Genomic DNA, 72,089 nt, shown 5'->3' with positions numbered 1-72,089 from the left:
GATATCAAAACCCTTAAAGGAGCAATTTATCTACTTACCCTAGCAATAGGGAAGAAGTGAATTTCTTCTTGTGTAGCTATATTTCTAGCTCCCCAATCAGACGAATCCCTAAAATGGTAGGCATATTGAGTTCATGAAACTAATCACTCTCACCCATGTAGATCAAAAAGTCGCCCTCGTGGGCAGAAGTTCATAACTCACTCAGGATTAAAGTTAAGTCACCTATGGTCATCTTGATGAAATGTAAGTCTCTTCAAGCAACGGTGTTATAAAGCGAGAATATTCATTTTGTAATCCAGTCTTATACAAACTTTTTTATAGGATACCCCCTCTCACATGTCTCCACATGAATGATCTGGATTAGATCATTTGTAGCACTTTATAACAATTATAATAACTAAAAAGCGGGTCGTATTCGTAGTGTCACTAGGATAAGGTACTCATTCTTATCCATCTAATACAGATCGTTCAGGTTATTATTTAAACATGATCTACCTGTATGTATCCACATACATATTTAAGTTACATCTAATAACCTTGGATCTTAGTTTATTGATTTTGAGTTAATGCAATTAAATGTCAAATAAAATACAATTTATTTTATTAGATAAATAATATGTTTGTATAAATACAATTTACAAACTACAAGACTACGAGATTTAAGGCATCAACCCTCAACAATTACGGACATATAAGCATGCTTTTATAAATATGCAGAGTGAAAAAGGGAAAAGAAATGCTTACCCTTGAAGAATTTCCCTCTTCACGTTTTTTCTATTTTGAAAGTCACGAATAGTGTTTTCCTCCCTCATATAGTACGACACAGGAACAATAATACTCATGGACACCACCATAAAATTTTCCTTGTTATTCTCATGATAAGAACTAAAAGGAGTTATATGCTCTTCTTTAGAGTTTTGGGAGAAGGGAAAATATAATGGCATAGAGAATTCTGAGAGAGTTTTTTTTTTATTATTATTATTTTTTATTTTTCTGTGAATTTCACGTAGTAATCTATCTCCTCTGAATTATCAATACAGAGATAATGAAGAGGGTGAGAGTTACATAACTTCCTCACATGAAAAACTAAGGCCTCGTTTAGTAACTATTTTATTTTTTGTTATTGTTTTTGAAAATTAAGTCTATGGACATTACTTCCACCTCCAAATTTCTTCATTTGTTATCTACTTTTTACCATGATTTAAAAAATCAAACCAAATTTTGAGAACTAAAAAAAGTAGCTTTCAAAAATTTGATTCATTTTTTTTTAAGAATTTGGCCAAGAATTCAACCATGACACTTTAGAAAGATGCAAATCATTGTAAGAAATGTGGATGAAATAGGCTTAATTCTAAAAAATAAAAATAAAAAATCAAATAGTTACTAAGTGGGCCTAAATAACTCCCTTGAAGTGGGAAAATATTATATTCAATAATATAATATATAATTAATTAATTAACTATATATTATGCATTTTAATCATATTAAAATGCAACTCTCCCTTATAACCTATAATTTTATATGAATCATATTCACGTTAATTTTAACCTGTAGTTTTATATGAATCTCATTCATATAATTGATATTTGAATCCTATTCAAATGTTTGTCTATCTCATGACACTTTATATTATAATGTATCAATATACATTATATTAATTGCATCTCATACAATCAATTCCCATAATCAAGTTGAACAGTTCAAATTAATCCAAAACATAATTGATTCTTATTTAACCCTTAATGAGCTAGCAATATAATCTTATGCACCTACAAATTAGAAGCTCCAATAATATGAGATTAATTAATTAAAATTTTTAATTAAATTAATCAACATTTGTTAACTGTCGGCCACTCCACTAAAGACCGACAGCTGCACTCTTCGCACTGTAGTTTCTGTGTCCATGGATATAACCAATCAATAGTAGGTTGACCATTTAACCCAGCTAAAGTTACATCTAATTTCTTATACCACTGATCTCTTTATTGAACAATTAGTTATAGTCCAACTATAAACTAGACCCCTCTTTGGCCAGTGAGAGGGTGAGGCGCGCCATTGTTCAAGACCCGGAATCAGCTCTTAAGAGAGAAATTCATCTACTTACCCTATGCCAGGAAGGAATGAATTTCATATCGTGTAGCTGTGTTTCTAGCTTTCACTTGGATGAATCCCCAAAATGGTGGACATATTGAGTCGACGAATTTAGCCACTCACACCCTACAGACTAAAGGATTGCCCTCCTAGGCAGGAGTTCACAACTCACTCAAGATTAAATCCAAGTTACTTGTGGTCATCCTTATGAAACATAAGTCTCTTCAAGTAACAGTGTTATAATGATAGACTAATCATTTCGTGGTTCAGTCTCATAAAATTGTTTTTTTTGGGTTAATGCCTTAAATCTCGTGAGTTTTGTGGTTTGTAAGTTATTTATACACTTGTGGTTTGTAAGTTATTTATATATGAAATATTTATTTAATAAAATAAAGTGTTATTTTATTTGATATTTAATTTGCATTAACCCAAATCCAATAAACTAAGATCCTAGGTTATTTAATGTAGCTTAAAGATGTATGTGGTTGACATACAAGTGGATCATGTTTATGTAATAACCTGAATGATCTGTAATATATAGATAAAGCTAGGTACCTTATCCTGGTGATACTATGAATATGACCCACTTTGTAATTATTACAATTATTGTAAAGTATTACTAATGATCTGATTTTGATCATTCATGTGGAGACATGTGAGTGAGTGTATCCTATACAAAGAGTTTGTATAAAACTAGACCATGAAATGATTTGTAACGATTCGGCCTTTCAAGTACTCTGACAAGGGTCATTACTCATAATTACACATTTACATTCAAATTTTGACCATTGGAATAAAATTCATTAAAACAATAAAGATAGTTTTCCAAAATAAAATAGAAAGTTAATAAATAACAAATATGTAAAACCTTTGTTTAGGGCCCCTAAAACAATTAAGGAAAATAACACTTAACCAGATTATTTTTTTTTTTTACCAACATCGAGTTTCAAATCAAAACTTTTAAATAGCTTGAAAACGTAAATTGAGCGGAAGCGATTTACATGTCCCATATGGCACGGTCATGGGTCCCTCTCATCACTCGCCGATCCGTTTCTATCCTTATTTGAAAAACGTAAATTAAGAAAGGTTGAGTATAAAAATACTCAGTAAGTGACCCCCTACCAGGGCCATTTGGATGAACTGTTAAACCCGACCTAACATTGACATAATGTACATAATATAGCATGACATGTTATGGCATGACATAGGTAGTGCTCCTATAGGAACACCAAATCAGTCGTAAGTGTGAACCCGAAAGAACACAAATCATAGTAATAATAGTGATCCCATAGGGATACCGAATTAGTCATAATTGGTGAACCTGAAGGCTCACTAACATAGGATGTACACAGCCTGATAGGAGAGTTAACAGTCACCCCTTAACCTAGCATGCACACAACAATAAAAAAGGCTTAAACATATAGTCATAGTCCATGGCTTTCCAACATGCTCATAATGTATCTTAAAATTACATAGCTTAGCAAATCAATCCAATCAATCTAAGCATGCTTTTATGGGGACGCGAGAGCTAAAAACGATATATCGTATATTTTGTTGATCTCCCATTGAAGTGTTCTAAATGTTTGGGTATTCTTTTACTTAGGTATATTCCAACTAATTTTAAACAACCTAAGTCTATATGATATATCTAAGTACAACGTTTATATTTGGATTTAAACCTACGATGCTTAGGTGTTAAAATTTTAAACCTCACACAGCTTATGCAAGCTCATAAAACCGATTAACAACGTTCAACATTTCGGTCATAATCCCCAGGTAGTAGGTGTTACGTAAACCGTCAACTTAAATACCTCCAGCCTTAGATAGGATTATGAACCGATTGAGTTTGTAATCGAATTTTTATAAGAAAATGACCTATTTTAACTATTAAAACAAGTTGTTAATCTAAGTGAGCATGTTGTTTATCTTTGTTATAGATTTTAATGTCAAATCCAAAATTTATAACTAACTTATAACATAATATTATGCATGCAACATGCTTTCCTATGGTGGGATTTTAAATTTAAATGGCATACTATATGCTTAAACATGTTTAATTCAAATATAATATACATATATACATAAAATAATTAAACAACACCAATATGGTCCAACTTTGGCATCCTAAGCAAGCAAAATAATTAAAATCTTACAAAATAGGTCAAAAACTGCTTCAAAACCGTTTTGGACCGCATCAACCGACCCGAACTGGACCTCCAAACCTTTTAAAGATGCTAAATCGGTCAAAAGGTGGTTGAACCGGACTGGAATGGTTAAAAAATCGGTCAAACCGAACCTCCCATGGAAACCGGCTCCAATGCACGCATTGTTGGACTAGGATGAGCAACATTGCAATGTTCATCCCAGTGTTACCACTCCACGGGCTGGAACAAGAGCAGCGTTTTAATGCTCTAAATAACGCTGTTTGGATAGAAGTTGTTCTTTAGTTTTCTACTACGGAGCTTGCCTTCTTCAATCTTCAATTACAGCCTAATTTGGACTCTATCGACTCTAATAAAATTATAGACTCTAGAGGACACGTATAAGCTCATCAATCAAGAGCCAATTACAAATTAAACTTCATAATTAAAGAGAAATCTAATGCCAAAGTCGTATTTCAACCATATCAGTTACAGAAACATGCAATCTTAGAAATTCACCTACCAAACTCAAATTAACGATAACTGGATACTTAAATCATGCTCTGATACCAATTGATAGATAAAACTAACATGCAGTGAAAGAAATTAGAATCAATAAGCACTCAAATTACACTTAATTTGAGTTAAAATATGCATTGAAACAGTTTTTCAAAAAAGGCTTTTATGAACATATTACCTTTGATGAAAACTCTTTAATTCTAGCTAAAATCCACTAATTAGATCTTCAAACTCGCAGTAGACCACCAGGAGGAGCTTCTTTATTGATCTCTAACTTGGAATGTGTGGTGTAAACACTGATTGAGATCAATTTGGGTGAGGTTGAAGAGAGTTTGGGTTGAAAGGAAGAGTTTAGAATTTTTCTAAAAAATTCAAGTTACTGTGCCAAATTATGAGAAATTGGACATATTTAAATGTTCAATACATGCAAGCACTAAGTATTAATGCAATTTGACACTTCAAATTGCATTACTTCTTAGGCTTAGGTATTGGATTTAGTGGATTAATCCACTAACTTGTTCTTTTTTTTTCTTTTTCTAAAACAAAATTCATTTTTCAAAATAAAATTAAAAAAAGATTTTCATAAAATCAGTTTTAATTAAATTTATCTATGAATTTCTAATGTTAAAATAATTTATTTAAATTAATTAATTAAATTTAATACCAAATATTATATTAATCAAATACCTAATTAATACATAAATCCTATTCATGCAATTCAACATTTAAATCAATATCTAAATATTTTAAACTTTCCAATTTCGTTCAAAATCAAACGCATTAATTATATCAAATATAATCAATTAAACCCTAAAATGAATTTGAACAATATAAATTCAAAACCCTAATTTCAATTTGAACAATTCAAATTTGCTCAATTCACTAATCCAAGATTTAATTTACGAGTTAGTAAAGAGACCCAATGGACCTACAGATCATGAGCTCCGACGATTTATAATTAATTGATTTAAATTCATTGATTTTCGTTAACAACCGAGACATACCACTATAGCTCAATAGTTGCACCCTCCTCACTATAGATATATTTCTGACCACTATAATCATAATTAGTAAGTCGACTCTTCATAGATTGTTCATATTTACAGCTAGGTCAAAATTACCGTTTTACCCCCGTAAATACATCTTGCTCCTTAAGCTCCCACTGATCCTCCATTGAATAATTGGTTTATAGTCAAACTTATAAACCATGACCCTCTCAATCATGAAATGGCGGAGCCCCATTGTTCAAGATCAAGAAGCAGTGCTTAAGAGAACAACCTATCTACTAATCCTAAGTCGGGTAAGAGTTAATTCTATCTTGCAAAACTATGTCCCCAGCTATCTATCCAGTTTTATCCCCAAAATGAGAGATTTATTGAGCAGTGCTGTTGGACTACTCTCACCTATGCAGATCAAAGGATAGTCTCAAATAAATAGGAGTTCATAGTTAGCTCAAGATTAAGGTCGAATTACCTTAGGTCATTGAACTTGAAATAGTTAGTTTTAATAGCAAACGATCTTTGTAAAGAAAAGTGTCTATTTCGAGGTCCGGTCTTATGCAAACTCATTGCATAGGATGCCTCCACTTACATGTCTTCACACGAATGATTTTGGGATCACATCATTTGTATCGATATACAAAATACGCCGCATCCAATAATGTCACTAAGATGAGGTACCCAATCTTATCTATATACTTATAGACCATTTTGACTATATTAAAACTTGATCCTCTTTTACGTCACTACATAAAGTTAAAGTATTCATATTATAGTCATAGATTTGTTTATTTGATTTTTATAACAGAATGTAGTATGAATGACAATTTATTGAATAAAATATTTAATAATACTTTTATTGATAAATAGAATATATTAACAATACTTATGAACGGTGAGATTTAGGACATTCCCAACAACTAGCTCCTCACTTGGTCTTATCCTCAAAATGGTAGGCATATTGAGTCAGCGAATTAGTCATGCTCACCCATACAAATTAAAGGACAATCTATCATGAACAGGAGTTCATAATACACTCAAGATTAAGACTATGTTGCCTAGATCTTCCTATTGAAATAGAAAGTTAACTAGTCAACGGTGTTACATAATACAAGAATGAATGTGGAAAAAATTTCGATCGTAGAAAAAATCACAAACTAAAAAGATATATTTTGTGAAAATTATTACACTCACATAGAATTCTCTCCCGAACACCAATTACAAGAATATTCTCTCAAAGTATAATTATTATGCCACTCACAGGTCAAAGTTGAATTAAGATATCAAGTTTAGAGTGTTTCAAATTACAATGATTAGAAATCAATTTATATGTTGGAAATAATGACATTTATGATATTTTGCTAAAACTAATCCATCTGTCTCTATATGCACAACGGCGGAGCCACGTAGGAACCAGGGGCACATACCTCCCCCTAGACTTATCATATTTTACATTTTGAATATAAAATTCAACTAATATTTAACAATATATAAGTTAAAAACCATTATTCTTTAGAATATTGAGCATGGTACGGTAGTAGGGCCACATGCTAATGGTCAAGTGCGTGGGTTTGAATCCTCTTTATGTAAGTTTAATTTATAATTTATTTCAAAATCAAAATTTGGTAATGTTGTTACCTATTGCTACTAGCCTAAAAAAGGAATTTAGTATAGAAGACAACAATAAAAGAGAAATCTAGGTTTCTAAACAACCCTTAACTTAAATTTTCTAGTTGTTGCTTCAACAAAAAATTAAAAAAAAAAAAAAAAAAAAAACTAGCAGCAATTTCTTTTAATCATAGATATTTTTTCAATCTAAATTTTTCCTCTCAAATTTCAACAACATTCTATTGAAAATGTATAGTTAACTTTTTTTTACTTAACTTTTAGTTTGTATTACTTAGTATATTTTATTTTAATTACTTTTAGAGTTAAACTACAAGATAATTTTCTCGTTTGTCATTAAGATATACACATCATACAATTCACAAGTAAGTTTCAAAATTTTCTCAATCTTTTTAACTTTCATACTTTTAAATCTATGTAATAAATCATAATACTTTTGTAGGGTCTATATCAATAAGAAAAGATATTTTTAAAGAAAAATAACCCAAAAAAAAAATCACATAGTCATCATCTTCAAAAAAAAAAATAAAAAAAATACATCTGGTTATGCTATATATGTTATATAAAAATCAATTTATGAGAACTACTTGTAGATCATGGTCTAAGAACTAAAATTTTTAAATATAGTGATAATATTTAAGATCAAGTTCCTAGAGCATATTTACAAAGTGTCCTATAAGCCTTATTATCATATTTTTTAATTCAAGAAATTTGAATCGATTTCAAAACATGAAAACTCGTAAAAGACAGTTTGTAATATGTATTAAATTAATTAATTTGTAGAGTTATGATTTTTTATATATATATTTTTTTAATTACAGAGTATCCTTATACAAAATTTCTAGCTCCGCCACTAGTTTTTTTTAATATTATAAAAATCGAGAAATACTTAGGTATACATTTGAAATTCTAGTTTTAACATTTTTTTTTTTTTTTTTGCTTTCCGTCAAAATTCTTTCAATTTACGATAATATATTTTTTTCAAAAAAAAAAAAAAAAAAATCCGCCAGCATTTATCCGCTATTAGAAGTGTCAACGGTGTGAAGACATTGGATGTGCTTGTAAATTCTCTAAATTGATATGAAATTAAATAGAAAAATAAACTTTATGAAATTAAAAAAGAAAAATAAACTACTTTGGCTTTGAATGATTCTTATTTTATCAAAATGTGTTAAGTCGTCGGGTTTCTTACGCGTGAGAACATGCAAGAAAATGTTTCTGTTTCTTTTAAATTTATATTATTCTTATGGTACATTACTTTTCAACCTAAACTCGTTCAATCAATAAAAAATTAAAAATTAAAATATTCCAATCCAATGAATATTCAATTTCCACTTAGTTTTGGTTCTTTCACTTCCATAATTGTTTTAAATTCATAAATTTCGTTCGATAATCATTTGGTTTTAAAAATTATGTTTATTTTTTACCACTTCTTTACTAGTTAGACTCTTAGTCAAATTCAAAAGATAAAATTATTTATTTTTTACTTTTTTTTTAAAAAAATAAAAACACTATTAAAAATAGATAACAAGACTAAGAAAATGTAGGTAAAAGTAGTTTTCTATAAGCTTAATTTTTTAATGGTTTAATAATTTTTAAAAATTTTGAATTTGTCAAAAATCTTTAGACAAAAAACTTAAAAGTTATTAGACACTGTTTTGAAAGTTTAGCCTTTGCTTGGTAACCATTTGGTTTTTGAAATTTAAGCTAATAAACATCACTTCCACTTTATGTCTTGTTGTTTACATTGTAGGAGTATTTTCAAAATCAAAGCAAAAATTTGAAAACTAAAAAAAATAGTTTTCAATCACTTGTTGTTTGTTTTTGGAAATTGTCTAAAAATTCAAATGTCTATATAGGAAGTTTGAAACCATGGGTAACAAATTCTGAAAAAATTAACACAAATTTCTAAGATAAAAAACTAAAATCTTAGGTCTCATTTGATAATCATTTGATTTTTTATTTTAAAAAATTAAATCTACTTTTTCGCAATTTCTTAAGTATATGAATTGAATTTATATCCCATTCTAAAAACAAATGCAAGTTTTTTTTCTCCAAAACTATTATATTCTTTTAGTTTTAAAAACTTGGTTTAGATTTTAAAACATTAGTAAAAATAGATAACAAAATATTAAGTTTAGAGGCGGAACGAGTATATATAAACTTAATTTTCAAAACCTAAAAAAAAAAACTAAATAATTGTCCAAGGAAATTTAAATAGTTATCAATAGACATAAACTTAGCTTTTATTTATTATTTTTTTTTATCAACGTGGTGTCCTTCGAAATTGGAACGAAGGGGAAGAAAAATCTCAATCGCCGTTTTAAAGAGGAAATTTTGGTGGCTAAATATAAAAAAAGAAAAAGGAAAAAAAAAAAATTTTTGAGAAGATACTTTGGATATATATATATGTGGGAAAATACGTTGGATTCGAACACGAAAAAAGAATAGGAAAAAAAAAGAAGGGTTCCAACTAAGCAAATTAAAAAAAAAAAAAAAATGAATAAATCTAAATTTGTATGAAACAGAAACATTGTATTATGAATGGATAAAGGGCGGCCAAAATTCATGTGAATTTCCATCTACCCCATCACAACTTGCAAATCATTACAAACAAATCGTCCCCATTAATTAACAGTCAATTTTGACCATTTCTATTTTTCTAAAATATATATATATATATAAAATTTAATTTAATTTTCTCAAGTGGATAATAATCCAACTCAATTTGCATTACCTTATACCAAAAATCCTAAACAAATATGAAATCTTCATCATATTGGTTGTAGATTAGCTCAAACTTTCAACCCCGTTGACTATTTTTTTTTAGTTCAAATTAAGGATTTTTTCAAACACATTACATTAGGGGTAAAAAGAATAACGTCACGAGTTTAGTCTTAAAATTTTCGAAGTTGTATCTAAATAAATCTCTAAAACTTTGTCTGATACGCATGACTTTCAAAAGCTTTAATAGGTTTCCTACTTGCATGTATATATATATATATTAATAATGTATTAGACATAAAATTGAATATTAGAAAACTTATTAAATATTTTGAGAGAGAGAAATTCCTAGTTTTGCTATCAACGTTGTTTGGGAGTCTTAGAGGATGTTTGGTTTAACTTTTCAAGAGTTTAATTTGAAGATAAGTTATTGAAAAAAAAATATATAGTGTTTGGCAGTCACAAAAGTTTTTAAAATACTTTCAAAGTGTATTTTATTTTTTTCTTATCAAAAGAGTAAAACTTTTTTTTTTCTTTAGTTCATCCAAACAGATCTTAAGTTCATTATTAGGAGAAAAACATTTGTAGTTGTCCAAGAATTTTGAGTACAATTTTTGTTTGGTTCTTAAGTTTCAACATGTTACACTTTTTTTTTTTTTAAAAAAAATAAATTTTGAGTTAAATTTCTATTTGGTTACTAAAGATCGTACATTTTTATTTATGAATTATGAAATTAATTTTCAACTTATCTTACATGCTAAGATTTTACATTTCTACTAAGAAGTTTTCAGTAATACCTACTTTTGTCATATGTATTAATTTTCTATTAATTTATTTCAAAGAGTTCAATTAATTATAATTAAATTAGTTTCATCACTTTTCCTAAAAATCAAATAAAAAGTTCACATCATAATTGTTGTAATAATTAAGAGTTAATATCGAGGGCAAAAAAGGAACTTACTAAAAAATTCAAAGTTCAAATCCTAAAATCTAGTGTAAAATTGGGCAGATTAATTTATTTTTGAAGAATACCAAAAGTTATTTGATTGATTTGATTTTTTAATTGAAAAAACAATCAAAATCGAATAAAACTAATAATATATATACACTTAAATTTTGATTGACAATGTACTATCAGTATTCTATTTCATTGGATGAATGATGGATCCAATTATTATTATCTTAAAAAAAAAAAAATACAAGAATACCTAATTTCAATCTACAAAAAACGAATATGCTAAATTTTAATTTGTGATAAACAAAAATGACCCACTAAAAAATCGAAACAAAATTGAAAGAAATGGAAGAATAAGGAAAATGACCACTTGGATCCAAAACCGAAAATCAAACCAACATAGAACCAATCCAATCAAAATCCAAATAATTGGTTTTGTTTTTATTGGATATCGGTTTGGTTTTCTATTTTATAAAACCAATAAATTTAATTTAGATTTTGGTTGACCTCAAAATCGAGAAAATCGAACTAATTATTACCTCTAATAAAATCAATAGATTCTAGATATAAGAATAAAAATTAAACTTCAAATTAAGAAAAAAATGTAATATATTGAAAATTTAGGGACAAGCACATATTTTCCCTCATATTTATAATTCTTAAATTTACTCTTAAGACATGGGATTGAAATTGACTTGTTTATTTTTTTTTCCCCAACAAATTACATCAAGATTCCATTATACCGTATATAACAAAATGCTTCATTTATTAATCGATCAATTTTCACATTTTTAATCATATTTTTGGAATGTGCGGGTAATGTAATATATTTTTATTTTCCAAGATCCACGTCAGCGTGGGGTCCACGTAATACGTCACGGCAAGTTGCTATCTACCAGGGTTACCGACCACAACGACATCGTATTCACAGAACATCGGTAATCTCATCCTCACCAGATCCACAGAAACCTTTAATCCAAGCCTTTAACAATATTCAAACAGAAAAAGTCTGTCAAACCAACGGTCTAGATTGCATTTTTATTTTATATCAGTTCCACACGAAAAAAACACCCATCCGCGTAAAAGCCAAATTCGTTGTCATCCAGCCGTCACGTAAGGTAACGGAGCCCGTCAAGTGAGGACGGTGAAATTAACGGAAAGCGTATTTTAGAATAATTTAACACATAATTACTATTCTATACCGTACCGACGGAAAAAAGGCTTCATTTTCTTTTCACTATAAAGAGAAATCGTAACTGCCTCAAAAAGCTGCTGAAAGAAAGTTAAAACGAAACGAGTTTTCGTGTTTCTCACCGGAAATTTGTCTGCAGTAATTTAGATCCTATTCTCCGCTTCATTCCAGTCCAAAACCTAGCTGTAAAATCGTAATTCTCCAACTCATTTTCTAATTTAGTTGAGAGAAATATTGTTATTCATTGCCGGAGATTCATCGGAGACTGGTCGCTAGTTAGGGTTTTAGAAAGGGGGGGTTTTGAGTTCTGTGTTGGGAATAATGGAAGCGAATAACAGTAACAACGGGGTGAGGTTTTTGTTGGGGAAACAATCGTCGATGGCGCCAGACCGGCAGCCAGAGGAGACGGCGGAGGTGGTGGAAGACGGAGAGGAGATCGATCCAGGGGTGAGATTGATGTATTTGGCAAATGAAGGCGATTTGGAAGGGATTAAGGAGCTTCTAGATTCTGGAATTGATGTCAATTTTCACGATGTTGATAATCGGACGGCGCTTCATGTTGCTGCTTGTCAAGGCTGCTCCGAGATCGTCGATTTATTGCTCCGCCGTGGCGCTGAGATTGACCCTAAAGATCGCTGGGGTAGTACGGTAATTTGATCCTCTCTGCATGTTTCGCCCGCGTTTACTTTTTTTTTTTTTTTTTAATAAAAAAAGCATATATATTTTTTTAATTTTTTGTTGGTCTTGGTTATTGGAAAATACGTTTTAACGGATAGGAAGAAGTTGCTTTTGATCTCAATGATCAATAAATAAAATTTTGCGAAGAATAATAAATATTCTATTATGGAAATTACAAAATTTAATAAATTCTGTTTTCTATTCGAGGTTTTTTAAAAATAGAAAAATGAAGAAAATTATTTATACAAAATATCAAAATTTAATTATTTTTATAGATGTGGATGGAAGTCATAGAAATCGATAGAAGTCTATAATTGATATTATATCATATATATTCATAGTCAATATTTTTTATTATTTTTTAAATAGTTTGACATTTTTTCTATCATTAAAATTTTCTTTTAATATTTAAGAAATTAAACGAATTACTCAATATTTTTCTTTTTGTCAGCAATATTTAATAAGTAATATAGTGGCAGAAACGTATATATATTTTAGAGAAAAAACAAACGAAACCTCGAAGACATAGGCGAATTTATACGCGGGAAATCGGTGGGCCCCTTAGTTCGAAAGGGAAATATCCATTTTAAAAAAAGAAAAAGGAAATTTTGAATTAAAGGAATATTATTCGGATAATGTCTCGACCGCTATTTCAGAAAAATGACTATTAAAATAAATTAAATTATAAGTTCAAGTCTTTCTAATTTTTTGTCAAAAAAGGAGATTAAAAAATTTAGAAAGAATCTAATATGCGTTTAACTTTCAATTGATTGCCTAATAGATTATTGAACTTTAATAACATATAATAATTTTATGAACTTTTAATTTTATGTCTAATATATATATATATTTCAAAAAATTTAAGATTAATCAATGTATTAGATTTAAAATTGAATTTTATTTGTAAAAACTGAGTATAGTTCAATAAGCATAAAATTATAGAGAATTGATTTTTACTTACAATAAAAAAAAAAAATGAAGATTTTTTTTTTTATTTGGTAGAATTAAATTTTTAGTTTTGTGTCTAATAAATGAGTTTTATTTAAAAGTTAGAGCTATTACAAACAAAATTAAAACTTATTTAGGCACTTTCAGAAGTTTTAGAGATAAAATTAAAAGTTTAGGGGCTATTAAGAATTTTTTGGGTTTTTATTGTACGTATTTGGTATTGCCTTCTTCTTCTTCCAAAACTTTCTCCACCATAACCAAGTTTGGAATAACAGCCTCTTGCAGATGCTATATTCTACAAAAATCATGAAGTTATCAAATTGCTGGAGAAAAGCGGCGCAAAACATCTGGTACCAACAATGTTTTTTGATTTTTCGTTTTCCGAATTGCCAAGTGTTAGATTATGTTCACTAATCATGGCTTCATTATGTTCTATTTTGTTCACAATGCTGTAAAATTCAGATGGCTCCCATGCTTGTCAAGCATGCTCGTGAAGTCCCAGAATATGAAATTGATCCTAAAGAATTTGACTTTACAAACAGTGTCAACTTGACCAAGGTTTAACACTTTTTCTTCTACCTGGTTTTCTTATTTTTCTTTACTTTTACTGTTGATCTCAATCTAAAATTTCTTCCAGGGAACCTTTCATCTTGCATCATGGCGCGGAATCCAAGTTGCAGTTAAAGAGCTTCCTGAGGATGTGATTTCAGAGGAGGATAAAGTGTAAGTGACCAAGTTCTAGAAAATATATATTCTGTTAAGCAGCATGGATATAAATATGAGATGGATACGACACAACACGGAGATGACAACCGTCGTTTTCGTAAAATTTAGTACATGGACATAACAAGGATATGTTTATCAAAGTATATATCATTTTTATATAAGGAAATTCAAAATTAATGAGTTTAAGCATTTATGTGCTTAAACGATAAGCTTGATGTATTTAATTATTTTTGTCATATGTGTCTATTTAGTATATATCTACTTAAACAAGTTTTCGATGCATGTCTAACAAAGGTTGGATCTACTCTTACTTTGTACAACTAGTGTCTAATACATCTATTGTTGTTTGATACGGTTCTAAAAAATTTTTCGGTATCTAAGTGTTTGACACGTTCCGGACACAGATATGCTAGTCTAATTAAACTTCAATCAGCCTTAACTTTTTTTATTTTCTTCCCTTTGGGGGGTTCAGGAACGCCTTCAGAGATGAGCTTGCATTGCTTCAGAAGATTCGGCACCCTAACGTCGTTCAATTTCTTGGTGCTGTCACTCAAAGTAGTCCCATGATGATTGTTACTGAATATTTGCCCAAGGTTTTTCTCCTCACTTATTTACTAATCACATCATTTTACAGGGAGATCTGAAAATGAAAATTATTGATGAACCCAATGTCCATTTCCCCTCATGTTATTGTGATTTGTGCTGCAGGGAGATCTTTGTCAACTTTTACAGAGAAAAGGAGCATTAAAACCAATTGTAGCCGTGAAATTTGCCCTTGATATTGCAAGGTTTTCATTCTACACTGTTCCTTTAAACTTTTTTAGATAAAATGTCTAGTCTATCTGCCATTGCATCTTATGCGTTTGCTTTTTGAAATTCTGTTCAGGGGAATGAACTATTTGCACGAAAATAAACCTGCACCGATCATCCACCGTGATCTCGAGCCATCGTAAGAGTCACTCGCACTTTGACAATTGCATCTACTCTAATATCTTGGAAATTCCTAAAGTTGTTTTTTTCTGTTGTTTGATTCTAGAAATATATTGCGAGATGACACTGGGAACCTGAAAGTTGCAGACTTTGGAGTCAGCAAGTTGCTCACAGTCAAGGAGGATAAACCTCTCACTTGTCAAGACACTGCTTGTAAGAATTTCCTCTGCATAATCCACAAACTCACACTCTTCATCAAAGCAAATGCTGAATAAATTCTAATCAAGTTATTTGTCATTGTAGGCCGATATGTCGCTCCAGAAGTTTTCAAAAACAATGGATACGATACCAAAGTAGATGTCTTCTCCTTTGCTTTAATTCTACAAGAGGTTTGGCTCTTTATATTCACAACAACCTGTGAATGAATGCCTTTAACTTGAATTTCATATCATTAATGCGCTATAATAATATAGATGATCGAAGGGCAACCACCATTTTCAAGCAAGAAAGAAAATGCGATTCTTAAAGAGTATGCAGCCGGAGCACGCCCTCCATTCAAAGCTCCAGCTAAATGCTACGCCCATGGAATTAAAGAGTAAGCTTGGCTGCTTCTTTCTCATCTCTTACAATAAATGATAGCAGTATGGATAATTTTTCGTACTCTTGTAGTAGTAGAAAACTTTTCCCTATCGTATCTTCGCCCCGATCAAGCTAACGACATTTACGGTCAGGTTGATTGAAGATTGCTGGGATGAGAAGCCATCAAAGAGACCAACTTTTAGGCAGATAATCACAAGGCTGGAAACAATTCATTACAGTCTTAGCCACAGAAGGCGTTGGAAGGTTCATCTCTTTCACTTCTTTTTCTATCTGTCTGCTGCCATTTTCAAGCACTGTTGATCAACAAACTAAACCATTGATCAAACAAGACACTAACTTTTGTCTTCCTTTTAAACAAAATTGTGCAGCTCCCAACATTGAGATGCTTTCAGGATCCGGAGGCCAGGATAAGAAGAGACCATCTCTCAAGCAGCCGGAGCCTTTCATCGCGATCTGCAAGCAGCATATGAACCAACCAACTCAAAAGCTTCCCCACTCATGTTTGTTGTAGAAAATTTTTCCCTTTTGTTATATTCATTTCAGTTCATATTTGTTTGCAACCCAAAATAACGTGTTGCTGCCTTGTGCAATTCCACTGCAAATTCTCTCTTCCTCCTTAAGTTTCTGGGTTGAGAGTTCATATTGTACATTGCTATATACTCTCATGAATACAACAATTTGTTTGTACATTAAAATATAACACGATTGACCCAAAAAGTTGAAGAAAATTGTATTCGAAAGTTTTCTGTTTCTATTCCCATTTGTGAGTCTCTCTAGTCTCTACTCTTCTTTCTTGTTGAAATGCGTACGAAGAAAATGTCATCGTTTTTCTCTGAATTTTCCCGATTTCACTTGAAGGGCCATTTTGGGAATTGGGCAAATCGGTTAAATTTCTTGAAAATTCCGAAGCTAATCTCCAACTTCAACGCGTACAACCCATTTTCTTCCCTAGAGCAACGATTTTTGCCTCATTTCTTAGGTAAATCTCAGCCACCATTTGGCCGTCGATTGAGATCGAAGGTACAAAAATGGAGTTCCCTGAGTGCCCAGTTTGCCTGCAAACGTACGACGGCGAGTCCACAGTTCCTCGTGTTCTCTCTTGTGGTCATTCAGCTTGCGGAAGCTGCCTCGAGAATCTCCCTCGGCGATTCCCCGAAACCATTCGATGTCCCGCCTGCAACGTTCTCGTGAAATTCCCCTCTGAAGGCGCTTCGGCTCTCCCTAAAAACATCGATCTCCTAAGACTTCGCCCCGGGCAGAACGCCGATGAACAAATTTCGAAGAAACCCGCCAAACGACCCATCGATCAATCCCACGAGTTGTTTCCTCGGCTTTGGTCTGATGAATTCTACAGAGCTTGGAAGCACTGGGTTCTGCCACACGACGCCGTTTCGATCGACCGGCGTGATGGTGACGACGGAGTCGAGAGGTTGTTGCTGGGAAGAATCGGTCCCGTTTCAGATTCAGATTCTTCGTTCCCGATTAGGGTTGGAGAAGATCGAACTGTAAGTCTTGTTCGAATTGTTTCGTTGCCTTGTTCGAATAGTGATGGTTTGTTTAAGTTTAGTTATACTTCTATGGTTCTGAAATGCTTGAGTGTGTTGAAGGATGGGGAGAGGAATGAACTGGGTTTGATTTTGGGAGCTGGTATTGTGAATAGTGGAAGAGTTTGTAGAATTTATGGGTTGTGGGGTAATTTGGAGGATGGATTTCTGTACTTGGTATGCGAGAGACGAAATGAGAACTTAGTGGAGATGATTAACAATTGGATGAAGAAACTTGATATCAGAAATAAGGTTGGCTTGAACGGAGATGACTTGCTTAGTTTTGCCATGATTGGCACTGAATTATGTGAAGCAATCATAGCTATGCATTCTCTGAGGATAAGTACTGGCTTTCTGAGTCTTTCATGTTTTAGTTTTGGTGAATTTGGTAGTGTTTGTGTTGATATAAATGGAGTTCTGACTATGGGAAGAACTGTTCGGGAGACAGTGATGGAAGCTGTTTCTTCCGGATCAAAACTCCATGCCAAAGAAATGGAGATTCTTATTAGTAATCTGATAAAGAAAGAGGCTTTTGTACCCCCAGAGGTTTTACTCAAATTATTGCATAACGAAGACATTCTGCTTGAATGTGGCACAACTCTATGTTCGGTTGGGAACAAGTGTGATATTTGGTCTTTGGTTTTGGTTTTGCTGAGTTTTCTTCTTGGAAAGGACTGCTTTGAAGAGACATTGGAAGGTCTTGAAGAAAGTCATTCTGATTGCTCTGCCTTTTATGGGATTTGGGTGGAGAAAGTTAGTTCTTGTTTAGATATGAAGTTCGGTTCGGGGTATGCATCATTGAAACAGGCACTCTGCAGGTCTTTAGATTTCGATCCCAAAAACCGTCCCCGTGTTGTTGAACTGTCGAGATGCTTTAGGGAACTGATTGTTAGTTCTGAGTTGGATGCTTTAGCCAGTATGAAACTTGTAGTTGATAAATATGGTGCTGATCATTGCTTGGTTCTGGGGGATCTCATTCGAATTCCCAACAAATTGATAAAAACTCAGAGAGATGATAGCGTTACTGGCAATTTTGTTGATGGGCTATCAGTTGGAATGGTGAAGTCCAGAGACATGATGGGCCATCGTGATAGCGTTACTGGTTTAGTAGTTGGTGGTATGTACAATACAGTCTCCTCTATCTTTTATGTTGCTTTTGTCTCTCAAGTATTTTCTATGATCATTTCAAAATTTAATGTTTTATTGGCAACTGGCAATTGTTCGTGGAAAGTTCTTTAAAAAGTTTAATATTGTAATGAATGAAAGTATTTTGATAGCATTCAAAAATCAAAACTATGAATTCTGTGCATGACCTTCATTAAGTTGTGCCCTGACGTTTTTTCTTTTTTAAAATGCATCCTTTCTCTTCTTTTGTAGGGGATTATCTGTTTAGCTCGTCATATGACAAGACTGTCCAAGCATGGTCTTTGCAAGTATGCGTTTTATTGATCTTTTTTACCTCGACAATTGAATGAATCTGATATATTTTTCTTTCTGGTATCAGATCATTTATTTGTACCCTGTTTCTAGATAATGTTACCCCTCCATTTGTTCTATGCCATTGATTTGAACATTTCTTGTAGGACTTCTCTTATGTACACACATTTATCGGTCATGAGCATCGCATAACAGATTTGGTATATATTGATGAAGAACAACCATTATGTATAAGTGCTGATATTGGAGGTGGTATATATGTCTGGAGCATTTCTCGTCCTCTCAAGGAAGATCCATTAAAGAAATGGTACGAGGAGAAGGATTGGCGTTACGACGGTATTCATGCCTTGGCCTACTCAGGCAATGGGTACCTTTATACCGGTGGAGGCGATAAATCGGTTAAAGCATGGTCATTGAAGGTAAATACTTTCTTAAGTACAGTGATTAGTGATTATATAAGATGTCCACATTGAATCCTTTTAACTGAAATTTGAGAGTCTTGCGTTTTAGGATGGCACCTTATCAGGTTCTATGCATGGTCATAAATCAGTTGTTTCCGCTCTTGTAGCAAGTAATGGCGTTCTTTACAGTGGAAGTTGGGATGGAACCGTTCGGTTATGGAGTCTTGCTGATCGTAGTCATTTGGCCGTGCTTGGGGAAGAATCATCTGGAAGTTTAGGTTCTGTCCTACGTCTTGCTGCTAACACGGACATACTTGTTGCTACTCATGAAAATGGATCCATAAAGGTTTAAGTTTCTTCAAAGACTGTGCTATATAAGATTTACTTCTCGGCTCATGCATTTACATCTATCGATCGTACTCATTGTTAAACATGTTAAATGACATGCATCAACCCTAAAGTTTAAGTTAACGAGTTACAGTAAATTTAATTATATCAATGCTTTAACACTCTCAATTGTGCGTTTAGAAATTTGTAGAAAATTGTTAAACATCCAACCATACACACCTATAAAAGGAACGGTAGAAGAGGAATAACACCAAAGATTGTGGGAGGAGGAAATAACCGTGAGGAAAGAGATGATACAAGGGGGGACCACTAAGCTGGGTTATAAACAGAATGGAGGGAGGCTGAGGGAAATCGGGTAACATTTTGGGAAAAGCTAGAGCAGCTTTTGAATGAGAGATTTCTAGCCCTCTCGAATTGGCTAATTCTTCTGCTCTCATTATTGTCCTACTTTTATTCCATTGTTATGCTCTTTATTTTCGGTGTAAGCTTTTGATTATTCTCTGATATTAATAGATCTTGTGACAGGGATTGTTGCTCTGTTTTGCTGGTTATTCTTGTGGTTGTTGTATTGTTGGATTTTACTAAGCACAAGGGGTAGATTCCTAACAAATTGGTATCAGAGCCATTACAATCCTAGGGCAAACAAGGCAAATGGCACAGAAGCAGATCGAAGAACGAGTAGAAGCTACCGAGAAGGAGATTGCGGGAATGAAGGGCCTGATTCTAGGCCTCTGCAAGAGTGTGGAAAAGCTATCGGAAGATGTTAGAGAGAGTAGTTCGACCAAGAAGAATGAAGAATTAGGAATGACGGATGGATCTCGAATCAAGCTGAAAGGAAAAATGGAAGAAGTGGAATCGACTCAGACTCAGGGGATCGGAGGTGTGGACAAGAGTAAATACAAACGTCTGGAGATGCCGATTTTAGTAGAGAGAATTTGAAATCCTGAGTTTACGGAACCGAGCACTATTTTGAAATCCATGAACTCAACGATCTGGAAAAAGTGAAAGTAGCTGTGGTGAGCTTTGCGCTCGACAAGATAGACTGGTTTAGGTGGAGCCATAACTGGAAATCGATAGATACTTGGGAAGAACTAAAACGAAGAATGTTTGAACACTAACGACCCACAATTGAAGGAAGCCTTGGAGCTAGATTACTGAGAATCAAGCAGGACGGCAACTATGCGGAATACGTTAAGAAGTTCGTTACCTATTTTGCGCTGTTAGGGGATGCGGAGGATGTTCTCGTCGATGCTTTTCTGAATGGGCTAGAGCCGTCGATTAGAGCCGAAGTGATTAGTCGTCATCCAGTGGGCTTGGACGCCAACATAAGGGAGGCCCAACTCATCAACGATCGAAACATGGCCCTTTAAGTTGGCCCTTACCGATCTGGGTACTAATGGGCCAGAAGAAAAGAGAGGCCCAATCGGGGAACAAAGCTAATATTGGGATGGTGAAAACTAAAGGAACGGAAACGGGAGTGATCAAGCAAGTAACCATTCTCGTCAAGGGAAATGTCGTGAAGAAAGACCCTCCGGTAAAACAATTGTCCAATAGTGAGTACGGGGAACGATTGGAGAAGGGGCTCTACTTTCGTTGTAATGAGAAATACTCGGCCGACCATCGTTGCAAGGTTAGGGAGAATCGGGAGCTAATGTTTTTTTATTACGAATGAGGACGATCTAGGGGTCGAATCCAAGGGCGAAGAAGCCTTAGAAGGATCTGAGTTGAATTCGGTTAAAGTAATTGAAAATGTAGAGGTCACGTTACGATCGATGATAGGATTCTCAAAGCGGGGGACGATGAAATTGAAAGGAGCCGTGGAAGAAAAAGATGTGATCGTCTTAATCGATTGTGGGGCAACTCATAACTTCATTCACCAAAAATTAGTCAATGAGATGAAGCTGCCCATAACACCTATAGGGAAGTATGGGGTGCTAATAGGAAATGGTGACACGATACGAGGTAAAGGGGTATGTAAGTCAGTTATATTAAAACTTCAAGGATTGATTATCACAGCTGATTTCCTTCCGATAGACCTGGGAAAGATGAATGTAGTGTTGGGAATGTAGTGGCTCTATACCACGGGGTTTATGGGGGTTCACTGGCTATCGTTGACAATGAGTTTTACCGAGGAAGACCGAATCGTGACCTTGAGAGGAGTCCCTTCTCTGACCCGTTTAGAAATATCGTTGCAAGCTCTAGCTAAAGTTTGGGAGGAAGAAGATCAAGAATCCTTGATCGAGTTTCAGAATGTAGAGATAACAGATAATCGAAAAGTGATTAAAGAAAACAGAGACCGTAAGGAAGAGACACTGCCAGTGATGATTCAATCTTTACTTGAGGAAAGCGAAGATATATTCGGAGCACCAACAAATCTTCCCCCAAAGAGGGAGATCGATCATCATATTGATCAATAGATCTGGAAGGAATTATTTTCCATGATGGGAACAGTATTGAGGAGGAGCACAACATTTCACCCTTAAACGGATGGCTAGACTGAAAGAATAAATCGATGTTTAAAGACTTGTTTGAGGTATTTTTGTAATGAGCAACCATCAAAATGGAGTAAGTGGATTCCTTGAGCTGAACTTTGGTACAACACCACTTTCCATTCTTCAATTAGATCAACTCCATATCAGACAGTGTTTGGAAGAAAACCTCCACCATTAGTATCATACGAGGAGAACAAGACTTCAAATGATTTGGTGGAGCAACAACTAATGGCAAGGGATACGACTTTGAATGCCTTGAAAGAACTCCTAGTGGTGGCAAGGAACGTAATGAAGAAGCAGATTGATTTGAATAGGAGAGAAATACAATTTGTAGTGGGAGATGGAGTGTTTTTTAAACTCCAGCCTTACCGGCAACGCTCTTTAGCAAGGAAACAATGTGAAAAATTAGCCCCAAAATTTTATGGTCCTTATCATGTGTTGGAGCGAATTAGAGAGGTGGCACAAGCTAGAATTACCATCTAAGGCAAATATACACAACGTGTTCCATATATACCAATTAAAGAAGAAATTGAGCGAGCAGATCAAAGTGCAACAACATCCCTAGCATTAACTGAAGAGTGGGAGCTACAGGTGGTTCCTGAATTCATTTTGGTAATACGTTGGAACAGATAATTGGCTGCAAATGAATGGTTAGTGAAATGGAAAGGATTGCCGGAGAGTGAAGCAACATGGGAGTTGGCGTACTTGATGAAGGAATAGTTTCCTCAGCTCCACCTTGAGGACAAGGTGTGTTTCGAGGAGGGCGGTATTGTTAAGCTTCCAATCATACACACATATAAGAGGAAGGGTAGAAGAGGAATTACACCAAAGTTGTGGGAGGAGGAGATGACTATGAGATGATTATTCTCTAATATTAATAGATCTTGTGACAGAGATTGTTGCTCTGTTTTGCTAGTCATTTCTGTGGTTGTTGTATTTTTGGATTTTATTGAGCACAGGGGTAGATTCCTAACAAAAACTCAACAAGTGCGAATCAATATTAATTGAAAAGAAAATGACATTACGCTGATATCATGTTAAAACCAATCAACCAAAAATCTTTGATATCATGTTAAAACCAATCAACCAAAAACCTTAAGTTAATGGGCTATGGTGCTCTTGACATGAAACTGCTGATCATTTGAGTTGTCACTAAAAAGATATTGAGAAACTTTTTGAATATTTTGATTGCCATGAACCTGTATTCTGAGTTTCTGAAAAATCTCTACTGATTCATTACTTCGCCTCAAGTAATGATCTTATAACCTCAACTGGAGGAAGGACTAACCTATGATTTTGTTTACTTCAGGTTTGGAGGAACGATGTATTCATGAAAACCATGAAATTGCATGATGGTGCCATTTTTGCCACCAGCATGTTGGGGAAGCAACTCGTCACGGGGGGTCGAGATAAAGTTGTAAATGTACAGGTATGTATCTAGAAGTTGATATGGAAAGTATCCATGAAGAGATCGTCGATTATCATCTCAATACCATCAACGATTTGAAACTTGTCATGTTTGTTTTTTTCTTTTCTCTAACTTATCAAGACAATAATTCGTAGGAGTTATTTGGCAATGAGCTCGAGATTGACTGTAGACATCTTGGATCTATCCCTTCAAATTCTACAATAACAGCATTATTGTGTTGGCAAGACAAACTTTATGTTGGATATGCAGATCGGTATATTAAGGTATGTGCATTAAATATATATATGTTTAACTCTATGGTATGTTATATACTAAAATAGCAAGTTGGACAATAGAAACAAGGAAGGAAATATATCTCTTATTAGGATTCAAAATCTTATGCATCTATACTAATACAGACTTATACTATATTCTTTAAAAAAAATGAAGAAAAAGAAAAAAGAAAGCATGTTTGTTTGTTTCATATTGCATATATATCAAAACTTTAGACCAATGCACGAGACTTGTAACACAAATTACTCGCATGGTATGATGTAAGAAAGTATACTATAGGAATTAAACATGCAAGAAGTTTGTAAACCGACACGTGAAATTATAAGGATCAAAATGAAAAGGTAAAGTTTAGATATTGGAAAGTTGTGAAAATTTTTGTACGCTGGTGAGTTTTGCCTTGAATTCAACATGCTTGCCTAATTTAACTGACATGAATTCTTTGAATTTTGTGGTGCTTTAGGTGTATTACCATGGAAAATGATACCTATTTCAATGGGTCTGCTGAGCAAATTTCCATTGGAGAAAATAATATATTCTAATGTATATAGAATAGCACTTCAAAGTGAGCTTTCATAAGTTTCATGTTGGAATTACTTTTAATTTCTAAAAATATATTCCTCCAGCCCATTAAATTCTGGTTCAATTTTACTTGAGGTTAAATACCAATCTTGGTCCATGTAAGTATTTTGAAACTTGTTCAATTTTAATCATTGTATTTTAAATAAATCTTGAATATAGTCTATGTTGTTAGTTTATTGTTGATTTTCTAAAATCCGTTTTTATTATCCATAATTATTATAAATTTTGGAAAATATATTCCTATATTATATTCACTTGCATTAAGATTATTATTATTATTTCGCCAATTTTGGTAAAAATTAATTTTAACGGACTAAATTTAAGATTTATTGAAAGTATGAGAACTAAAATTGAATAAACTCTAAAGTATATAGACAAAATTGGTATTTAGTCTTAGCTTTATTATGTTTTAAGCCTATAGATTTTGCATAAAAACAATGAGTTAAATTACATGTTTAATCCTTACGTTTAAATTTCTATACTTCAAAAATGTTATAGTAGGTTTTTAACTTATAATTTTAAGTCCAATAAATCTTTGAACTTTCAATTTTATTTTAATAGGTCGTTGACATGCATAAACATTTTATGAGATTCACGGACTTAGTAGATAGAGAAATGTTAGTTTAGAGTCCTATCATATTGAAAAATGATTTTAAATCTAATAATTTTTTTCTTAGAAAAGTCTGAATATGTTAGAAATTTATTAGATAAAAGATTGAAAATCTAGAGACTTATTAGATGACTTTAAAGATCAAGAACCTATAAGTAATAAAATAAAAAGTTCTATGACATATTAGATACTTTTAAAGTTAAATTTTTTTTTTTTAAAAATAAAATTAGAAATTGATCAAATTATTCATTTAACAAAATTATGAATTGTGGTTGATTAGGTAAATAAACAAAGAGTTTGTTTGAAATACCTTTCCAATTGGTTAAAAAATAAGTTCTTTTGAAAAAAATTCATGTGTTGGTATTCATCTAAAATGGATTTTGAAAAAATGAGTTTATAAAATAAGTTGGTCTAAGATAAATATATGAAACCAACTTTTAGAAAAATGAATTTTGAGTGTTTAATTATTAAATTCTCCCGAATTTCTATAAAAAAAACTCCAGCTATCACTTTGAGCAACCGCCGTTGGGATCAACTCCAGCAATTACTCTCGGCCAACATCTAGCCACCACTTCCTACGACCTCCACTAGCCATCATCTCCTGCGACCGTCGGTCAACTCCAACCATCACCTCTACCGACAAATTCTTTTAGTATATAATAAATTGAACAAACTTTTACATAAAATCACTTTTGAAAAAAAAAATTGTTAAACATATGTTTGTTTTTATTTAAAGAGTTTTTATCCAAAATGTTCAAATGAAAATGCATTTTTTAAAAACATTTTTTCTTAAATCATTCTAAACAAACGTTAAGGTTGTGTCTATAATGGATTTTTTTCCCCAAAAATTAATAAGAGGTACATCCACAGTATTAAATTTCTAGTGACATATTGATATTTTCATTAATATTTTCACGTTTTCATGGGTTCACATCAATGTGAGGGGTGAATCGACATGTCCATTATATCATAAAAAAAATCACAAAACATAAAAAATTAAGTAACAAAATGTCACTAGTGTAAATATAATATAAATAATAGACATATTTTAGAAATCATGTTTATTTACTAATTTAAATTTATTATTTAAATTATTTTCTTTAAGAAATATCTATTCGACATTTTGTAAAATTAAGATCTCGATATTTCTCTTGATATCGATAATTTACCCACTACGCGAACTCTAGATAGAATACAATAAATATAGCTAAAAGTCACAACTCCCAAGGAGAACTGGGAAATTATAAAGAATAGCTACAATAATTTGGGTATGATGTTGCAAAAATGACATATCAAATTCTGAGGAGAGTATGGAGATTTCTTTTTTCATTTACGCCTTTGATATACCTAATTATTTAAAGATATATCATCGCAATAGAAATACAATTATTTTTTTTTTTTGTTAAAGGGTCTGGGGGAGTTTCTCTTTCAGGGTTACAGGTCGAAGGGTAAGGGAATTTGAATTTTAAATGGAAGAGTGTGCACTACCAAATATTGAAGTAGTTCAGTTTTGATTTTTGAATTTTTAATGTTTAGGGTACATATGAGTCCTATAAGTTACCTGTATACCAATGTAAATACACTTTTATTGTACATATTTATTTATCCCTCGGTAGTTCTTATAAGTTGTCTATGAGATTGAGGTTAGTCAGGGGATTAGCAATTTTCAACTATTTTATTTTACCCTTAGATATAGTTGATATTTTTGCTTAGTTGTATTTAGAGATATCCAAAAAATTCATGGGATTGGGACCCTGCGGGAACCCGCCTCGAACGGAGTAGGAAATCCTCGAATACACAAGAAATAGGAGAGGGAGTGGAGACTTTTTTTCCATTTGCAATTCGGGGTCGGGGTCGGAGAAGACTTCCACCCCCGGTTTTAATTATTTAAGTTTAAGACTTTATTACTCTAATCTCTTAGATGTAGTAATATTTAAGATATGATGTTTTAATTGTTGAATTTTAATTTTTACAAATTATGATAATTTAGCATTTTAATTATATCTTTTTAAATTGCATGTGTATTATTGTTTTTACTAGTAAAATTGACAATATTTTAGTTAAATGAAAATTGTATTGGATATATTTAAGGAATTGTTAAAAATATGTATTTAATTGAAAAAAATTGTTAACAAAAAATAACGATGGATAATTTTTTCTCTCAGAGAACCCGATCCCTATGGAATCCCTACTCCATTCTCCAGGGGAAAATTCATGGGGCGGGAAAGGAAACAGGGAGGGTTTTTCCATCTTCGTCTCGCCCCATGAAATCTCTAATTGTATTTATGTATGTACACGTCTCTATATTTATATACATCATAGATCCAGGAGGATATATATATACTAGTATTATTTTTTCAATGTATATATACGACATGCATATATGCATATATACATATATGAGTTTTGGGATAAGTGGGGGAAATTTTATAGTGTTGAATTTGAAATTGTAATAAGCGGTAGATTTTTGTATTTGAATTTGTTTGGTTTAATTAGTAATTTTGTTTATACTATTATTTTATATTTGATAAGATTTTCTTGGCTAGTTCTCCTTTTATATATATATATATGGGGATTATTCTTTAATGGGTTGGCTAAATCTTTTTAGTTTTTTTTTCCTCTCCAAATGAGTTATGTCCATTTGCACCATTTGCCGATCCTTATAAGTGTCAATTCAGTATGATCAATCTTTATAAGTATCGAACTCTCTTTAATCACGATCAAATTTTGAACTTATTTGATCCAAGTTAAGCTTTTAATGTTATTAGCTTTCATTACTTCTATGTTGATGTTGGCCTATTCCGTTAAATCTACTCTCTACGTATAGACAAGAACTACTAAATTTTGTAATTTAATATTTGATTTTGTTCCTATTATCTTCATACTTTACCATCATCACCCTAATCATTTTTTCACTTCTTCTTTATCAACTAGAAAATTTAATACTACTTTTTCAATTCTATTAGTTTCATTTCATTTTTTCATTATGCCACTTTTTATTACGCTGTTTTTTCACTTTGTTCACATTTCCATTTATTTTTTACATTACATTCATAAACTGTTTCTATTTATATTCCAATAATTATGACATCCATAAAAGATTTAGCATTTCTATTCTTTTGGATGAGAAGGGAAGATATAAGATATTTATGAAGTTTAAAAAGCCTCGTTTAGTAATCGATTTCGTATTTTATTTTTATTTTTTTTAAAATTAAGCCTATTTTTCTCTCATTTTCTTACCATGGGTGTATCAATCTTAAATTAATTTTAATAAATTAAATGGTTACTAAACGGTGCCTAAATTTTTACATTTGTATTTAAAAAGTAATTAATAGGTATATTTTGAAAATTTAAGACGAAAAACACATATTTATCAAAATTCCAAAACTGAAAGAAAGAAAATCAAAAGCATATTAAAGAAAAAAAAACAAAAACAAAGAAGAATAAAGTAAGGTTTTTGATATCTTCAATTTCCTTTCTTAGCTTAGCATCTTGGTCCTGAATTTTTGTGCTCATTCATATTATTCATTTAGTTGCATCTGTTCTTGTGAAACTAAGGTTGGACCATTTCAATTCAAACCCTAATTCTTTCTTCTTGTAAAATATTTTTATTAAAGTATATAGAATTTAAGAAATAATAAATCAATACTGCGCGCATTTAAATATACTAATAAGTTACTGATTGACAGCTTAGCTAATTATAGTTTTATTTTAAAATTAAAAAATATTGATCGGAAGAATTGAACCTCTATGAGTTCTTAATTAATATTGATATGACATTTGCTTTAAAAAGTTGAACTATCCTTATTAAGTTGATGATTATGTTTGAGTTGATTGATTGAGAAACTAATCTATCAACTATAATAGACAAAAAAATTTAAATGAATAAAGGGTATTTTGTACTTTTGGTTTTGGAGATATTTTAGATTTTGGTCAAATTAGTTCAAATCAAATCTCAAACATTCGAAGAATGCTGATTTTGGTCCATCGTTCAATGGAGATGGTAGAGGTGTTCAAATAACTTCCGAACAATTAGGACTATCCAATCCAAAATGTAAGGGTTGAATTGAGTTAGTTTTGTTCCTGGGTTGGGCTAAGTTAAATTTTTTCTATTTTTGTTGGGTTGGATCGGGCTGTGGGTTGGCTAAAAAAAAGTTTGGATTGATCCAACCCAAATAGAATTTTTTATATACTAATAAAATATATTATATATATTTCTCTTGGTTTAAAATTTGATTACTTTGTATTAATTAATATGTGAATTTTAAATAGCTTTCTTTTAAAATTGTTATGATATTTGTCTTTATTTAAGGTTTGCAATAAATATCTTAGATATTTAATATTCGGCATTCGAATTTTATGAGATTTTAGTTATTAGTTATGTGTTGTATATAAATTAACATATTTTTAATTTAAAAGAAAAAATTAGTTATAACCCGAGCCACCTAACCCAACTCAACCGAAATTTTAAGAGTTAGGTTGGATTGGATTAGAGATTTTATTTGGGTTATTTGGATTGTCAATCTAACTAATTCGAATTTTCGGATTTGTCTAAAAGAATGCATGGTTCGATCAAAAGGATTCTATGATCGATAATAGAAATAAAAAAACCTAATCTTGCAATAACATGGGGATAATTATTTTTTTAAATAAAAAGACAATAACAATAACCAAACGTTATTAAATATTTTTAAATAAAAATTATAAGTAATTTTAAACCATTTGAAACATAAATTTCTTTTATTATGACAACATAAACTTTTTGTATAGGTCGAAATTCAAGTCACCATTGTAAATTGTAATGTCATTTTATTTTATTTTATTTTTAATTTAAAAATGGATTTCTTGTCCCAGACATGCTCAACTTTTAATACACACAGAAAAAATTTCTATGACCTTTTTATATTTGTTTTTAAAATTCACTCTATAAACACTATTATTGATTTTTTTTTTATCTGCATTTTCACAAGCCAAGTTTAGAACATTTAGAAAAACAACAATATTTAAGATTTTGTTTTTATTTTTAAAAATTTGGTTAACAATGATCAATTAATTGCTTAATCTTAAATCATCAATTGACCCAATAATTTAAACTAGTGGGTAAAGGCAAATTTAATTATATATCACTAATACCCCTTCACTTGTGTACTTGAAATACGAAAAATTCCTAGCAAATGAAAATTAGTATTAAATGAGGAAAAAATAACATTATAGGGGCTTGAATATAAGATCTCCCCGGACCACCTATTCTAATATCTATCTTAAATCACCGTTTGTTGATTTAATATGGTATCAGAGCAGGTGGTCTAGGAAAGTCTGTGTTCAAACTTTTGCATTATTGTATTCCCTCCCCAATTAATATTCACTTCCACTTGTTTGGATCTTCTTCATATTCAAGCTCACAAGTGACAGAGAGTGTTAGATATTATTATTAAATTTAGCTTAAACTAATGGTTGAAGGTAAACTAATACTTGATACAAATGAAAACCGCAATTCAGAAATGGTGATAAAAATTAAAAAGATGTGCGGTGAAGAATGAATACAAAACAACCCAAATTAAAATTTTCAATCATTTGTCACAAAAGAATGAAAACACATAATTTCATATGAATGAAGGGAAATTCTTATAAATAGAAAATTTTTAAAAGTATTTACATTTTATAGCAAAAAAGTGTATGAATCATGCGCATAAAATACATACATATAAAGTAATAAATGAAATATTCTTAGGATTCAAACATTCTTTTCGTTACAAAAATGAGAAAAAGCTCAAAAAAAGAGAAACTTGTTAGATGATACAATAATCCATGAACTTAAATTTTTGGGTTAATTGGCGATTTAAGATGATGTCAGAGGAGGTTGGTTCGTGAAATCCTATATTCAAATTTCTGCAATATTATTTATTTCCTCCCCACAATTGAAGGAGATGATATAATATTAAATTTATCTTTATCCATGAACTTATCTTTTGGGTCAATCGCAATAATTCTTTGAATCGTATACTTCTCAAACTTTACATGATTATCATGGAATATATATATATATATATATATATATATATGAAGAGTTTAAATCTATTAGTGATGACTTTTTGACTTCTAAAATCCATTTCGAGCATTCAAAAAACAAGCTTTATCAATTATACTTTATAAAAGTTACTCGAGTAAGTTATGTTCATGTTAAGATCAATTTATCATTAGATAAGATAATTCAGATGAGATTGTTTTAGATTAATATATATGATGAGTTGAGATAATTTATTGTGTATTTTGTATGATAATATTGTTAGAAAAGTTCTTAGGTTCTAATATATATATATATGTTTTTTTTTTCTTAAAAAGAAAAAGAATGACAAACCTCCCTATTCAAGAGTAGATACATTTATGAAAGGAAATTGAAATTTTATATATGAAAAATAATCAAATATTATAATCAAATCTATTCCTAATTCCTAATTAAGATTTGAATACTAATATCGAGATCAAATGGTTTATAATAGTCAAGAGATAGAAGAAACATATACATAGTCAAATTCCAAAAAAAAAATTAAAATTCTTTTTTAAAAAGAAAAAAAAATGTAACTTGATTTTTGAAAATATATGTGAGTATTTAGTAAATAATAAAACCACAAAAAAATTATAAGAAAAAATATTGAGACATCAATTGAACCATAGTTTTATGGACGTCCATTTCCATTCTAAAAATCAACCTTTTGATCTACGCTTTCACAATTTATTGAACTAATATAAGTTTTTTTTAGATATTCATTATTGGGTTATATTCCAAATTTCAATATACAAATGCCAAAATAATAATAATAATAATAATAATAATTTCATCTCATCTGCAATTGTTAAAACTTAAACCAAGAAAAAAGAATTTTAGAAAAATGTCTTTTTAGTCCCCAAACTTTAAATAATAGATGTGTTTGGTCTCTAGATTTTATGGTACTTTGTAGTCCTCAAGTTTAATTTTAAATAATAAGTGTGTTTGGTTCTTAAGTTTTCAAAATATAATTTTTTAGTCTTCAAATTTTTAAGAATAGATTTAAAAGATTCCTCAAAAAAAATTTTTAATTATTATTTTAAATAATTATATAACATTTTAAATTAGAAAAATTATTTTAAAAAATAATCTCTTCTCTCTAACAAAATTTTTAAAATTATCTTTCTAACTTTAAAGATAATATCATTATTTAAAATAATTTTAAAAAATAGTTCAATGACTTTTTAAATAATATTCTTAAAAATTGTACCTATCTAATGCACTTATTCTAAAAAAACTCGAGAATTAAAAATGTACGTTTTTAAATTTAAAAACCAAATATACATTTTGTTCAAAATTTGAAAACCAAAAAGATTTTCCTGGTATCTTGTTGAGGTAGTGGTAGATAATGAAATATAAGGGAGTTTAGCTTCCAACTTCAAGTAGGTGAAGTCATCAATTATAACTCACTCCATATTTTGGACTCCAATTATAATAATTAGTTTTTCTTTTTCCAACGATTATTACTTACAACTACATTTACAAACCATCAAAAACGGCAAATATTTATAATATTTACCTACAATTGACTACAATTTCCACTCTATGCATGAGTTCCACGCTTCTCATCCTTTCCATTGACAATAATATCTATTGGAATGGAGATTTGATGAGGGTGGTAGTTCGTGTCAACCTAATTGAGATATTCTCGTATGCCTCTTGACTTTATTTTCTCAATAGTCTTTTTTTAAAAAAAGAAAATAATAATGAACTATAGTATTACGTACTAAAAAATTACAGTATTATTATTTTAAAATCTCTCTAGGTTACCGTACATTATTTCTTACTTTAATTAAAATATTTACAACCTAAATACAAACTGTTATAATCCAAATCAAAATAATTTTTACTGCAAATATAGAATATTATAACCATAGACTATAATAACCAAACTCAGCCACAAACACCGGGTAAAGGGTTAATTTACAAAAATATAAATACCCCACAAACCAAGTTTTAGATTAGTGAAAAAGGAACATAGACAAAAGAAACCCCACATGGTCTCTCTTTTTCTATTTCTTTTCTCTCACAGTTTAATTTCCTCAGGTAATGAATTTGGATCGAAACATAAAATCTTGTTGGGTAGCGAAGAAAATGATAAAGTTTTGATCTTTATGTGAAAAATTTTCAGGTTGAAATTAAAAGGGAGATGAGTTATCGAGGTAATGAGAATAATAATAATGAAGAAACTATGTGTTAAGGAACAGAGCATGGTTAAAACCACTACTAATATGACAAGTTTCAAGGATTTCTGAGGATTTAGAAGACTAAAACTAAAGAAGACAAAGATTTGTATACGACGATGATAAAAGAGAATATGGTTAAAATCACTCTGAAATATGCAGTAAATATCCATAATTAAGTTTAAAAGTATAGAACTGTATATTAAATTCGAATGATTAACCACACCTAATATTAATATAAAATTTGCTTTAATTAGCCCTTTTATGAAATCACTACTAATATAATAGAGAAACTCAAGTAATTAACAATTTTTTCTAGAAGTATATTTTTTGGTTGGGAGTAACAGATAATAAATGGGAGTTTAATTAAGGTTTTGTAATGTAAACTATAATTATAATAATAATGGATTTATAAATATGGAATTATAGGGAAAGCTTTAAAAGAAGGTCATAATTAAGGCATTTGAAATTAACCTCCACAATCAGCTACATAATTAAAAAAACTTGATATTTAGAGAGAGAAATTTTGTTTGAATGTTTCCCAATTAGGGTTTGATCTTCAACACACAATAAGGGGTGCTTTTTTCTGTTATGTTCAACCATTTTTTTTTCATATTCCTTAAAAGTCTTTCACCATTTTTGTTATTCTCTTCAAACTCTCATTTTTATCTTCTTAAATCTATACATTTTTTTTTTCATTTAAATATGGCCAATATAATCCTTGTGTTAGGTGTTTCTTCGTGGGTTGAGTTGGAATGGATTATATTAGATTGGATTAGATGAAATTTAGTTTGAATGTATTTTTTATAAAATAATTGAAACAAGACTAAGGCTATGTTTGGTATTGCATTAACGTCAAAAAGCCATTTGAAAAAAATCTTAATTGCGTTTGGTAAAATAAATTTAAATTAACACCTTAATTTCACGTTCACTTTAAAAGCACTATCCTTTTAGCTTCCGGATTCTCCTAAAATCAGGTAGAATTTTTAATTAATATTTAGTTTTCAATTTTATAATTTAAAAAGAAGATTTATTTTATATATTTATCTGGTTCTCACCTAATTAAATCTATTTTCTATTTTTCATAAGTTAAATGCATCATTTTTTTTAAAAAAAAGTATATTATATATATTTTTTAAAATAAAGTTTTTTTTCTTAATATTTAAAAGTTAATCCATAATAAACAAAGTTTATCATACCAAACAATCATTTAAAATTTTAAATTACGAAAAAAAGTTGATTATAAGTCTATTTTAGTTATTATATCTAAAATAAGATGTTTTTGTATGTATTTACCAAACACTTTAACCTACTTTTTCAAATTTAAACTAAAATTTTCCAAATAATATTTTACTTCTTTTCATAGTTGATTTTTATAAAAGCATAGTTGACAACAATTATTTTAAAAGCAAGTTGGTTTGTGGATTTATTCAACTTAACCTTTTTTTTTTTATTAATTGCAATGGGTAGCGCTTTAAGGGCTAATATGTAAGAGCATAGCAATATTTTTAAAAATTGAAATTGCAAATATAGCAAAGTCTATTAGTGATAAGCTCTATTATTGATACTTGATAGACTCCTGTTAGTGATAGACTTTAAGACCTAGATCTAAATTTTAGTATATTTTCAAACATTTTTGCATTTGTGCTATTTCTACAAATACTTTGAGCCCTATTATTATATTTGTAATTGTTTCTTATTTTTTATTTTGGTATTATTGACTTAAATTATATGATATTTGAATTGAGTTAGTTTGCATTTTTAACTTTAAATTGTGGATAATCTTCCCTAAAAAAGTATGCGAGCATCAATTAACATTGGTTATCATTTTGGTTTATATATGTTCATTTTGTATGGACTTTTAGTTTAATGTTTCCACTCAATGAGTATGATTATTGACAAGAACTTATCGAATCCATCGTTTGGATTTCATTTCTATTTAGTCTATGGTATTACACTACTACAGAAATTGGATTATTTGACGTTTTTCCAGTGTCAAGTAAAGGGTAAACATGACACTTATAAAAGCGTCAACTATTCGAGTGTCAAGTGTGTGATAACTCGATTCTGAAAAAACATCAAGTAATATGTTTCTTGATACAGTTTTCGTGTCAAGTAAGATAATACACTTGACATTGGTGGTATGTCAAGTTTATTCGAGTGTCAAGTATAGTGTGATACTCTTTGACGTTTTTTATGTATTAAGTATGTCTTTTTGTTTTCAAATTAAATGCCCCAATCGATATTCTCATTTTCTACCTTGTATTCCAACAATACAATTACATTAAATAAATAAACATTATACATTTAAGATCTATCAACTCAATATATTCACTAAAAATCCATATGTTCAACTATGAACACTCCTCACAAATTACAACAATATTTCTCTTTCACATGTACATGCACAAAATAAAATCTCAACTATTACTTTTGTATACAAAACTCAATTTCAACAAACACAAAAGTGACAAATTGTTTAATAAATAACCTCTCAACAAAGTACATTATTTAATCTATACATTGAGTTTTGAAGTCTAAAGATCGAGAACTAAGGGTCAGGCAAGCCATGTTTAAGCAAGTCAACCTGCAAAATAGAATAAAGGGCGATAAAATAAAATTTAAAAATATATAAATAAGAGTTAAAATACAACAATGTAATCCAACCTACGAAAAGCTCAATAATAATGGTTACAAAACGCAAATTCCAACAACTTTGTAATAATTCCAAAAGAGTTTTAAGGCCTTAATACCTATCAAAGCGTCCAAACATCGTTAACTTTGTTGGATAGTGGCTCTAATCCCTTGAAATCTTTGAATTGAACATCAAAAATTGAAAATAACTCAATTATTAGACCAATACTTCAATGGGTAACGAAGAACTATTAATACTAACCTCCAAACTTACCAAAACTTTGCCAAGATCGGTCTCAAACCTATTGGACAGTTCAACTCCTTCCAACACTTCAATCTAACACCAAAAAAGTGACAGGTATTACTAAGTTAATGTCAAAACTAATTGAGTGTTAAAAAATTTTCAAGTAAAACCACCAACACCAACCAAAATATTGTGGGCAACAATCGAACAAACCCAATATCCAACACAAACAAGATATACCTCATATACCTACCGAAAATCTTATCGAAATCAATATCAACCTATTGGAGAGCACATTAATGTTCTCCGAATCTTGAATCTAAAGCCAAATAACAAAGAGCATTGATCAATTTGGGTAAAAAAAAACTTATGGGTATTCAAAAATTTCCAAGAAGCCCACTAAAGTAATCAAAATTCACCAAACTCACCTAAACCTTACCCAAAAATACAAGATTCCAGCGAGATGGAGTATAGATCTGACGAGATAGAGTGAAGCCCACACTTGAACAAATCTATTACAAAGCTAGACCTTAACGAAGACGTGGACGACCTCGACGACGACAAGTGGATTTGGCTGGACCAACTTAACTGAAGCGACGGAAGCGGTTGGGGGCATTCGGCTACAGATCTGGGTAGGGCTGAAGCGACGGAAGCGATGGAAGCATTCAGCTATAGATCTGGGCACGACTGAAGCGACGGAAGCGGTTGGGGGCATTCGACTACAAATCTAGGCGGGGCTGAAGACTCGTGAACGACATGCACAGCTGGCCAGCTGGCGCGGCTGAGCAGACGGTGAGGGAGCTGAGTAGACGACGAAATGAAAATCTCAATAAATTAGCACGAACGGAGACGAGGGGAGAATGAAGGCTGACGACGGCTAGGGCTCTCCGGCGCATAGAAGAAGAAAAAAAAAATTGGGGGGAAGGGGAAGGTTGTGAGTGAGATGGTGAAGGAGGAGAGAAAGAGTTTTTAATTTGAGAGAGTGAAATGAAAATGGGAAAAAGAAATATTATTTTATTTGATAATTTTGGTAGGAAGGAAACCAAATTTGAGAGGGAAATGAAAATGGGAGAGAGAGGGAAACAAAAAATAAAGTCCTTACATGATCATTGAGTAAAATAAAAGAGGAGAGAGAGTTTTTAATTTGAGAGGGAAATGAAAAATAAAGTCTCTACACGATCACTGAGTAAAAAATAAAGTCTTTACACGATCACTTAGCTTTGCTACATGATCGTTGAGTAACATTAGATGATCGTCTACCAGATGCTACACAATCGCTGAGTAACAAAATGCTATACGATTGCCTACCAAATACTACACGATCGCGAAACTCGGCTACACGATCACTTAGCTCTACTATATGATCGCTGAGTAACAAAATGCTATATGATCTTCTACCCAATGCTATACGATCGCCTACCAAATGCTACCGATCACTGAGCTCGGCTACACGGTCGCTTAGCTCTGCTACACGATCGCTGAGTAACAAAATGCTATACGATCTCCTACCCAATGCTATACGATCGCCTACCAAATGCTATACAATCGCTGAGCTCGGCTACACGATCGCTTAGCTCTGCTACACAATCGCTAAGTAACAAAATAGTATACGATCGCATACCTAATGCTATACGATCGCCTACCTAATGCTACACGATCGCTGAGTAACAAAATGCTATACGATCGCTTACCCAATGTTATACGATCGCCTACCAAATACTATACAATCGCCTACTAAATTAGAGGTCTATGAAATATCCAAAATATTCTGTCAATCTCCGCTTTTTTAACCCTTTTACTTGACATGAAAAAATTTCAACTATGAGCTTCTTATACTTGACACGTGAAAAGGCCTTATATTATTTGACACGAAAATCATGTCACGTAAAGTTTCGCGTGAAAATATCTGAAATATTTCGTCAATCTCTGCTTTTCTAACCCTTTTACTTGACACGAAAAAAATGTCAAGTAAAAGCTTTTTATACTTGACACGTGAAACGTGTCAAGTAAGACCTTATATTACTTGACACGAAAATCGTGTCAAGTAAAGGTTCGCATGAAAATATCCGAAATATTCCGTCAATCTCCGTTTTTTTAACCCTTTTACTTGACATTTTTTTGTCCAAAATCATATTACTTGACGTTTTTTCCATAGAAATGTCAAGTAATTAAAAACTACAAGTGTCAAATAATGTAAATTTTGTAGTAGTGTTATCACATGTTCAGATTTAGTCATTGCTTTTAATAAATATTAAAAAGAAAAGTCCCTGTTAAAATCCTTGACCTTAGTATAAAATTAGGAAACATATTGAAAAATTTTATATGTTTAATAAAATCGACGAAAAATAACTGTGGAGATCAATTTTAGATTTATTCAAAATACATGAACTAAAATAAAATAAAACTCCCCGTATATGAACTAAAATAGTATTATAAAACAAACATATTCTTAATGTTAAAATAAAGGTAGAATGCTAGGTTTACATTTCAGATTAAATTATATCAAATCTTCCAAAAAAAAAAAAAAAGAAAGAGTAGGTTTGAAAACAAAAATTTTGTCAGCTTTTTCTTTGGTTAAAGTAGGAACAAAAATTAACACGAGGTGATGTAAAACTAGAGGTACATGTAGAGATCATAAATGGGAAGTTTCAAATATGCCAATCAACTTTAGGATAGATTTTAATTAAGCCTTCATCTCTCTTAAAAATTCTATATTCTTATCTTTTAAATTATGAAGTAAGAATTAGATTTTCAATTAGATTTTGAATAACTTAAACATTTGAAAATGTTTCAAAAACCATCGTTCTATTATTAACTTTCCTAAAGATGAAAACGTGAAGTAGTAGTTTTGAGATTAAAAAATAAGGATAATTTTTAAATGGTAATACTGTTAAAAATATTTTTACAAAATATGACCGTCTATAATTTATAAATAGTGCCTATATTTCCTTAAAATAATGACACATTTTAAAAATAATCATAAAAATAATAAGATAAGATCTCGACTAAATTAAGGAAAAAACATAGACATTCAAAATCGTGAAGAGAAATTTATGTGACTTACACCTTTCGTTTGAAATCTCAATGTAAATGGAAAGTGTTTAAATATATGAATATTGATAATTTTTTTTTGAAAAAATTTGTTAAGAATAAAAATAAAAAGTATTTAAATTAATAAGTAAATATTAAAAAAAAAATAACTAAGTAATAATACTTGTTATTTTGTGATATATTTACTACTTTAGTTATTAGGGTCATGTTGTTTGCTTCTTTTTTATATTTTATCAATTACCTTTAGGTTAAATTATAAGTTTAATCGAGGAATTTTTTTTTTTTATTTATTTGATTTAAACTTTCAAAATTGTCAAATCAAATTCTAAATTTTTAATTATGTATCTCTTTTTATATATGTTTATATGAACTTTTAATTCTGTGTTAGTTGTGTTAGTTTGTGATAGATTTAAATCTTTAAAAAAGTTAATTTATTTATATTAATCCATTTAGATTATGTCAATTTTAAACTTTCAAATTGTTGTCTTGTCTGTAGTTCCAAGAATTTACCGTTTCAGAAATCAATTTAGTTTTTTATGTTTGAAATTGATGCTTGGTTTTTTTGTTTATGTTTTTTTTTTTTTTTTCAATTTTTCTATTACGATTTTTATTAATATTGGAATTTTTAGTCAAAATCGAGAAATAAAAACAAGATTTTGAAAATTACATCTACATTTTGATAATAATTTCGTTTGTTGTTTTCTATTTTTAAAATTGATGTATTTTCTACATTTTTTTATTACGACTTTCACCTATTTTGAAGAAAAAATTGAATTCTCACCCCATTTTCTGGAAACAATATTTTAAAACAATTTGGAATGGAAGCAACAATAAAAACCTGTGGAATGAACATAAAAATTAAATAAACATAAAAATGAATAGAAACTAAATAAACAATTTGGAATGAATGCAACAATCGAATGTTTAAGGATGTATATAAGAGTATGACGAACCTGTGGGAAGATGTCTGCTCCCTTGCTGGTTGCTGGTCACACAACTAATTTTCTCAAAGATTATGAGCCTGCTTTCATTGCCTTTAATCTCAATGTTTTTTTGTAATACTTAACTCTTTGCTATTATGGGCTTATCTCTAGTCCTCTTTTATGGCTTATTTAGATTTTGTATCATATCTCGCTTTACTTATTGAATATCAATAATAAAAGGGAGATGGTGAAGATGAAGGAACGGTGAAGTTCTGTAGCAGAAGTGGGGATCATTCCCAATTTTAATTTTTACACATGATCAAAATTTACAAAACAAATAATAATTATGCATTAACAATTTTACAGAATGTTAGAGAGGGGAAACAGAATTAGGGTTTAGGGAACACTTACCCTTGAAGGACTGAAACCTTCTTCACGAAACCCCCTTTCCAAAACGGCCACGAACAATCACAATCACGAACACCCAATGATAACACCACCAAGCGGAGCCTTCTGTATTCTCTTTTGGGTAGAGAATCTTTAGGAGTTGTGGGCTCTGAGTTTTGAGAGAGAGGGAGAGATTTAAGAGAAGGAGAGTGTCTGTGGGATTTTTTTTTTTATAGAGACACACTTCAGTTCCTCTTCCCGTAGAAGATCAAGGTCTAAACCCTAATTCCTCTCAAAATTCAAGACTTTCTTGAGGTTAGCTAAACAAGAGTCATAATTATTGCTGAAAACTGAAAAATCATCCATGAACACCTAGACTGACTCCTCCAAGTAATCTGAAAAGATTGCCATCATACATCGTTGGAAAGTGCTTGGCACATTGTAGAGTTCAAATGGCATGCGTCAGAATGCAAACGTACCAAATGGGCACGTGAAGGTTGTCTTGTCTTGATCCTCCGGCGTAATTACTATTTAGTTGTACCTTGAATAACTGTCAAGAAAACAAAAGAATTTATTCCCAGCAAGTCTGTCAAATATCTGATCAATGAACGAGAGTGGGAAGTGGTCCTTTTTAGTGGCCAAATTTAACTTTTGATAATTCATGCAGATTTTCCACCTCGTAGTCATTCTTGTAGGAATTAATTCATTCTTGTCATTAATGACGACTGTCATCCCACCTTTCTTCGGAACACACTGCACTGGGCTCATCCAGTTGCTATCAGATATTGGGTAGATGACACCTGCGTCCATCCACTTAACTATTTCCTTCTTCACTACTTCCCTCATAGCAGGGTTCAAGCGTCGTTGCCTTTCTATCGATTCTGTCTTTCCTTCTTCCAGACGAATCTTGTGCATGCAGTACGAGGGACTGATTCCTCGAATGTCTGCCAAGGTTCATCCTAAAGCCTTTGCGTTATTTATCAGGATCTGTATAAATGCGTCTTCTTTCTCCTTACTTAGCGAAGCAGAAATGATGATCGGTAACGTGTTGTCACCTCCTACGTAAGCATACTTGAGGTGCACAGGCAACGGCTTCAACTCTAGCACGGGTGGTTCTTCCAAAGATAGCTTAGTGCATTGTGAAGTTCGTTCAGATAACTTGAGTGGTTCAAAATTTAATTCAACTTGAATTGCGGCGCAATCCTCCTCCCATATTGCGCCGATTCCAACTTCTTCTTCCTCCAATTCTGCCAGGGGCTCGTGCCAAGGTTCTTCCCGTAGTTCCTCAATATATTGGAAATTCTCCCATCTGATGGTGAACTCTCCTTTTTGCACATCGATCAGCGCTCGCCCTGTTGCGAGAAATGGGCAACCCAAGATGATAGGTACTTCTCTGTCAGCTTCGCAGTCCAATATGGTAAAGTCCGCCGGGAAGATGAACTTGTCCAATTGCACGAGTACATCCTCTATCTTGCCCTCAAGATGCGTTATCGATTTATCGACCAACTGTAATGCGATCGTGGTTGGTCTTATGTTGCCGATATCCAACTTCTTAAAGATCGATAATGGCATTAAATTTATGCTCGCCCCTAAATCGCACAGCACGTTCCCGACCTTCTTTCCTCCTATTGACCAGGGCAATGTAAAACTCCTAGGGTCCTTTATTTTTGTGGGGGTATTCTTTTGAAATAGTGCACTACATTCATATGTTAACACAACCATTTTAATTCTCCCCGATCTTTCTTTTGTTAGCAAGTATATCCTTGAGAAATTTTACATAGCTCGGCATCTGTTCCAGAGCTTCTATTAATGGAATATTAATGTGTAATTGTCAGAGAACGTCCAGGAACCACTGGAATTGCTTGCTATGATCTTTCTTCTTCAGCCTGGATAGGAAAGGTGGAGGATCCCGCCTTACTTCCTGTATAGTTGGCTGTTTGCTGAGGTCCTGTTCTAGTTGTGTTTCGTTACCTGGAGGTTGCATTGATTCAAACTTCAAGTCTTGAGGAGTTTCATCTTTTGTAGGTATACTTACTCCTAAACTGAAAATTTTTCCACTACTGATTGATTGGTCATCATCGATAATTATTTCTACTGCGTTGTTGTTGGATCTGGTACTGGTAGCGTAGGGGCTGTTGTTTTACCACTCCTCAATGTCACTGCATGACATTGCTTTTTACCTCGTGGCCCCAATGCTCCTGAACTGCTAGGAAGCGTACCATGCGCTTTATTTTTCAACTCAATTGCAAGCTGTTCAATCTGCTCTTCCAAACCTCTAAGGGAGTCAGCTTGCGATTGTCTAATTGCCTCGCTCTTTTCGATATAATGCTTCAGTAAAGTTTCCAGAGATGAGGTACTACACGAAGTATCATATAAGAATGGTTGGTCATAGAGTGGTGTACTTTGAGAGTTACTTGGACTATAGTCTGGATTAATGAAGACCAGAGGGTTACCTTGATCCCCCTGATAACTGTTCTGATTGAAACTATGGCTCCCCTGGTTGTGATTCCCGTCCCAACTTAAAGTTGGGTGATCCCACCAATCAGGGTTGTAGATGTTGCAAAATGACTCATTATAGACAGAATATACGGCCTGTTGATTCCACGGGCAGACTTCTGTTGGATGTCCCTCCCCACATTGAACGCAATTCATTGCGGCCACGTGCGTCAACACATTAACTTCGCTGAACCTTGAGAGAGATTTCTCTGATGATTAGCCAACGTTTGAAGGTGCGAGGTCATCGTGGTCATTTGATCTACCAGTGTGCTCATTGTATTAGTTGGCACATCGACACTTTCTACTCTTCCTTGCTTAGAACCACTTTCCTCAAACTCGGTATCAATCCACTCATCAGAATGTTGCGAGATGCGATCTAATATGCTCTTGGCTTCCATATATGATCTGTCCATTAATCCTCCTGTTACGGAGGCATTGGCAACTGTTTGCATTGATTGGTCTAAGCCATTGTAAAAAGTTTCCATCAGAATGCTATCGGGAATCCCGATATGCGGACAACCCTTCACTAATTGTTTGAAACGCACCCAGGCGGTGCTCAAAGTTTCATAACCCTTTTGCTCAAAATTCAACACATCCCTCCGTCTCCTTGTGTTGACGGCTGGAGAGAAAAATCTATTCATGAACCTATCAACCAACTATTCCCACACGTTAATCTCATCTGGCTCTAACGACTGAGCCCACCTCTTTGCTTCATCCCGCAGTATGTACGGGAAAAGATATAATCTGTCTTTCTTGAGTCACACCAGGCATGGGGAATGCGCTACACATGTCTACAAAATTTGTCAAATGCGCATGTGGATCTTCTCCTTGTAATCCTCCGAATTGACCCACATTCTGAATCATTTGCAGCACAATCGATCTTATTTCAAAGCTTACATTCTCCTCAACCGTTGGCCTTGAGATTTCTGGTGAGAAGTTATAGAAATCCGGCGCTGCATAGTTTCTCATTGGATCGTTGCGGTCAGAAGCAAGAAATATGGAATCTTGCACTGGCCAATCTTCTCTTTGATTCCCTGCTGGTGCCTCGTTATTATTAGCCATGCTTCTTCACCAATTAATTCGGCCCTGATGTTCTTCCACCCGAATAATACACCTGATCTCTAGGTCCGCTTAGAATATCTGGATCACTTCAGAGCTCATAAGCCGTCAGATTGCTCTTCGTGATAAACAGACAGTACAAAGAGATCTTTCCTGTAAAATACCACAAACATATTCAACAATAACCATTAACCAATCCCCGACAACGGCGCCATAAACTTATTGCGACATAAAATGCGATGATGCCATAAACTTGATGACATAGATTTGATGCTTCTATTTTGTGGTCAATGATCTTATGTCATACAATGCATGGATGAATGATAACTTTATTTTCTTTATGCGATACTACTTCTAGATATGCGTTGTTAATGAATGTTCTAGTAGTATGCTGTGCGTTGTCACAAGTTTCCTTGCGTTGGAATCAGGTATAATTCCACCACAAGTTTCTCGGTATGATCCGAGGTCGAACACAGGGATTGTTTTAGGTAATTGCGCTATATTTGTGATATATGCAACCGGGGGTTTTTCAATTTAATAAAAGTGTGGTTTGTACATGTGATAAAGTAAATTGTACAGTAAAGTAAAGATAAGTGATAAAAATATGATAATAAAGTAAATTTCGATAAAAGTAAGGTGCGATAAAATAAACCTAAGCTATAATGATACAAGATACAGGTTACATGATATAAGATACCGAGGTTGAGACTGACTGTGAAGAATATACAAAGATCGTGTTATGCGGTGGCAAGGCTTATGTGCGAAGTAGAAAGAGAAAGGATAATTAATGTAAACAGCACAAGTTTCTTAATTACGTTAAAGATAAAAGTACGGTTCCGCTTTCCCTTGGCGTACACCTCTCGATGATTGGTCGTGTTTCCCACATTTCTGTGGTGAAACAGGAATGAACGTAATGAACGCAAGGTTGCTTACATCTCTGGAAGTACTTCTTGCTTTAGTTAACGCATTCTTCTAACCTTCTCTTGATAGATCAGAATGGCACCTTCACTTCTGCTCTCAAAGGTGAAGATGCCGTCTGGCATGCTTTAGCTAAACATGTTTATCTCTTTAGCACATATTAAGTTACTTGTTTAATTCATATTAATCACCAAGGGATTAAGAAAACATCTTGGAGAAAGCGATTAATGAAAGAACGAAAATAGACAAAAATGTGGAAATGAAAGTGAGCATGACATTTAATTATAAAATCAAGCGTTTGATACATGGTTGTGAATGATTTAGACTAAGAAGATGAAATAAAATTGATGAATAAAAGTTAGAAACAGATACAGAAGAGTGCCAATGTCTTGACACCGATCTGGATGGAGAGATTGCTTGCCGACGTAGATGGAGTGAATGGAAGGATGAGCTTCCCTCTCAGGCTTACTCAACCGGTAGAGTTTATCTTGGTACAGAGCTTCACGGCGGGGATTTGGAATGATTCGCCCTGAGACTCACCTCTCGGCCTTGTCTCTTTTCTTCCCGGATCTTCTCCGATCGGCACTCAGATCAGCCTCTCTTTCAATAGCCTCGTATCAATTATCCCCCGTATCAAGTATATCTTCAGTGAATTCTTTGAGTGTATTTATAGATGAAAGCTTTGACTCTTTGACTTGTGGTCCCCACTTTATTGTTATGGAAATTCCGAAAATAATGGAATAAATATTCCTTCTTTTATGCAATCAGTCCGTCGAAAATGCACAACGGTTAGTTGTACACGTGTCAAAATCCTCCATGATTGCGTTGCTCATTTGCATCTTTTGATCGTGTGCCCACATGCGGTGTTGTTTTTATTACCGCATGCGGTTGAAGTTCATCTCTGGATTGATTGTCGCATGCGCCTTCATTGCATTGATCATTTATTCATTCCTAAATGATGGGCGCAATACGACGTAGATGCGTTAATCTTTTTCTCTTGAGCCATGCACGCATACGGTGACTTGATTTCCTGCAAAACAGACTTGAAATATTCTTTTCTACCATCGCAAGGGTGTTAGTGGGTGTATTGACAACAATTTGTAATTATTGTATTTCTTAGTTAATTTCTCTACAACTGACGCAACTCTCCTCTCTTTTGGCCGCAATATCTAAATAAAGCAGTATAAATAACTATATTTCTACAAGTTATCACACCCCCAAATTTAGATATATGCTTGTTCTTAAGCATATCTTCAACTAAGGCAATAAAGCTCAATTCCTATCCTAAATTTTTGCGTCGATTGGTTGCTCCGAATGCTCCACTTAGGCATATTACTTGACAATGCAATTTCCTTCTATCCTTGCTAAGTCGTATCAAAGCCCTACTTTATTCTTCTATACTATAAATTTATGCTAAAAAATGCTTTTCTAGTTTCAAAGAGAATGTTTACCTCTTCTTTATCAAAACAACTTGATGCGTCCGTATGCAGTGGTCAAATTTTGCGTCATTTATTAGAGACTATTGATCATGGTTACACTCTTCATTTTGGCTTGTTCCCACGGGTGTCATGCGAACATCCAACCAGGTTGTGTGCCAATTTCAACTTTAACTCGTGATATTCAGAGGATTGTCTCTTGCATTCTTTTATTCTTTTCTTTTCTTTTTCATATTGTGTTTGTCTTGGAAACCCACCTTCGTTTCGGCTTGCTCCCACAAGTGTCATGCGAACATCCAACTACGAACAGGTTCCTTTCACAACTAACTCTTATCAGGTTGGGAATGTTTTTGGGTTTTCCTTTGCACTGACATGAGTTGATATGAATGTTTTTTTTTTTTTGTGAAAAAGATGAACGCATTTTCTTAAAGACCGCATAATCTTGATTTCATCTGCTCAGACCTTCCCCACCCCCAAATATAGAGATGCGCAAGGTCCTCATTGTGTTGTTTGGACAGAATAGACAAACACTTAGAAAAAATTTCAAAAAGAAGGTTTGAGCAGAACTTTGAAGGGAAAAAGGTAAAGTATTGCTAAGCTACGAATTAACTAAGCGTTAGTTAGAATTTACAAAGTGTGGGAAATGTTTCTAAGTGTAAACATATTATACATCCTGGCAGCGCAATGAATAATGCAAAAGTAAAGATTAAGAACATCGCAAATATTGACAACGGATGATAAAGGAAAAGGAACAGGCAAAAAGATATAATTTCTACTTAGTTGTATTGAAAATTAACTAAGTATACCAATAATTACAAATAACGCAATACAAAAATTGTTGCCTATACAAAGAATCAAAGAATTTCATTAATTTTTGAATTTGATTCAGATGGGTGCACGATTACAATTTAACACTGTGCTTCCATTAACGCAAATACATTTTTACTGTGGACGGGCAACAAAGCATGTATCCCTGCAATACACCCCTTAATTCAAAGCATTTCTGGAAGATTGGGTGCACGGTATTGCTACCAACGCATCGCTACCTCAACATAGTGCCTTTTTACTAAGGACGGGCAAAGAACACATATGCGTGCAATACACCCCTCAGCACAATGCGTTTGGGGGTAATGGACGCAAGGTGTATCTTGTTAGCACACCATGCACCCATCACTGCGTTACATACCAAATTTTATTTTTTTTTCTTTTTAATTCATCAATAACGCAAGTCAAAAAGACTTTGCGATGTTCAATGTTTCATCCAGTCATTCACAAAAGTTAAGAACAACGCTACTAATGCATAGAAATTAAAGAAATTAAACATGACATGGAAATACTCAAGTGAATTAAATTGAAGGTAAATACAGAAAGCATTAAAGGCTAGTTCTATGAAGCAGTAAATAACGTAATTTAGGAAGCAGTAAAAGAAAGCAAGTAAACATAGGTAGAATGCTGATTGAAAGGGATTCTTAGAATTACCGCAATCGCTTCCCCCGCAAGCGGTTAATCTTGCTTGCCCAAGTCAATGGTATCCATGCGTTGATCTATGTCGCCTCCGTAGTAAGGCTTAATCCGTTGACCATTGACTTTAAACGTGTTGTTCCCATCTAAAGTTGTTAATTCCACTGTTCTGTGGGGAAAGATAGTCTTGATTTTGAATGGCCCACACCAGCGAGACTTCAATTTCCCTGGAAACAATAGCAATCGTTCGTTAAAGAGTAATACCTGTTGAACTTCGACGAATGTCCGGTCGTTAATGTGGCCGTCATGCCACTTCTTGGTTTTCTCCTTATAGATTTTGGCATTTTCATAGGCGTCCCTTCGCCATTCGACCAGCTGGTTCAGTTGCAGCTTCCGAACTTTCCCCGCACTTGCTAAATCAAACTTCAGCTTCTTACATGCCCACATCGCCTTATGTTCCAACTCGAGCGGCAGATGACAAGCTTTTCCAAAGACCAGGGCATACGGGGACATGCCAATTGGTGTTTTATTGGCAGTCTTGTATGCCCACAGTGCTTCATCAAGCTTGGGTGACCAATCCTTCCTAGAAGTATTAACTACCTTCTCCAAGATAGTTTTGATCTCTCGGTTAGAAATCTCTGCCTGCCCATTAGTTTGTGGGTGATAAGCAGTAGCAACTCGATAGCTGACATTAAATTTAGTCAACAGGTTGTTAATTATGCGGTTGATGAAGTGAGAGCCCTCGTCGCTGATTAAGGCCCGTGGCGTCCCATATCGAGCAAAAATATTCTTCTTCAGAAACTTCGCCACCGTGGCCGCATCATTCTTGGCACATGCGATGGCCTCAACCTATTTTGATACGTAATCAACCACGACTAGGATATAATGATGACCTTCTGATGGTGGAAATGGGCCCATGAAGTTAATTCCCCAAACATCAAATAATTCAACCTCTAAGATTGACGTCAATGACATTTCATTTCTTTTAGACATATTCCCCATTCTCTGACATCTGTCGCATTGTACAGCGTGGGCATGAGCATCCTTAAATAGCGTTGGCCAGAAATAGCCACACTGTAAGACCTTTGCGGCAGTCCGCTGCCCCCCAAAATGTCCTCTATAAGGGGACTCATGACAAAGCTCTAGAATGTGCTTGACTTCGTGCTCAAGAACGCATTGACGTAGAATGTGATTAGGTCCAAGTCGATACAGGAATGGGTCTTCTCAAAAATAAAATTTGACGTCGTGTCTTAGCTTCTTCTTCTGCTAGTAAGTATAGTTATCTGGTACTTGGCCATAAACGATGAAGTTCACAATGTCCACATACCAGGGAACATTAATGTCTACTGACATCAGCAATTCATCGGGGAATCTTTCTTCTATATCTTTTTCTTTCCCTTGAACCTCACAATTCTCCAATCTTGACAAATGATCAGCGACTTGGTTCTCGGTGCCCTTCCGATCTTTGATCTCTAGGTCAAACTCTTGCAGGAGCAACACCCACCGTATAAGCCTTGGTTTTGCATCCTTTTTTGTCATCAGATATTTGATCGCAGAGTGATCGGTATACACCACAACGTTGGTTCCGATTAAGTACTGTCGGAATTTCTCCAGTGCAAACACCACTGCGAGCATTTCCTTTTCCGTGGTTGTATAGTTCTCCTGCGCATCATTCAATGTTTTGCTCGCATAATAGATATGATGCAATACCTTGTCCTTGAGCTGACTCAACATTGCGCCCACTGCATAACCGCTCGCATCACACATCAACGCAAATGGTTGCGTCCAATCTGGCGTAATCAAAATAGGTTCGGTGAAACAGTATTTACAAACTACAAGACACGAGAGTTTAGGGATCAGCCCCAACATTTCCACCCTTCTTCTTCTTCCATTTTTTGGTACCGGAGGAGGAAGATACAGACTTCGTTCTAGAGGTCGAATATTTTTGGAACATTTTAGAAGATGAAGCAACATTTGCTTCACCCTTCTTCACCTTGCTTTTCAACAAGGATTGGAAGGTTTTTAGCTCGTCGAGCAGGGTAGTCAGGTTATAGTCAATCCTGTTCAAAACAGCATTGCGATGAAAGTGCAGGAAACTTTCAGGTAAAGTTTCCAGTATGATGCTAACCTGGTTGGCCTCATCAATGCTTGACCCATTCATCTCAGCCACATTGAAGTAGATCATCATGTTGAGAACATGTTCTCGAATTGATGCCCCCTCTTGCATACAGGCATTGAAGATGTACTTGAGAGTGTCATGCCTGAGCTGTGCAGATGGTTATCCGAACATTCCCTACAGGGACTCCATGATCTCACGGGCTGTGAGCTGGGCTCATGCTTCTTGGCCAAGACTTCATTAAGACTTTCCAAGATATATGCTAGGGCCTTTTCATTTACCCTTTTCCAGCGTTCATATGCTTCCCGAACAATTCGAGAAGCATTGGCAGGTGGACGGAGAGGACACTCCTCCATTAGGATAAAGAGATGGTCATCGATGATCAGAATAGTATTGATTGTATTTTTCCAACTAGCGTAGATTTCACCCATTATTTATCGACGGCTAGTAAACTTAAAGTAGTGGTAGCTATATTAATGAAATTACTGAAAAAGAACAAACTTATTTTAGTCTACTTGCATTAAACTACTTTTAGCAAAATAGTCTAGTGTACCCTAAGTGACATCTATTTTCCAATGATGCTTTAGTGATACAGGACAAAAGTCATCGTAAGGTGATCAAGTGCCCCTTCACTAAAAGGAGACATTCTCAACCATTAGACAAAAACAACTTCTTGTCACTGTAACTAATAGTCACCATTGTTTGGTCCATAATTTATTAACATCCTTAACAATTCTGTGCAAGTGTAACCCCTCATTTTAGGTTCTAGAGTTCCACCCTAATGAGCCAACCATAGGGAAAAGCTGATTGGAACATGAAATTAAAGCAACCCTATCCATTTCTGGAGATCAAATAAAGTGTCATGCAATATATCATCCTTTAGGGGGACACCTACGATGTCATGAGGCGATGCATTATTTAACCTAATGAGAGAGACCGAGGGATGTGTTGTCACACGTCCCGCTCCCACTTACTATAAACACTCTCTCCATTATTTAACTTACACAAAGCATGCACATGCATCAAATAATATAAGTGTTACAGTATATGTATGCATGAATTATAGCATATCCATGCATCATTTATATAAAATGATGCATGAACATAAATGCATAACCTATGGTGGGTTTTAAAACTATATGACATACATTATGATATATAATATAAAACATACATCGCATGTATATTTACTTTAATAGTTGATGGATCGGGATAGAACCTCTAAAAAGAGAAAATAAAAGACTAACTATTACAAAATTTGAGTCAACTAGTTCAAAAAAGGAGAACCAGGACTTGAATCGCTCGAACTGAACCGTCTTTCAAAGAACCACTTTGCAACTGATCGTGTAGCAAATGATCTGTCACACCCCGCCCCAGACCACCCTCTTAGCCTAGAGAAGGGCATGACTGTAGCAGTTACCAACTCTTGGGCTGACACTTACTGCCTAATAACTCTTGCGGAATAACTCTGATACGAAATATAAATTATATGCAACGGGACGTCTTTAGGCCCATAATTTATTAACTTAGAACATAATATATTTAGAGTCATTACAACACTAGATTTACAAGTCCCAAAACCCACAAACCTTAGTTCCTATATGAACAATAAAAACATGTGTACAATATTAACAATAACCACTTAGCAAACGGTTACAAGTCTTTTGATCCTTTAGTGGTAGAGCAGACGCAGAGCTATCTTCAGAGGATTTGACCGCTACCTATGGGGTGGAAAACAAAACATTTGAAAATGGGGTGAGCTTACGCCCAGTGAGTGATCGAGAAAAGATAGTAAATTCTCATGCATGATTTCAATAACGAGTTTTTAACTTAACATAAACTTTTACAGTACTTGTACTGCAGCATAAACATTTTCCAAGCTTAAAACATATAAAGCTATTTTAATCATAAAACAGTAAAATCATTTCTCAATCCAACGTACCCTACTGTGGCTAAAACAATCCCAACACCAACTACTAGTCCAGAGAGAACCCTTTTGCTCAATCTCTGACTCTATTCACCTGTGGCCACACTAAGTACCCTCACACATTAGGTACTTCTGCTCAGATACCTTCTCAATTTCCTTCAGTATCGAGCTACTAGGATACCTTCTCAAACGTCCTTCAGTATCCCGTTGGCTTGATACCTTCTCAAACGTCCTTCAGTACCAATAGATACCTTCTCAAATGTCCCTCAGTATCTAGTTGGATGGATACCTTCTCAAATGTCCTTCGGTATCGCATTTTAGTAAAACTAGTCATAAACGAATTTTCTCTTTAAAGCATGTAAAGTATAACACATATAAAACATGACTTTAAAGATGTTAACGTATGCTGAATCAAATCAACACAAATAAATAGTTTTTCAACAATTTCTCACACATGTATGCGTTCAAAACATAATTCACAACTTGCTTGGAAATCACTTCATAAAACTAGTAGGCATGAGAATATTCTTGAAAACATGCTTTCTATAACACGTTGTAATCAAACAATTTAAGCAAAATGTTTAGTTAAAACATTTTAGCCACTCACCTTGATTTCTTAGGAGCTTTTCACTCTAGTGGCTCCTCGGGCTCCTTTTCACCCCTAGAATCTAGATTCAATTTACAGCTTAGATTACTCATAGTTCTGGACCTTATTTTGAAATACTTCCTTCTACAAACGTATTCTAAAATGTCTCAAGAAGCTTACCCTAAATTTTCAGCTTTGAACTCTTCGTGGTTTGGCTGGAATCACAGAATCTTCAAGACTAGCCCAGACTGATCTGACAGTCTGACCCTTCTGCCTTCTCTTCAATCTCCAGCCTAGTTCCTTTGAGTTTTTCCCTCCGACCTGAAAACTATACTTCCAGAGATTTCCGATGGCTTTGGAATCACTCCAAACGCACGAGTAGATTGAGAGATCTCCTCGTCCAAATTTGATGCGTTCTCCTCAACCGTCAATGCTCTCCCTCTATTTTACGAAATTGTTGATTTTGTGATTTGAAAATGAAGTTCCAAAGGCCTCTATTTATAGGTCCAAATTTCCCCTGGTGTTGACACCACCTACTTGGCTGCATGGCCAAGTGTTTACCTCTCCCCTTATCAACGCAAGCTTGCATCATCTTGGCCCAAAGTGTCTTCTTCATATGCGTCCACCACAATTCCTTAGCCCTTAAGAATTTCTCCCAAGAAGACACATGGTTTGGCTGACGTTTGTCCTTGTGACTTCACCCTCCGTATGTGTTCAACTTAGGGTTTTCAACGCATAATCCACAATAACGTAGCCAAATTCAATGCATAGGTCCTTGCCCGGCCGTTCGATGCATAGGTAAGGCCCTTCGATGTTTGCGTGGGCGAGTCGTTCGTAAACAATACCGGACGAGGCGTTGCTGCATGCACAGGCTGCTCTCGCTCTCTCCCACTTTCTCACTGGTCTCGCTCTTTCCACTCTCGCTCTCTCCCACTTTTTCCCTCAAAATCTCGCTCTCTCCACTCTCCCTCTCTCCAACTTTCTCGCTCAAAATCTCGCTCTCTCTACTCTCGCTCTCTCCCACTTTCTTGCTGGTCTTGCTATCTCCAATCTCGCTCTCATTTTCTCTCTAAAAATCTCATTCTCTCCAATCTTTCTCTCTCCCATTTTCTCTCCAATCTCGCTAATCTTGTTGTTAGCTACTATGAACCTTGTTTGTCTCCGTGCAATTTCTACACGTTTGCCCACCACTTTGTGCCACTTTTACACGAATTTTCCAGATTTTTCCCAAATAATTTTCCATATTTTTCTCAGTTTTTCAATCCTTTCTTTAGCGATAACGCATTTCACATAAATTCTATACTTAGCCAATTTTTCCCAAATTTCCCAAACTTAATTTCCATATTTTTATTTTCAAATCCCCATTCCTTCTTCACCATTCTACACTAACTTTCTCATCAACCTACTTATTATACAAATTTCATTACAATTTTACCAATTAAAGCTTAACTTAAATTATTCAAGGAAAATGTACTTAACACTTAGAAATTTCCTTCCCTTTAACATAGGATTTAACTTTCACTTAGTTAATTCCTTTTATCACTTGCTTAAGTAAGGAAAATAGAAATCCGTGTTTCACATGATCTATGCGATGAGCATGAAAGACTACACGATCGTGCAGCTAGCAACAATGCGATGAGCATGAAAGACTATGCGATCGTGTAGCAATTCACCATGCATTGAACATCTAAAGACTGCACGATCGTTCAACAAGAAACTAAGCGATCTTGTAGCAAATGCAACACGATTGTGTAGCAAACTCTACATGATCGCGTAGCATTAGCTATGTGATAATTTAGCAAATGCTACACGATAGTGTAGCAAAAGTTACCTGATCGCATAACAAAAGCTACCCAATCGTTTAGCTATAGCTACACGATCTAGAACCTCTGTTTCATCTTCTCCGTCGAAACAACGTTTTGCAACCCTTCTTTGAAGCAACCCGGAACATCACGAGCAACTCAAAACTTACAAATTATAGACTCAATTGCATGATTAATGCCCAAAAATGCAAGGGCCTTTACAAACCAAAATTTGTAAATTAAAGAAGACCTTAAACAAAGAGTTCTATCCCGAAACATCCATCAACAAAATCATCCATAATCATTCATCATATAAACAGAATGCATATTATAAAACCCACCATTACTATAAAATGATTCAATACAAGAATGGAATTTGGAATTAGAAACCTACAATCTGTATGTAACTTAAGCATGTATGTGGTGACATACAAGTGGATCATGTCTTGAGTGATAACCAAAATGGTCTGTAGTATATGGATATAGGAGGGAAACCTTATCCTGGTAATGCTACGGATGCGGCCCACTTTGTAGAATAGTCAAAACTGTTGTTGAGAATCAATTTTTGGGTTAGTTTGAAATGTTTAAATTGACAAGAGGGAGTTCGATTATATATGATATAATTGAACGAGTTAATTAAATATGATATAATTAACTTTATGTACGAGATACATTAATTTGGAGGAAATTGGATATAAATATGATTTACATCTAGTAGAGAAAAATGTTATAAATAATATATGATATTAATTTATATGTTATGAATGTGATAAGATTCATTGGACGGTTGTAAAAGAAATGGGAAGGCACCTCTTCTGTTCAAAATAACGGATGAGGGCATTATAAATAGCAGACGGTGTGTTGATCTCGGGGAGCGCGGACATTGTGAAAAGATAGTGTCATTGTTTAGAAAATCAGAGCCTATACGATAGTGACTACATGATCGCTTACATAAACGATATTGCTAAGCGATCGCATACTGATTACACCGTCGCGCGCTATTATCTAAACCATTGTTTACCTTTTTCCCAAGTGATCGTTTAGCTCCCGGTATTTACTAAACAATCGTATAGACGATCGCATAGTTTTTCCTACTTGATCGTTCAGACGATCACTCACCCTTTTCCTACACGATCTTTTAGACAATCGTTTACCTTTTTCTAGACGATCACTTACTTTTCCTACACGATCGTATACTTCACCTAAACGATCAAGCATCTTGTCTATGCGATAGACGACCTCTTCTCCCACTTGCTTGATCGTTGTTTACGATCGCTCTTCCTCCTTCCTTCTACCAAATCTGAACAAAGCCCACACTTTGGATTCTCACTCCAAGAATACTGAGGGCTCTGAGTCGTGTTGTCTTCTCTGTTTCCTTCTGTCTAAGTGGTGATTGTTTGAGGTAAACGGTTATATGCTATACTTGGCTCTAATACCAACTATAGGTTATATCAAATATAGCATATAACCTATAGTTTTAATATTGTATCACATACAATATAAACTATAGTTTCTTTTCTCTTTTATATGAAATTTAATATAAATCTTAATTATATTAAATTTAACAACTATGATGACAATTATATCACATATGATTGAAACAACTTAATTATATCATATATAATTACATCCCTCTATTCATTTGAACAATTCAAATTAATCCAAAAACTGATTCTCAACTAAATCCTATTGAGCTACCAAGGGGACCTCATGGACCTTTAATTTGAAGCTCTAATGGTACATGAATAATTAATTAAACTCTTTAATTACATTATTCACCATTCGTTAACTGTTGGGCACTCTACTATAGATATATTTATGTGTATATTAATAAAGACCGATAGCTGCACTCTTTGCACTACAGATATATTTATGTGTCCATTAGATATTATCAATCAACAATACGATGACCCTTCACAAATTGCTCATAAGCAGTTGGACCAAATTACCGTTTTGCCCCCGCAGTTACATCTAATTCCTTAAGTACGACTGATCCCTCTAATGAACAATAGATCATAGTCCTACAATGATTAAATCCCTCTCGGGCCAGGAGAAGATGTGGTGCCACATTGTTCAAAATCCAGAATCAGCCTTTAAGGGAGAAATTTATCTACTTACCCTTGCCTCGAGAAAGGAGTGAATTTCATCTTATGTAGCTATGTTCCCAGCTCTCTAATTAGACGAATCCCCAAAATGGTAGGCTTGTTGAGTCGGCGATCTAGCCACTCTCACTCATACAAATCAAAGGACCGCCCTCATAGGCAGGAGTTCACAACTCACTCAGGATTCAGGTTATGTTACCTATGGTCATCCTGGTGAAATGTAAGTTTCTATTACGAATGGCGTTATATAATGAGACTAAACATTTCGTGGTCCGGTCTTATACAATATCTTCGCTGGCATGTCTAATACATGAATTATCAGGATAAGATCATTTGTAGCACCTTACAATAGTTGTAACACCTATAAAGCAGGCCATACTCGTAGTGTCACTAGGATAAGGTACCCAGCCTTATCCATCTACTATAGACCATTTAGGTTATCACTTAAACATGATCCATTCGTATGTCTCCACATACATGTTTAAGTTACAAAGATAACCTTGGATGTTAGTTTATTGGTTTTTGGTTAATGCAACTAAAATATCATATATTTTATTAAATACATAATGAGTTTGTTCAATAATGTTTACAACTATAGAACCTTATGAGATTTAGGACATCAACTCCAACACCAAGTATCGTTGGATCTTCAATCTACAGATCCATAAGGTCCTCTCTGTAGCTCAACAGGGATTTATTTAAGAATTATTTTTAGATTAATTTGAAGTGTTCAAATTAATTGAGTGAATTAATTATATATGATATAATTAATTAAATTAATTATATATGATATAATTAATTAAATTAATTATATATGTGATATAATTAATATAATGTATTTGATACATTATAATATAAGGTAATATGAGAGGAATTTGAATATGATTCAAATAGTAATTATATGAATGAGATTCATGTAATTAAATTTAATATAAATTTGATTTATATTAAATACCGTACATAAGTTGAGAAGAATTAAATATTTGGATATGATCCAAATATCAATTATATGAATGAGATTCATATAAGTGAATTTACTGTAAATGTGATTTATATTAAATGTCATGTATGGTTGAGAGAAAATACATCTATAGGTTATATTGTATTTGACAAAATATGTAACTATAGATTATTTGTTTTATGGGATATAACATATAGTTTATATACATATAATAAGGTTGTTATTTTATGTATAATTATTATTGTTTAATTTTATTAAATTAATATTAATTAAGAGTTACAACTCCTTCCCCCTAATTTCTCTCAGCAAAATACATGATGAGAGGGGTTAGAGAGAGATGATGCAAATTCATCTTCCTCCATGAAACACTGAGAGAAAAGTTCTCTCTGAAAAAAAAATGAAAAGAGAAGAAAAGTTCTTCTCCTCCCTCTCCTCCTCTCCATCTCCTTCCCTCTTGCAAAACCCTAAGGCAGAGTGCACACCTCCTGCCATTCTCATCCCTAAGGAGAATACAGGAGGCTCCGTTTGGTGGTGTCCCTTTTGGAGAAGGAGATCCGTTCGTGACTTGTTCGAGGGATTCTTGAAGAATAATCTTCAAAGGTAAGGGTTTTTGAAACCCTAAGTTTTCCTTTATTAATGCATGCTATAATTTATGTAAATTCATGTCTTGTTCTTGATTTACTGTAAACTTATATTCAATGAAAAATGAATTTGGGACGATCTTGCTTCCATTCAAGGTTTTCTCCTTATAGAGATCTTTCAAAAGCAACATTTACCTCACCCTTCTATTCGTTAGTTTTCATCAAGGATTGGAAGGTTTGTAGCTCATTAAGAAAAGTGGTTAGGTTGTAGTCAATCCTTTTTATAACAGTATTATTACAGAACTGCAGAAAACTTTTAGGTAAAGATTCCAGTATGAAGCTAACCTGACTGACTTCATCGATGATAGACCCATTCATCTCCGCCAAGTTGAAGTGGACCATCTTGTTAAGAACATGTTCTCTAGCAGATGCCTCTTCTTGCATACGGGCAGTGAAGATGTTTTTTAGAGCATCACGCCTGAATTGTGCGAACGGTTGTTCGAGCATCTTCTGCAGGGACTCCATGATCTCACGGACAGTGATCATAGGCTTATGCTTCTTGGCCAAGAATTCAGAAAGGCTTATCAAGATATACGCGCGGACCTTCTCATTTGCTCGTATCCAATGCTCATATACCTCCCGACTGTTTTGAAGATATTTTAAGTAGGAACAGGAGGGCAATCCTCCATAAGGACAAACCTCAGGTCATCGATGATTAATATTGTGTTGATTGTGTTTTTCTATATTGTGTAATTTTCGTCGGTAAGTTTGTTGGCGACGAGTAAGTTTAACGTTGCAGAAGTCATAATGAATTTGCTTAAACATATAAATTATTTATATTAGAATTCAAGTATTACCCATTTGAAAAACCAATCAATTTAGCAAAATAATTTAATGCATCCTATGTGACATCTATTTTGCAATGATATTTCAGTGAGGCAGGGTAAAAGACATCGTAGGGTGATCAGGTACCCCTTCATTGAAATGAGACAATCTCAACCAATATATAGAACTATTCCTTGTTACTGTTAATATTAGTCACCATTGTTCGGTCTAGAAACTGTTGACTTGTTCAACATTTTCTTATAAGTGTAACCCTTCATTTTAGATTCTAGAGTTTCGCCCCAATGGGCCAACCGTAGGGAAAAATCGATTAGGGCAAAAACTAAAGCAATCCTATCTATTTCTAGAGTTTGATTAAAAAGTCATGCAAATGCTATCTGTAAGGGACACAAGCAAAGATACCTTAAGGCCGAGCTTGAAAATTTACTACAAACTAATGAGAGAGACTGTGGGATGTGTTGACACACGTCCCGCTCCTACTCACTTAAACACTCTCTCCATTCACCTTGGTATTGACATATATAAACACCACCCATAGGGGGGACACAAGCAAAGGTGTCTCGAGGACGAGTATAGATCTCACGGTGTGGACTTTGAGAAAGAAACGTGAAAAGGAAAAATGAAGTATCATATACCCCATTTTCCTTTCACTGAGTGTTTACCTAGAATTGATATAACTTAGAAAAATCCAGCTAATTATTTTACTAAGTGATTGTTTAAATTTGCCCAAAAGTAACATTTACTTTGGATGGTTAGATAATTTTGATTAATGTTCATTAAACATTTTAATAAACTTTAATCAACAATTGCATGCTTGTACCAAATCTATCTAATTCACCTTTTCAGGTCAGTTCCCAGGTACGGATGTTTCGTTTTCGTCAATTTAAATACTCCAACCTAGACAGAACTAGCCTTAGACAAAAGATCCCTTATAGATACATTTGTTACAAATTTAATCTTTTAATTAAAACCAATTTAATCCTATTAAACTGATTAAAAGATTAAACTTATTTTTTAAAAAATTTAACATAAGGTTTGCATGCAATTCTGAATTATTGATTTTAATTTCTAATTTCATTAAAAATATAACTTTTATAAAAGAAATGAAATAAATTAAAACCAATTATTGTATGTGAAAGCATATTTAGGAAAATTATAATAATTATAAAATAACCTAAAGTCGTGACATGCTTCATGCAATTCAATTTCATTACTTAATATATATAATATTTATATATTAAAGTAATGAAATAATTAATAACATACATCCTTCCATACATTCAAACTATATATTATAACACTTTCAATATCAATGATGCATGGCTATGTTATTAATGCATGCAAACATATATTATAACATTTATATTATATGATGCATGAGTATGCTATAATTATATAAATTAAACCATACATCATATGCATAATTTAAAATAATTAATTAAATTAATATAACACTTATATTAATTTAATTAATTAAAAAAACAACTAACTATTAGAAATTAATATCATAATCAATTCAAAATAAGCGAACCGGACATTGAATCGCACGAATTGGACCGTCCGCACCCCAACCGGCCAAAAGTTGCTCGAACCAAGCAAACTGGACACGAACTAGCCAAGCCACGAATCGAGTTCATTCTTTTCATCTTGGAGTATTGCAACACTGTGCCCTAGCATTGCGATGCTACGGAAAGAACATTCTGTTCCGCCCTAGGCAGCGTTGGAATGCTACTGTACAGTTGCGAACTCCTTCAATTTTCCTCCAATTTTGGCCTCGTTTTCTCCAAAAAAAACAGCATGAACAACACGAGCGACTTTAGAATAAAGAATTACAGACTCTATAACAATTTATGCCCAAAAATAAAGGGCCCTTACAAACCAATTTGTAAACTAAACCTATAAAAACTATGATCCAATCCCGAAAATATCCAATAATCTCAAACCAACAAAAAAAAAAAATTCATTCATCACATGGATCAATTTACAGAATGCAACCCACCATAGATCTGTAAAATCAATTTTGAAACAATAAAATTTGGTACCAAAACCATGTTATGATACCAATTAAAGGAACTGTGAAATTCCGCAGTGGAAGCAGGGATCGATCCAATTTTAATTTTCACAGAACAATAAAATTACAGAACACAATTTATGCAATTAATATTTAATTTACAGCATTCAAGGATGAAAGGGTGGATTTCATCTTGTGTAGTTGTGTTCTCACCTCTCCAATCAGACGAATCCTTAAAATGGTAGACTTATTGAGTCGTGATCGGGCCAGTCTCACCCATACAAATCAAAGGACCACCTTCATAGACAGGAGGTCACAACTCACTCAGGATTCAGGTCATGTTACCTATGGTCATCTTGGTGAAATGTAAGTATCTATTATGAACGGTGTTATATAATGAGACTAGTCATTTCGTAGTCTAGTCTTATATAAACCCCTTTGTATAGAATACCCTCACTCACATGTCTCCACATGAATGATCATGATCAGATCATTTATAGCACTTTACAACAATTGTAACACCTACAAGACGGGTCATATTCGTAGTGTCACCAAGATACGATACCCAACCTTATTCATAAACTATAGACCATTTAGGTTATCACTTAAATATGATCCACCTGTATGTCTCTACATACATGTTTAAGCTACAAAAGATAATCTTGGATGTTCGTTTATTGGTTTTGTGAATTAATTCTACTAAATATCGAATAAAATATCTCATATTTTATCAAATATGTATATCATTTGTACATTACAATTACAAATTACAGGACCCACGAGATTTAGGGCATCATCCCTAACAAATGGTACTATGAAGGTGTCTACTTAGTGGAGATGTTTGAGTACACCTACTGATCTACCGTTCATATCTTTTTAAAAAAACATTAAAAATATTGAAATAAAACTAAAACATATCAACATAGAAATTGACGTAGCTTAATTTTTTAAAAAGAAAAAAATTGAAATAAATATTGATCAATGAAGGCCTACTTATAAGTACAAAACATAGAAAGGAGACTTAAATTTGTAGTTTTGAAAATCTAGGACTTGTTTGATAGACAATTTAGATTCTGCTTTATGCTTATCAATTGAGTTCAATGAATATGCGTTTGGTAGTCAGTATGGATTTTGTTTTCAAAAATTGTTTATAGATTTTGTAATCAAAATAGTACGAATTTTAAAAAACAATATTTTTATATTTTTAACGAATCTATATTTTGAATTTGAAATTTTAAAATGCAAAATTATATTAGAAAAAGATAAAAGCAACAATAAATATAGTGTCATGTTATAAACTTGATTATTTTTATTAAATTAAAATATGTATTATATAATATGTGATATTACAAAATAATAACTATACAAAATTTTAGCATAAAACAAATTCATAAATTAATTAGTATATTCAACATAATATATTAGTAAACAACTATAATTAATTTTATGGTTTAGAAATATATTATCAAACCCATATTGAAAAATTATTTAAATTTAAATTTAACTTCTAAATCTATTACCAAATAAAAAAAACATGAAATAATCTTCATTTATGGTTTAGAAATATATTATCAAATACATTTTGAAAAATTATTTAAATTAAATTTAACTTCTAAATCTATTAACAAATATAAAAACATGAAATAATCTTCATTAGTAATTAAGGGACATGTTGTTTGCTTCTTTTTTATATTCTATCAATTATTTTTAGGTTAAATTTTAAGTTTAATCGATGAATTTTGATTTTTGTGTTTTACTTGATTTAAACTTTCAAAATTGTCAAATCAAATTCTAAATTTTTAATAATGTATCTCTATTTATGTTTACATGAACTTTTAATATTGTGTCAGTTTGTGATAAATTTAAATCTTTAAAAAGTTAATTTATTTATTAATAATTTTTTGTCTTGCCTGTAGCTCCATGAATTTTAATTTTCACAGTTTCAGAAACCAATTTAGTTTTTTATGTTTGAAATTCATATTTTTCTTTCTCAATTTCTCTATTATGTTTTTAGTTATTTAATATTTAAATTTTTAGTCAAAATCAAGACATAAAAAGAAGATTTTGAAAACTACGCCTCTTTTTTATAAGGTTTTTTTTTAATAAAAAAATTATGATTTTCACCTATTTTAAAGAAACAATTGAATTCTTAATCTACTTTTTCAAACCAATTTTTTTTTAGCTTTCGAAACTTTTCTATGTGTTTTGAAAACATGAATAGAAACTAAATAAACATGAAAAAAAAATTAAAATAAAACTAAAACATATCAACAAAGAAACTTATGTAGCTTCATTCTTTTAAAAAAAAACTGAAAATAAATATTGATCAAAGGAGACCTACTTAAAAGTACAAAACATAGAAAGGAGACAAATGTGTAGTTTGGACTTGTTTATTAGATAATTCAGATTATGTTTTATGGTTTTCAAGTTGGTTTTATATAATTAGTAAAAATAAATGTAATAGATTTACCATTGGACTAGCTAATAATTTTAATATTATATATATATAAAGAGCATAGAGGATTCTTCTGAAACTGAACCAGTGCACGAGATCTAAGAACCAATTGAGTCACAAGTACCAGAGATTTGTCGATCTGGTCGAATAACAATACTACCAGGTTGGCGATCTGAGTATATTATGGAGAGCAATGTTGTATATTGTCTTCTGTCGGGGATGGAGAGCCTTTAACTCTTAAGGAGGCAATCAAAAGTTCAGATTATGCTCAGTGGATGACAACAATGTAGGAAGAAATAGAAGCTTTTCATAAGAACAAAACTTGGGAACTTATAACGGTACCACAAGGGAGAAAGCCCATTGGTAACAAGTGGATGTATAAGATCAAGCACAACAATGATGACCAAGTGGAGCGGTATCATGCAAGATTGGTGGTAAAGGGATACGTTGAGAAAGAAGGTATTGACTTCAATGAGATATTTTCTCTAGTAGTTTGACTTACTACTATTAGAATAGTCTTGGCAATGTGTGCTACATTTGACTTACACTTAGAGCAGTTAGATGTTAAAATTGTGTTTCTCCATGGAGATCTCGAAGAAGAAATCTATATGCTCCAACTAGAAGGTTTTGAAGTAAAAGGAAAAAAGAACTTGGTTTCTAGGTTAAACAAATCTCTATATGGTCTCAAGCGCCTAGGTGTTGATACAAGAGATTTGATTCCTTCATTATGAGCCTTGGATACAACAGACTTAATGTAGACCCTTGTGCATATTTTAAGAGGTTTGGAGAAAAAGACTTCATTGTCTTGCTATTATATGTTGACGACATGCTGATAGCAGGCCCTAACAAAGATTGTATTGAATAATTAAAGGCTCGGTTGGCTAGGAAATTTGAAATGAAGGACTTGGGACCAGCAAACAAGATTCTAGGGATGCAAATTCACCGAGACAGAAATAATATGAAGATTAGGCTATCACAGAAAAATTATCTAAAAAAGGTCTTGCGACGCTTCAATATGAAAGATTGTAAGCCAATTTCTACCTCTCTTCCTGTTAATTTCAAGATATCTTCTAGTATGAACCCTAGCAATGAAGTAGAGATGATGGAGATGTCTCGAGTACCGTATGCATCAGTAGTGGAAAGTTTAATGCTTGCTATGATTTGTACCAGACCAGACATTGCACATGCAATAGGAGTTGTTAGTTGGTATATGGGGAATCCTGGTCGAGAGCATTGGAATGTTGTTAAAAGAATTCTTAAATATATTAAAGGGTCCATAGATGTTGTTTTGTGTTATAGAGGATCTGACTTTACTGTTAGAGGATATGTTGACTCAGATTATGCAGGTGATATTGATAAAAGCAAATCCACCACCAAATATGTGTTCACTCTTGCTAGCTGAGCTGTAAGCTGGGTTTCCAAACTGTAGTCAACTGACTACATCAACAACATGCGCAGAATATGTTGTAGCTACACAAGCTAGTAAAGTAGCGGTATGGTTAAAAATTTTGTTGGGTGAGTTCGGACATGAACATGAGAAAATTTCTCTGTTTTGTGACACTCAGAGCGCCTTGTATCTTGCAAAGAATCCAACTTTCCATGCCAAGTCCAAACATATTTGAGGGTAGTACCACTTCGTTTGTGAAAAAGTGGAGGAAGGAATAGTGGATATGCATAAAATTCATACAAAAGAAAACCTGGAAGATTACTTGACAAAGGCAGTCATTATTGACAAGTTCAATTGGTGTCGATCCTCGAATGGCCTAACAGAAACATAAACAATATGAAGATGGCAAGGTAGAAAGAATGGTGTGGAGATGTGATTGATTACCAATCAAATCTCCAAGTGGAAGATTGTTGGATAATTATAAAGATTTTTTAAGAAGCTTATTAAGAAGTTTCTTGGAGACAATTTTGGGTCATTGGATCTTACATGTTGTACAAGATCAATTTATGACCATTAGATCTTTCACATCTCTCTAGGACAATTGGAACCATTAGATCATTCACATCTATCAAGAACAATTTGGAGCCATTAGATTTGCTTGACGACCAAGTTTCTTTGGGCCATAAAAAAAGTTATGTAACTCCTATTTTCATATAGTGAAATTCTTCTATCGTGGTTTTTACCCTAATTTGTTTAGTGGTTTTTCACGTAAAATTATTGTATATTATTCTCTCCTTTCTTCCTCTTTATTATTATTATTCTCAATCTACTTTAGTTGTGATTTTACTCTAGTAGATCACAATCTATTTTTTCTATTTTCTCTACATAATTGTCAGTCTCTTGGTCATAATTATATCATCTGTTATTTCCTTTGTTTCCAGAATGAGCTTCAGTTTGCGGAGATTGAATACATGCAGAAAAGGGTATCCACTTTTCTTCTTTAATTAATTAATTCTTCTACTCATTTTCATTTCAAACTTTCTTCGATTTTGTTTTAAAATGCTCATTAATCTAAAATTAAAAATTAAACTAATATTAATTAAATTATATTAAAAAAAATTGATAATTATTTTAAGATAAAATGCTAAAAGTATTCAAGTGTAATAAAATATCACTATCTATCGGCGGATGATAGACCGAAGAGATCTATTAGAATTTCGTGTAATATCACAAATATATAGTGACGACTCATGTTCTAGTGACATTTTGTTGTATACAGATATATAAGGGTTTATAGTGACGATCCGCATTCTAATGACATTTTGCTATATACATATATATGGACATTTTTCAATATTCATAAATAAGTTAGGAAAAATTTCTAGTCGAAGTATGGAACTCTTCAATACCTCTTCTACCCAATGACATGTGTCACTATTATGACTCACCTCCATTTTACATAATTATTCCATCTTTTTTCTTTCGATTTTTTTTTTTACAATAGTGTTGTTTTAATATTTATTGACAAAAATGGGGATGGTTTGAAACTATTGACAAAAATATGGTTGTGAAATCGTGGACGAGGTCCACGAGTTTTGAGTCAGCACATAAATTGTGTATCCCGTTCATGATTTAAGGCTAAATCGTGTACCCCGTTCATGATTTAAAGCTAAATCGTGTACCTCGTCCACGATTTAAGGCCAGCTACGAATTAAGACTTTTTTTTTCCACATTTTCTCCCAACTTCTGTCTTCTTCTTATAATTTTTTTCTTTATCTCATGTTCTTAAACTAACAAAATAATATAAACATGAGAGAAAAAAGAAGACAGCTAACAAACTCGTGGCTGGTCTTAATTCGTTACATTATTCTTAAAAATTACATTATTCTTAAACTTACCCATTTTCTTTCTCTCATGTTTACATTATTTTGTGATAATAACTTTCTCTCTCATGTTTAATCTATATTGTTTTCCTTTTATAACACTTTCTCTCATCTTTAATTTATATCCGGTATATTCTTAATTTTGATTTATTTCATTTTCTCATACATTTTCCTTTATTTAAATAAGTTTGTATTACTAAAATTGAGATTTTAAAGTTTGAGGAAAAAATAGAATAGATTTAAATTTTCAATGACTAAAATAGATTTAGTTTTGAAAATTTAAAGAGTAATATGAATATGAATTCTTTTGTTAAATTTTAAATTGGGCTCTGTGAGGCAAAATTTCAATTTACTCGTGAATTTTTTTAATATAAAAAAGATACTTCAATTTGTTTATAGTATACAAATTAGGAGAGGTCATATATACGCTCTCCAATTTAACGCATACTCATGAATTAAATTTTAAATTTTAGTTTTTTTTAATAGTTTGAGCATAGTTTGAATCTTATTATAAGATTTAGGATGGTTTGTTTTGCGAGCATCTTAAATTTCCATGAAGTGTGCATCTGTATTATCGTGTTTATTTTACGATATTGTGAGATGCCCGACATCTGAAGTATGTCCTCGAATGGATGATATCTAGAGTGTTTTTTATGCAAACATGAATTTTTCAAATCTTCGAGTTGAAAGCATCCTCATTTTACTTTTTTTCCTTCTTTTTTATTATATATATATATTCATTTGTATTATATAATTAAACTAAATATTGTAACTATAACAACTAACATTTTCATTTTACGTACATACTTATAAAAAGATAAATTGAGAATTTAGAGTGATATTTTTCTTTTTAAAAGATTACAATGAAGATTCAAAACATCAGATTTTCTGAGTTGAAAATATAATACTTTAACTAATTAAGTTACATTATAGCTAATTTAGCTTGTGTTAAGTTGCTGAAGAATCCTTTTACTTTTAATTTAGTGTGAAAGATTATAAATATCAGATATATTTGTAATAAATACAGGAAATTGAACTGCACAATACCAACCAGCTGATACGAGTAAAGGTATGGACGTCTCTTCACCTGCCTCTCTCTACAAAAATAACACATTAATTTATTATTATTATTATTATTATTATTATTTTCTTCTTTTAAGATTAATTTTAATTAAAAGAAAAGTCTTCTAATCTGGGAAATTTGTACGGATGACCCATTTTTTGAGTCCAAAATGTCAGATGACCCATTTTTAAAAAATAATGTCAATTGACTCTCTGCTGACATCATCGCCATACCGAATTACGTAAATTACCCTCACAAGTGCCTCACCTTATAAGTCTCGCTCTCGTCTGGATAAACACTCTCGCTCTTACTTGAAATTCTCTGGTTTGATGGGATTACTCGTCAATGTACGAATGATTTGACAATTTTCACGACTGAAGCCTTAAATCAATAATACCTAAACACAATATAATGGTGATTTCTTTAAACTCTAAACTTCATTTCAATGGTGATTACTCCTCTGGTTTTCGATGGTGTTTTACTGAACGGAGATTTTTCAAACAGGAATTTCCAAGAAGAGGCTTTTTCATAATGGAACAGATTTTTCAAAACGGTGTTTCATTATTTTGAGTCTGTTTCATTATTTTTGCTGTGTTATTTCTGGAAAAGTAGTATTACGAAATTTTGTATTGGGAGAAAGAGAGTGAGAGTTAGCACGAGAGTGAAAGAGAGCAAGAGTAAGAGAGAGAGAGCGAGATTAAGAGAGAGAGCGAGATTAAGAGAAAGCGAGATTAAGAGAGAGAGAGCGAGATTGAGAGAGAGAGAGCAAGATTAAGAGAGAGAGAGATTAAGAGAAAGAGCGAGAGTACACTTCAATTGCTTGTACAACTTAATGATGTTCTCTTACTTTGTAGGATGACAGAAAAGTGTCTACTTATTCGATATGGAGGTGACTGGGATGAGAATGAAAGTTCGTATATTGGGAGAGAGTTGACAAGAATCATTGTGCCTGTTACATTGAAGTATGAAAAACTTAAATCTCACATTTACAGAGTTACAAATGTCAGCTCTTCAGAGTTTGATCTTATAATGAAAGTTAAATATAAGCTTGAATATGAAGCCCTCCACAATACATTAAAGAATGATGATGATGTTCGTTTCCTTCTTTTTCGAGAAGAGCTTAGTAGACTTCAGTTATCTATAACACTAAAATCAAATCAGGACGAAAATATTAGAATGGAGTTTGGAAATGTGAGTTATGATGATACGACTGTGGACAGATAATATGAGAAATCATATCAATTTCATTAGGAAGAGGATGATATTCCATTGTCTACCAACACTGTACCTTCAACATTATCACTAGACAACGACTGTACTAACCCAGCAAGATTGAAATCAGAATTGGGCAGTACTTTAGTTGTTGATAATGAGAGATCATCTAGACATGATTATATGGATTGTGGTCCTTCAGTGGATGTTAATGAGCAATCAACAGGATTGAATGAAATGGATCATGATCATATAGATGTGTGTTGTTCTGCAGCAGCTTCAATGATTCCACCATCTATGTCTTTAAGTCATAGGAGGGAGTTGATTATGCATGGTACCTCTTCATTTGGGACAGAGGACGTTGAAGTTGGTCAACTATTTTTGAGTAAAAAGGACCTGAAAATGTGATTATCTATTTTGTCCATCAACAAAAATTTTGAATTTAGGGTCAGAAAGTCAACCAAATCTTTGTTCACTGTCAAATGTATTGGGGAGACTTGTAAGTGGAGCCTTCGTGTAGTGAAAATGGAAGGGTCTGATATATTCAAGATCCCAAAGTACTGGAGTTCGCACACACATTCCATCGAAATTCTGAATCATGACCATAGACAAGCAACTGCTACGGTTATTGGTCAATTGATTAAAGATAAGTTTACAGGAATAGGATGTATTTATAAACCTTATCATATCGTTGAGGATATGAGGAGAGATTATGGCGTGAACATAAGTTATGATAAAGCGTGGCGTGCAAGGGAAGTTGCATATGGTCTCACTAGAGATACTCTAAAATACTCATACTCCATATTACATGCTTATGGGGAAGCGTTAAAAATAGAGAATCTGGGTACAGTGTTTGAGATCAAACTTGAAGATGAGGTGCATTTCAAGTATATGTTTATGGCATTAGGGCCTTGTATTAGAGGTTTCGCAAGTTGTTAGCCTGTGATAATTGTTGTGGGTCGCACTTGAAAGGAATGTACAAAGGGACCATGTTGGTTACGGTTTCTATGGACGGAAACAATCAATTATACCCACTAGCGTATGCAATAGTGGACAATGAAACCGATCGATCATGGAAATAGTTTATGTCGAACTTGAAATGTAGTATCAAAGAACTTGATAATCTGGTGTTTATGTCTGATCGGATGATATCTATTAGCAATGCTATTCATGCATTTTCCCACAGCATTTCATGGATTGTGCACGTGACACATAGAACAGAATCTTATTACAAACTTTAAGGATAGTACGTTTGTTGGGATATTTAGAGATTCAGCAAGGAATTTCGCATGACAGAGTTCTAGACAAAATGGGACAAACTCCGTAGTTTTTTAGACAGTTCTATCACAAAATATCTAGAAGATATAGGTTTACAAAGCTGAGCACGGGTTTACCAAATAGAACAAAGATATGACAACATGACGTTTAACAGTGCAGAGTGTTTCAATTCGTTAACTAAAGAGTATCGATTATTGCCCATAGTATGCTTGATTGAACATGTTAGAGGAATGCTCCAATCATGGTTCGATGAACGGAGGAATTACTGGGCATCTCGAACAACATTGCACTCTGACTATTGTGAAACCCGATTGGCAAGTGAGGTCGATAAGGGAAGACGATATCGGGTTGAGCCTATTGATTGTTATCGGGTCCATGTGCAAGATAATTGATTGGACGGTATTGTGAATCTTCATACGAAGGAATGCACGTGTAAGGAATTCGACTCACTTGGTATCCCATGTTCACATGCAATTGTTGCAGCAAAGGAATGAAATATACCCATTCAGAGTTTTTGCAATTTATTTTATACATGGACTTTCTAATGACTGCGTTGCGAAGCCTATAAATCCACTTGGGCACATATCTGAATGGAAGAGAGCTCCTGGATATGTAGAAAAGACTATCTTTCCTCCAAAGTTTGTGGCACAAGTTGGGCGATGGAGAGTGAGAAGAATACCATCTAGAGGATAATTTTGCAGACAAATGAAATGTGGTCAGTGTAGGAATTATGGGCATAACCGCCAAAATTGTAGCGAACCGCTCACAATTGTGCGACGTACTGAAAATGCCAAAAACTGTGACTCAAATACCTCTAATCTAGTTTAGTTTATAACTAACTTTATCTTATAACGGTCTGTTGGTATGTATTATAAATACCATTGATCAGGCCCCTAAGAAGGGTTTCTCATACTTTCTCCTTTTTTTTTGTAAACAAAAACAAGTTGTAAGCAATCTTTATTTTTCTGTAAACAAAAAATAATAACAAGCTGGAGTATGAGTATTTTTTATGTAAAAGAAAGTGAATCTTTTTGCAAATCACGAAAACACAATCATGTTATCAAATCATATCGATTTTTTAGTATCGAGTTGAATCGCGTATCAATTTTCTTCTATCGAATAGCATCGAGTCAGAAGTTTTTCATCGAGTATCGAGTAGAAACTTATCGAGTATCGAATATCTAGCATTGAGGATTTAACAGAGCATTACACAGCCTTCACAATCTCTCTCTCTCAAAATCGCGCTCTCTCTCAATCTTGCTCTTTCTCAAAATCTCGCTCCCTCTCAAAGTCTCGCTCTCTTTCAAAATCTCGCTCTCTCTCAAAATTTCCCTCTCTCAATGTTTGAACTTTGATATAATGTTTTATATACCATTGATATAATGAAAAGAGTAATAGCTCAATTATACATGTTTTGATAAAATGTATAATACTAAACTTTGATCTTTGAACTTTGATAAAATTGTTTTATACATGTTTACATATATAAAAAATACATGTTTTTACATACATAAAAAATACATATTTTATACACATAAAAAATATGGAGTGTTTGCCCACAATTGACATGCTAACTGCATCATATATTCACTCATTTTCTCCTGAGTGCTTACAGACAGATCAGCACCAGTCACCAAATGTTCTAGTAATTTTATTGCAAAGATGCCACAATCAACGACCCGTGTTATATGTCGGCGTTCATAGGTCGTGAGATTTTTCAATGGGATGTGGATAGGTCTGGCTCTGAACGATCCACGTCACAGTAGTGAAGTAGGGATGGTATTGTGACAATCAATAGCTTCA

General features: G+C 33.0%; 3 protein-coding genes across 3 annotated transcripts; 2 read left to right on the top strand and 1 right to left on the bottom strand.

Annotated features, from left to right (window-relative positions):
- The first annotated feature begins 12,070 nt into the window (after positions 1-12,070).
- On the top strand, positions 12,071-16,886 carry LOC120083013 (serine/threonine-protein kinase 12-like). Its single transcript, XM_039038490.2, has 12 exons — positions 12,071-12,894; positions 14,148-14,222; positions 14,335-14,430; positions 14,510-14,595; positions 15,071-15,191; positions 15,307-15,386; positions 15,485-15,547; positions 15,635-15,741; positions 15,832-15,917; positions 16,002-16,123; positions 16,260-16,371; positions 16,497-16,886. The coding sequence occupies exons 1-12, from the start codon at positions 12,568-12,570 to the stop codon at positions 16,596-16,598; spliced, it is 1,377 nt and encodes a 458-aa protein (XP_038894418.1). The 5' UTR covers positions 12,071-12,567; the 3' UTR covers positions 16,599-16,886.
- Position 16,887: 1 nt separating this feature from the next.
- LOC120083012 (zinc ion binding protein) lies at positions 16,888-24,778 on the top strand. The gene is made up of 7 exons (XM_039038489.2): positions 16,888-18,789; positions 19,050-19,105; positions 19,256-19,528; positions 19,620-19,856; positions 23,660-23,779; positions 23,914-24,042; positions 24,513-24,778. Exons 1-7 carry the CDS (start codon positions 17,157-17,159, stop codon positions 24,531-24,533), a joined length of 2,469 nt encoding a protein of 822 aa, XP_038894417.1. The 5' UTR covers positions 16,888-17,156; the 3' UTR covers positions 24,534-24,778.
- A 16,885-nt stretch (positions 24,779-41,663) lies between these two features.
- On the bottom strand, positions 41,664-42,431 carry LOC150034790 (uncharacterized). Its single transcript, XM_090316847.1, has one exon. It carries the CDS (start codon positions 42,429-42,431, stop codon positions 41,664-41,666), a length of 768 nt encoding a protein of 255 aa, XP_090172973.1.
- Positions 42,432-72,089: the final 29,658 nt, after the last annotated feature.

This window comes from Benincasa hispida, chromosome 8, assembly GCF_027475165.1.
Source record: "Benincasa hispida cultivar pf3 chromosome 8, pf3_genome.v1.1, whole genome shotgun sequence".
Lineage (NCBI taxonomy): Eukaryota > Viridiplantae > Streptophyta > Magnoliopsida > Cucurbitales > Cucurbitaceae > Benincasa > Benincasa hispida.
Note: the sequence above shows the minus strand (reverse complement) of the source record. Positions and strands in the feature narration are given on the sequence as shown.

Excerpts from the sequence above, each read along its gene's own strand:
- LOC120083012 (XM_039038489.2), top strand. The coding sequence starts at position 17,157 with ATGGAGTTCCCTGAGTGCCCAGTTTGCCTGCAAACGTACGACGGCGAG. Across the intron at positions 18,790-19,049 it reads TACTGGTTTAGTAGTTGGTG|GGGATTATCTGTTTAGCTCG; the intron begins GTATGTACAATA and ends CTTCTTTTGTAG. Across the intron at positions 24,043-24,512 it reads ATGCAGATCGGTATATTAAG|GTGTATTACCATGGAAAATG; the intron begins GTATGTGCATTA and ends GTGGTGCTTTAG.
- LOC150034790 (XM_090316847.1), bottom strand. The coding sequence starts at position 42,431 with ATGGTTGTGTTAACATATGAATGTAGTGCACTATTTCAAAAGAATACC.
- LOC120083013 (XM_039038490.2), top strand. The coding sequence starts at position 12,568 with ATGGAAGCGAATAACAGTAACAACGGGGTGAGGTTTTTGTTGGGGAAA. Across the intron at positions 14,596-15,070 it reads ATTTCAGAGGAGGATAAAGT|GAACGCCTTCAGAGATGAGC; the intron begins GTAAGTGACCAA and ends TGGGGGGTTCAG. Across the intron at positions 16,372-16,496 it reads GCCACAGAAGGCGTTGGAAG|CTCCCAACATTGAGATGCTT; the intron begins GTTCATCTCTTT and ends AAAATTGTGCAG.